The sequence below is a fragment of the Trachypithecus francoisi genome, unplaced genomic scaffold (genome assembly GCF_009764315.1).
Source record: "Trachypithecus francoisi isolate TF-2019V2 unplaced genomic scaffold, Tfra_2.0 Lachesis_group4, whole genome shotgun sequence".
NCBI lineage: Eukaryota > Metazoa > Chordata > Mammalia > Primates > Cercopithecidae > Trachypithecus > Trachypithecus francoisi.
Genome location: NW_022681469.1, coordinates 97462413 through 97534501, shown reverse-complemented (window position 1 = coordinate 97534501; position 72089 = coordinate 97462413). Strand labels below are relative to the sequence as shown.

Genomic DNA, 72089 nt, shown 5'->3' with positions numbered 1-72089 from the left:
GAATTTTAGGAACCATTCAGATCACGGCACTCATTAAAGGCAATGTCAAAAGTCTCAGTTTGAGAAATTCATGAATATGAGGCCTGGGCCAAATGGCTCTCCTTCTCCCCCATCCCCACCCCTACCTAACAGCTCTGCACTGCAGCTCCCTCTTGATTTCATTTGGACGTCTCATCTGCCTAACTCCCTAACTCCTGCCCTGCCCCTCCCAAGGCTCAAAATATCTTAAACCCAGTTTTTCACCTTGCCCTGAATCACCAAATCAGTTCTTCCTCATAAAGTCTCTCCTTCTATAAGTGGCCACACTGTATTGTCATCCACTTTGCACTCCTCCTTCATCATCGTTCCTTAAAATTTGAAAAGCTGTTGGCTCTCCCTCTGCCCTATGCCCTGGACTCTTCCTGTCCTGTCCCTCCTCACTGTCATTTTCCTTATTTAGGACCCTACCATTCACCTGGGTAGTTATCATGCCTTCCACGAGGTCTCTCCTCTTCCTGCCTCGCACCGACATATTGCACCCCCTACCCACTTGGTAAATTGATCCTTTTGGTACCAAGATATCTTCTGGCTCCCCACTGCCCACAGACTTAAATAGACACTTACCAGCCTGAGAGCTAAAACTCTCTCTGGAATAGCCCAATTCTTATCCCTCCCTCCACATACTCTAGGCACAAGATACACAAGAATACTGACTATTCCACAAACACATCTTTGTCTCTCTACCTCTGAGCATTTACATATGCCACTGCTCTGCCTGCAATGCCATCCTGGAGATTCTGCTTGCTGAAACTCTATCCTTCCTTTAAAGTCCACTTCAAATGCTTCAGGAAACCTTCCCTCCTCCCCAACCCCCTGTATAGTGCTCCCTCTTTAGAACACTAGTAGCTCTTTGATTCTTTTAATATCTTATGGCTCTTACTTTTTCTAATGTACCTATTCCACAAATACCTAGCAAGCATCTATTAGGAGCTAGAGAATCTGGCATGTGCTAGGGTTAAACGAGATAGCAAGGATCCCTCTCCTCACAGAATTCATAGTCTAATGAAGGAGGCTGACAAGGAAACAGACAATTCTCATAGAGTGACGAAGCAGGAGAGTGTGTGATGGTAGCAGAGAAGAGGGCTGCTCCATAAACTGGGGCACAAGGGCAGAAGAATTCACAGACAAATATCCCCCTCATTTATCTCTATTTTCATTTATACCTTCTAGGTGGACCTGTTCTTGAGGGCAACTGGCTCATATCACTGCATGTCCTTGAAGTCTATTGTGCCTACTCATCAGCACTTACAACTTTGGAAAGATGTTTTTGCACAAAGCACCTGAGTCTGAAATTTGCATGAAGCTCCCTTTGAGAGGTGAAGCCGGCTGGGCTTCTGGGTCGGTGGGGACTTGGAGAACTTTTCTGTCTAGCTAAAGGATTGTAAATGCACCAATCAGTGCTCTGTATCTAGCTAAAGTTTTGTAAACGCACCAATCAGTGCTCTGTGTCTAGCTAATTGGGTGGGGACCTGGAGAACTTTTCTGTCTAGTTAAAGGGTTGTAAACGCACCAATCAGCACTCTGTAAAAACGGATCAATCAGCACTCTAAAATGGACCAATCAGCACTCCGTAAAATGGACCAATCAGCAGGATGTGGGTGGGGTCAAATGAGGTAATAAAAGTGGGCCACCTGAGACCGAAGCTGCAGCAAGTGTGGGTCGGCTTCCACCGAGGGGAAGGTTTGTTTGCTACTGCTCACTGTCTGGGTCCCTGTGTCCTTTATGAGCTGTAACACTCACGGCAAGGATCTGTGGTTTAGTCAGCAAACCACAAACCCACTGGAAGGAAAAAATTCTGGTCGCCTCTGAACATCTGAAGGAACAAACTCCAGACACTCCTTCTTTAAGAATTGTTAACACTCATCGCGAGGGTGTGCAACTTCATTCTTGAAGTTAGAGAGACCAAGAACCCATCGGAAGGAACCGATTCTGGACACACCTTGTAGGGAAATGAAAGTCCCAGAGGAAAAAAGTAACATAGAGTAAAATGCCAGAGGATTTTTTCTTTCTTTTTTTTTTTTGAGTAGGAGTTTCACTCTGTTGCCCAGGCTGGAGTGCAGTGGTGCGATCTCGGCTCACTGCAAGCCTCGCTTCCCCGGTTCACGCCATTCTTCTGCCCCAGACTGCCGAATAGCCGGGACTACAGGCGCCTGCCACCATACCCGGCTAATTTTTTTGTATTTTTAGTAGAGACAGCGTTTCACCGTGTTAGAATGGTCTCGATCTCCTGACCTCGTGATCCTCCCGCCTCGGCCTCACAAAGTGCTGGGACTACAGGCGTGAGCCACCGCGCCTGGCCGGCGAAAGGATTTTTGACCCCAAAGCTTGTACTCTTTCCCAGAGCTTCAATTAGTTAACTTGCTGTCTCCATAATTAGTTCCATTTTGCAACTTTCACAAAAAAGACCACAGGCTTAGGAGCTGATACCATAAAACAGTATCTGAAGTCAAGGGCTTTCCTGCACTTGTTAGTCACCTCAGAAACACCGCAGTACCCATCGCAGAGTGCTTGACAGAGAGTCCACAGTCAGGGTTGGATAAGCCAGTACTAAGCACTGTCCATGTTGGAATGTGGAGAAAGAGTTCAATCTTGTAAAGTGCTGGCTGGGATCTAAGGACTGGCAGCTGTTGGCCAAACCCTTTCTTTTCCCTCCTGGGACAACTAGTCTGCAGTTTCCACTTCCCTTCAGCTCACTTAGTCACATACATGATCGAGTTCTAGCCAATGGAATGTCCCTGTCCTAATGGGCCACTCCTAGGCCGCACACTCTTTCTCCTTGTTGCAAAGCTCCCTGTAGAAGATGGCAGAGACAGAGGTGGCACTGTCAGTGTCTCTGCACCTCTATGCTTGCCTATGTGGCACACCACGTTGAACTGTTAAGTGAGCAAGAAAAAAAGCTCCCTCTATGCTAAGCCGCTGGAACTTGGGGTTTATTTGTTGAACACCTGGCATAACACTAACTGATACAATCCACATTATATTGTGTTCAGAAAATGAGGACAAAAAGGCAAAACATCTCTAATTGGCTGTGAAGCCAGACTTGCCTTCAGGTGGGCTGGTTGCCTTGTTCCTCTGAGTGCCTTCGGTGGTCCTTTGGAAACTTACTTTTCTGGAGTAAAGTAGGGTAGATTCAATAGTATATTTGAAGTTTTCATGTGTTAAATTAAAAAAAAAATTTGTAATTTGTGGATGCAAATGCTTCATAGCTTTCACAACTGAAGAAAAATTTCCAGATGTTTCACAAAGCACTAAAATACTGTACATTGTTTTCTTTTTCAATGGGAAATTATTCACAGGGCAATAAAAGGTTGTTTTTTCAGTAAACAGATTATGTTTCAGTCTGCGGTGTGAACACTTAAATGGAACGATGCAATATGCCACTTTTTAAAAGAGGGTTTTAAACATGTCAGTACAAACTTTTCAATCCTCTGTCCCATAAATTCAACTTTTTAAAATGAAATCAACCTGAGCCCTGTGAAAGCTCATACTGCTGTATCAAAACCAGTGAAATTTGCCTGTTTATTGCCACCTATGGAATGTGGCAAAGAAACATTCTTTTCACATGGGACAATTTCTTCAACTTTACACCAAGTGAAATTTAATTGCTTTTCACTTCCTGGAATCATTAGGCATTAGTTCTCCTGGAGGCGGAGCGAAAGGAGAAGCTGAAAAATAAGTCTGTGTTTAATACATTTCACCTTGGAATTTTATCCTTCTTCCCTCTACTACTGGTTATGCGGCAAGTTACAGGCTGGGAAGCCACTTCTGAAACATTTAGGAGTTCTCGTCAACACAGGTACATTGACACTCAAAGCAATTCCTCATGTCTCAACCAATATTGTCAGTGAAACAATTGGAATGTCAGGTTCTTCCGAGTTAGCGTTTTGAGATGTTTTTGTCTTTACCAAAGAGTAGTAAGTGCAGTAGCAAGTAAGCAAACAGAAGCCCGAGCAAAGCCTTCTCCAGGCTATGGTTGCATCACAACACAGGAAACGCAGAATTGTACAGAACAAGTATAGCTTAGTAATTTAATTCACATCACAACAGATTGTTTCACTCCTCAAAGGTATTCATGGGTCTTTTTATATTTAATTGAAAATCATATATTAAAGTTTCTCATAGAGTATTTGAATGCAGTTTATGGTAATTACCTAACAAAGAGGATGAGAAGGGATAAAATTAAAGACCCTTGTTAAAGTGACTGTCAGAAATGCGGATGAACAATCTGCAAAGACACGGAAGACGAAGGGAGAGCAGGAATCAGTGGGAAGGAACACAGTGCGTCAGGTCACATCCATGTTGTAATGCGAGGTATCCTCGTGCTACATCGTGAATGTCTTTCTTCAGTTTTTGGTATCCTCACCCCATGATAATGTGCAAAATGTTCGTGGTAATTACAAGACAGGACATTGCTATTAGTTGGTTAAGACCTGAAGACTCTCACATAATATCACGCTTTGGGAGGCACCAAAGATAAATACTGGAAAATGTAGGATGGAAATTGAAAACTGTACAAAGGAGGAATATAGCATGACTTTTTCTTGGGGTAGATATGGAAGAAGAGAGATGATTAAGTGAGAGCAGCACTTTCTTTATGGACAAGAATTCCCAGGTGTACACATGTTGGTTTTGCAGTTCAGTAGAACTGGATTCTGAGCATCCTATAAATCTTAGTTTTTTCTTTTTTCTTTTTTTTTCAAAACAGTGGCAGCCATTCTTTCTTAATGGATAACTACATACTCTGTGTGTGTGCGTGCGTGTGTGCACGTGATGAAGAAAATAATTATCCCCCACTCAAGAGTTTTAAAATGTGGATAATTTTGGTGCTGAAAACCCGACTTGATTAAAGTCTCTATATTTTATTATGTTTAATTATCTAGACCTTTAATTTATTTGAAGCCATATTTTCAAGATAGGACTAAAGGACATATTTTGTTTAACTTTTGTTAGCTCAATCCAAAGATTATAAATATTTAGACCAGTGGTTTTGGGACCCCAACTGTTGTGTGGGAGTCACACAACTGTTGGGGAGCCCTGGCGCTCCTAAGTCTGCAACCAACCAAAATCCCTTGGCCTCTTCACTTTCTCTACCTTACAGCCAATAGACTGTACAGATTTTTCCCCTCTGAAACACTGTTTGGTCTGTACTAAATTTCATCTGAATGTAAAGTTTAGTCAGGAGGGGTTTTGCCCTGTTAAAAACTCTCTTGCATAGTGAAGGAATGTTTTTTGAGCGCCTATATATAGTTCCATTCTGGGCTTTGGGGAGGTTACAGTAGTCAAACAGACCTAATCTTTGCATTTTTGACTAAGTGAGAGATGGACATTGAACAGCAGGCTACTTCAATAGCTTGTTAGCTATTTACTGTTGTGGTCAGTGTGACAAAGGATGCCTGTGGAGTCTGAGTGTGTATGAGGTAGAGCTGGGCAAAACGTCCTCAAGAAAGTGAATCTTATGCTGAGACTTCAAGGTTAAGTAGCATTTGGCCAGAAAAAAACAGTCACAGGAAGCATCTTGGGCAGAGTCTTGGTTCAGGGTGGCTAGAGAAGGGCAGTGTGGCAGGAGAGTAGGCTGAAGCAGGTGATTAAGTGGGTGGGGAGGGGCTGGTCCTGCAGAAGGTGGAGTGCAGTGGCAGGCAGTTGGTGTCCATTAGTAGGGCAAGAAGTTTGAAATGGGCTTTGCTTAAATAAATGTTGCTTGCAAAGATTTTAGCCTGTCCATCCTTGCTGGGGTGGGTTTGGGGTTGGAGGGGATGGTCCATCATTTTCACCTGGGCCTGACTTTTTCTTTTTCAATTTTAATTTTAATTTTTTTTAGAGATAGGGTTTTACTCTGTCACCTAGGCTAGAGTGCAGTGACATGATCATAGCTCTGTGCAGCCTTGAACTCCTGGGCTTAAGCAATCCTCCTGCCTCAGCCTCTCAAGTAACTGGGATTACAGGTATGAATGACCATGTCCAGCTAATTTTTTTTTCTTTGCAGAGATGGGGTCTCGCTATGTTGCCTAGGCTGGTCTCAAACTCCTGGCCTGAAGCAATCCTTATCTTCCTGTCTTGGCCTCCCAAAGTATTGAGATTGTAGGCATGAACTACATTTGTCCTCTGACCTATTCTTCATGGGGTTGCAAGCAGAGTTCTGTGGGCCATGGCAGGAATTTGTATAATATCCTAAGAGCAATGAGAAGCTACTAGACAGTTTTAATGAGAAGTGTGAGGTATTTATCAAGTGCTGTCAAGTTCTAATGTTGAGGACTTGGATGAGGTTTGGCAAAGAGCATCGAAATATCTGAGTGTGTTTGTAACAAGTCATGACAATTAACTTTTTAAAAACTGCGTAAAGGAGGAAGGGCCTGGTTAAATATGATGACATTTGATCTGCCTCATTCTTGTTCAACCTAACAGCATATAACTGTGTTAAAGAGAATATAACTCAGTATTAGTATCTGTAATAGTAGTAGACTGTAGCTGTTTTGAACCAACTAATTTTTGCAGTAATCTCACTCCTAAAAATACATGTTCTTGGTCAAGTACAGAGGTTCATGCCTGAAATCCCAGCATTTTGGAGGCTGAGGCAGAAGGTTCACTTGAAGCCAGAAGTTTGAGAACAACCTGGGCAACAAATTGAGACCTTGTCTCTATAAAAAATTAAAAATTACCTGGATATGGTGGCATGCATCTGTAATCCTAGTGAGTTGGGAGGCTGAGGCAGGAGGATCCCTTGAGCCCAGGAGTTTGAGGCTACAGTGAGCTGTGATCATAGTGCTACACTCCAGCTTAGGTGACAGAGCAAGACCTTGTCTCTTAAAAAAAGAATAAAACATGTTCTCAAAAGAAGCTCACGGTGGGAGGAGCAGAAACCAATGCTGACATGTCAGTCTTTGATATGGAGGTACAGTAGGCAGACATGAATTTTCCTAGATTAAAAACAAATGTGTAATGAAAGCTGAAATATAAAGAATTTCTCCATTTATCTTCTTGACTAAAGAGGGAAAAAGATCGTACACATTGTAGATCATTTGAGTTTTAGGTTGATGATTTGAAACATTTTTATAATAATTCAGTGTCTCTTTTAGAATATCCAGATGTTAATAATGGTTCCCTGCTATGCGATTAGAAATGAATCTGCCAAGGAAAAATGAAGCCCTTTTCTCTTGGGGGAAGTTGAGTAACTTCTGTTATTTTCCCAGGCTTCCTGGGGAAGTCTATCAACATATGAATAAATGATGGGAACCGGAGTCTGGCTGGTCACCATGGAATTATCAGCCTTGTTTTCTGAGTTTGACCTTAGTTATTTACACACTCAGCTTGAAATACAGCAAATGTAGTCACTTTTCAGCTATTTCATTCCTTGAAATCTAATAGACCTTTAAGTGTTTAAGATTGAAAAGGCTGTGCTATTTTCATAAAGCTTTCTGCTGTCATTGGTTGTGAAGGCCATGACTTTTGCCCAAATAAAGAAATAAGATGAGAACTGGGGATTCCCTCTTCTCTATTAAATTTTTCTTGAGAGAGAGAGAAAAAAATCATCCTCTTGAAAAAGAAGCAACATTTAAAAGCTACAAATCCCTCTTAGAGATAGAAACCCAGTAAATAACTCGGATGGATGATTTTTGTTTTATTGTTGCATTTCGGATATTCTACCTGTTTTAATTTTTTCTTTAACACTGAAGATTCCATGCTAGTGTTGTCTTAGGTCTACGTATTTCCAAATCATTACATTCAAGCATTAAAACACTCCCCTTGGCCTTTAGAAACATCATGATAGTCTTCCTATACACTGAGGGGCTAAAGCACTTCTGGTATAATGCCTAAACATAAAGATACATGTGCAATGACCTCTTCCCATATGGAACTCTTTTTTTCAGTCCACCAACATTTATTGACAGGATTTTTAGGGATTTGTTGTCAAATGAGATCTTGTTTTGGCAAAATAAAAACTTATCATCTGAGAAATGAGGAGATCATTGCTTTTTAAGCAGCATTTATAGGACATTTAATATGTATAGCATTTTGCAAAGGAGCAGAAGGTAATAACATTAATAACAATAGGTGGCATTGGGAGCTACCATTTGTTGCATACAATGAGCCAGGCACTGAGGTAGGTGCATTACATAGTTTGCCTTATTTTTTCCTCCAGCACTCTTTTGGGGTAGGTACTACTATCTCTATTAATGGATGAGGAAACTGAGGCTCACTAAAGTTTAGTAATTTGCCTAACACCATATGGCTAATGACAAAGGCAGGACACAGTCCTAGGAAATTTGTTTCCAGAGTCAAGAACCTTCTAGATCAGAAGCTTCCAACTGTGGTTCATGGACTGTTTTCTGGGAATCCATGAGCGCAAAGTATTTTCATATTAACAGTAAGAGGTTACTTGCCTTTCGGCACTGACATTTGCGCTAAGGGTGCAGAAGCAATGGCAGGCAAACTGCTGCTGCTTAGCACGAATCGAAGTGTTAAAATCACGTTGTGCTGGTGGTCCTTGTGTTCTTCACTGCCATGTGCTTGTGGGGAGATAAAAAAGACAATTTCTCTTAACAACGTCCTTGATGAAGGAGTAAGAAATTATTAATTTTTCTAAACCCTGACCCTTATGAAAAAACTTTAAAACATATTCTGTGTGACAAAATGAGACATGAGCACAAGGCTCTTCTGCACTGAAGTACAATGCTGTCACTGTTTGACAGTTTGAACGGTGAGCTGTCTAGTCCTTTCTTTCATGGGGCCCCATTTTTGCTTGAAAGAATAAGACAAACGATGGATACTTAGACATGGCAGATCTTTTTAGTGGTGCATTTTTACGAAAATAAGCAAAATGTGCTTATTGTGTCAAGAAACTCACCGATAGTATTTATGGCTAGTAATAAAATTTGAGCTTTCAAGAGAAAATTAGAATCTTGGAGATCTTGTATTCACCACCATGAGCTTGATAGCTTCAGAATACTTAAAGACTTTTCTGAGCTCAGACGTGAAATTAACATATGCAATTTTGTGATATAAAGTAAGATATGGCAACATCTGGAAAATTGCATAACTAACATAGTCAACCAATATTTCCCCAATGGCCAACGCTTGATGTTACAAAATCATGCATGGGTAAAAGATTCATTCAATGTAGGAGGTAAATAGTGGATAGTAATGTGACAGAATATAGCAATAGTTAATTTGTATAATTTCAGATTCCACATTATAAGCAACCTTTAAGAAGCTACCACTTGTTAAGTTTTGGTGTGATACCAAAGAATATCTGCAATGATCTAATGAAGCTATCAAAATGCTCTTCCTTTTTTAAGTACATAATCGCAGTTAGAAAAAAAATCTGTGATGCTGGATAATCTTCATAAACTTCAATCAAAACAATATATTGTAACAGATTGAATGTAGGAGCAGATATAAGAATCCAGCTGTGTTCTATTAAACTAGACATTTATGAGATGCATAAAACTGTAAAACTATGCCAGTCTTTTTACTAAACTTTTAAAATTAAAAAAAATTGTGGTAAAATATGCATGAACATAAAATTTACCATCTTAACCACTTTTGAGTGTTCAGTTCATAGTGTTAAGTACATTAACATTGTTGTGCAACTAATCTCTAGAACTTTATTCATCTTGCAAAACTAAAATTTTGCACCCACTAACCCATAACTCCCGATTACGCCCTCTGCCCCTCAGCCCCTGGCAACCATCATTCTACTTGCTGTCTCTGAATTTAACAACTCTGGGTGCTTCATATAAGTGAAATCATATAGTATTTGTCTTTTTGTGACTGGTTTATTTCACTTTGTAACTTTCTTTTTTTTTTTTCAAATATAGTCATTTTCATAACAATGTTATTTATGTTAACATGCAATGGATTTCTTACTGTTATTTCAATGAACAATAAACACTTCAAAATTCTCAGTTTTAAATTCTAATAGAATAAATGTCAACAGATATAGCCACTATACATATCTCTATTGTATCACTAGCTGTATTACTGTAATTATTAATTTTAATGTCTGTGTTTTTACTATATGGTGACTGTTGAGGCAAGGACTGTGGAGTATTTATTTTATATCTATAGGGCAGATGTTAACTGAGTATTTGGTAAGTGATGAATGCTGAAACCCAAATTGCAGTCAACACACTTTGAAAGTTACGGATCAACTTGTTTTGTGAGTGTATAATGCATAATTTTAAGGGATGATGGAATACACATTTTAAATCGCTATTACATAGTTTAATGTGTTTGGGAAGAACTGTAACTTACATATTGAACTTCCCATTTCACCAATTTCATTGTTTAGTATGAACATAAAGTAAGATGCCAGGTAAATAATGTTGTATATCGGAAGGGCAGAAAGTTGTGAAATTGGGACTCCAGTGTTGGAGTTGCAAAAGCAATCATAGTCGTGAGCTGCCTTTCTTCTGATGAATGAGTTTTCCTGCCATCTTCCTTATGGGCATTTGCTGATAAGGAGAAACTCATTGGTAGAGAGTCCTTGAAATTTCCATAATATATGCCAACACGAATTAATAAAAAATACAACAATTATGCAATATGGGAATTGAAAGCCAGTATTGTACTATATCCACCAAGATGGTTAATACTGAGTGTCAATTTGATTGGACTGAAGGATGCCAAGTATTGTCCCTGGGTGTGTCTGTGAGGGTGTTGCCAAAAGAGATTAACATTTGAGTCAATGGACTGGGAGAGTCAGACTCACCCTCAATTGGGTGGGCAACGTCTAATCAGCTGCCAGCATAAAAGCAGGCATGGAAAGAGAAGACTTGCTGAGTCTTCCAGCCTCTGTCTTTCTCCTGTGCCGGATAATTCCTGCCCTTGAACTTCAGACTCTAAGCTCTTCAGCTTTTGAACTCTTGGACCTACACCAGTGATTTTCCAGGGGCTCTTGGGCCTTCGGCCACAGACTGAAGGTTGCGCTGTCAGCTTCCCTACTTTTGAGGTTTTGGGGCTGAGACTGGCTTCCTGGCTCCTCAGTTTGCAGACAGCGTATTATGCAACTTCACCTTGTGATTGTGTGAGTCAATTCACCTAATAAACTCCCCTTTATATATACATCTATCCTATTAGTTCTGTCTCTTTAGAGAACCCTGACTAATATACCCACTAAACAATATGGGACTTGAAAGCCAGTAATAGTACTGGTTTTAATTTCAAGGCTTTCAAGACCTAATAATTATGTCTTAAACCCTCATCTTTTCAAGAGAATGACTGTATTTCTCATTTGTTAAAAACCTGCCCTAATGTCTTTCTCCTGATGAATGTTCTTAGTTGCCCTAGAGCCATGGGATCATTGAGGAAATTTTTTGAATTTGATTAAAAATAGTCTGTGTTAAAAATAAAAACTGACAGAATGACATATTAAGCCCTTACCTTCTCTGTATTTTATTAGAAATACATATGGTGAATAAATACGGTTGCTGCCATATAAAGCAATTTTTCGTGCTATGACCATTGCTTTCTGATTTACTATGATTTGAGTATTTATTGATCTGGCGCTGTCACTGGCCTGAAATAACTGGTGTTTAGGGTCTAAGTTAGTCAGGATCTCACAAGATCTTAAATTCCGTAGAGAAGAGTGTCTGAGAAATGTGCCTTTTGCTGGTCACAGTGGAATAAAGCTTTTGATCTTCTGCATACTTGGATCTGGTTTCCTGCAAAGCCATGTTGCCCACATTGGTGCCAATGGCTAAAGCTGAGTTTTTTAATGACAGCACCAACTTAAATTCTTGTTGCATTCAGACCAGTTGCAGTCTTGTCTCTGCCCCCTTCCCATATGAAGAGTTTGGGGAAGAAGCGTCATGAAAAGGTATAGTCCTCCTGAGTGCCTGATCCAGAGCTCAGACATTTTTGGAAGTGACTTGGCCTGATCTTTTATCTAACTGTCTAATTTAGAAAACCACAGATTGTCTGAGCTTAAAGGGAATGAAAGACAAAAGCAGACTGAGGCGGCCGAGCTACAAATGCAGAGATGCAGATCTTTGTGAAGACCCTCACAGGTAAGATCATCACCCTCGAGGTCGAGCCCAGTGACACCACTGAGAATGTCAAGGCCAAAATTCAAGACAAGGAGGGCATCCCACTTGACCAGCAGCGTCTGATATTTGCAGGCAAACAGCTGGAGCCGCACTCTTTCAGACTGCAACATCCAGAAAGAGTCCAACCTGCACCTGGGGCTGCACCTGCAAGGTAGCATTATTGAGCCTTCCCTCTGCCAGCTTGCCCAGAAATACAACTGCGACAAGATGATCTGCCACAAGTGCTGTGCTCGCCTGCACCCCTGTGCTGTCAACTGCCACAAGACGTGCAGCCACACCAGCAACCTGCGCCCCAAGAAGAAGGTCAAATAAGCCTCTTCCTTCCCCCAAGGGCAGCCTCCTGCCCAGGCCCCATGGCCCTGGGGCCTCAATAAAGTGTCCCTTTCATTGACTGGAAAAAAAAAAAAAAGAAGAAGAAGATAAAACAATTCAACACACCTTTTTTTCGCAGTTGACGAAGCAGAACTAGAGAGGCTAAGTGGCTCGCCCCAGTCAATACTGAATTGGTGACAGAACAAGGGCTAAGCCCAGGGCTCTCATCAGTGGTTTATTTTCTTTCAGCTGCCTGCTGATGGGGAACATTTGTGGGACTTCTTTGAATGCAATCTTGGGAAAATATAGTGAAGTGGGATCAACCCCACCCCAACTCTCTTTCTTTCTGTTTATGTCTATCCCTCTCTCGCTTGCACAAACACATGGAATATTCCAGTCGCAGTTCCAACAGCTCTGTGACTTTGCTTGGGTCACTTAAGCGAGCTAAGGCTCAGGAGTATACTCTACTGCAGGGAGATGGTGATACCTGTGCTGGCTGTTACATGTATTCCATGAGATGGTATGTGTGGAAGCCCTTCATGAGATGGAAAACCCTATAACTAGTGTAACAGGGTGGTAGTAACAGAAGATTTTAAAGCAAAGCTCCGAAATGCTTGTTCACGCAGTTTTTGGTATAGGTACAAGAAATCTCATGAGGTTGTGAATCCTGCGGTTTCATTTGCATAATTCATAACTCCGTAATATGATATTGTCTTAACCAAATAGTTAGCCTCCTCCCCTTCTTTTCTTCATCCCTTGCAGCCTTTTAAGCCAAATTCTCAATTTCAGACCTTGCTGGAAGTCCCCTTGGACCTTTGGTTTGTTATTTCAAAGCTAGGATAAAAAGAGTTTGAGGTACGGACATGTCTAAGAAAAATATACTTCTTGCTTTGGGCCTTTTCTTTCATTCTGTGTTATTTGGCAAGCTTGTTCTATTTGCTTGAGCTGTGGGCTGGGGGTTAGGAGACTGACTGGGCTTTGATCCCTGCTCTGCTCTGTGTTGCTTTGGACCTGGTACTTAACCACTGTAGAAAATAAAAAGGCTGGTTCAGAGGACAGCCTGTTTTGGTCAGTTCAGGCTGCCATAATACAGTGCCATACGTGGACTGGGAGTTTAAACAACAGAAGTGTACTTTTTCACAGTTCTGGTGACTGGAAAGTATGAGATGGGGATGCCACCATGGTTAGGTTGTGCTGAGGGCTCCCTTTCTTGCTTGCAGATGGCCATCTCCTCACTGCGTATTCACATGGCAGAGACAGACAGATAGACGGTTAGCAAAATCTCTAGCGTCTCCTTCTCTGTCTCTTTCTTGTTTTTGTTTTTTTTTGTTTTTAGATAAGATCTCACTCTGCTACTCAGGCTGGAGTGCAGTGGTACAACCTCAGCTCACTGCAGCCTCGAACTCCCGGGCTCAAGAGATCCTCCCACCTCAGTCTTTCCGGTAGTTGGGAACACAGGAGCACACCATCATTCCTGGCTAATTTTTTTGTACTTTTTGTAGAGACAGGGATTCGTCATGTTGCCCAGGCTGGTCTTGAACTCCTTGACTCAAGTGATCCGCCTGCCTTGGCCTCCCAAAGTGCTAAGATTTGAGACATGAGCCACCACACCCAGCTGGTGTCTCTTCTTAAAAGGACAGCAGTCCCATCATGAGGATCTCACCCTCATGATCTCATCTAAACCTAATTATTTCTCCAACGTCTAATATCCAAATACCATCACATTGGGGGTTGGGGCTCCAAAATATTAATTTTTTGAGGGGGAACACAATTTAGTCCATAGCAGGCCCCTTGCAGTCTAAACGCTGCAAGTCTATATTACATGTGAGGTATAATGCTAAGTACTGTGAGATATCAGAAAATGTGTAGTACAGAAAATCCAAAATACATCTCACTCCTCAGGAGCACAGCCTGTTTGGAAAGCAACCATAACACAAAGCAGTGTAAGAAGAATCACATGAAAGGAGCAGAGGCAACAAGGGCCTGTAGCAGTTCGGGAGAGAGAGAGAGCGATTGATTCCCACTGGAAGAATCAGGAAGGTCTTCCTGAAAGAGGTGGCATTGAGTTGGATTTTGAAAGATGGCAAGATATCCACAAATGATTATGGGTATGGGGTGAGTGACAGGCAACAAGAGCGAAGATGGAAAAATGCTTTTTGGAGAACAGATGAGCCTGAAGTTTTAGCAGGGGATAGTCCTGGAAATACTGGTTCAGTCCACCCAGTTCTAAAAGCAAATCTAAGAACATTGGAACATGTGTGATGACTGGAGAACCTCTTCAGCAAATTAATAAACAAAGTGGGCTTTGGGGAAAATTAACTCAACTACAGGAAGGAGAGTTGCTTAGGGCAGAGAGGAGATGAACAGAGAGGCCAGTTTGGAATCTAGAGATGTGGCTTGTGGATTTCTCTTAAACATCTGGAATGTATATCCAAAAAAAAAAAACTCAAGTCGTGGATTTATTCACTGCTGGAAAACCACCATCACCCTTCTGGTTTTGGCTTCTGCTTTGGGTGATCAGATTTATTTCCTCTTGTTAGGAGTTATATTCCCTTTGCGTAATAGAGGCTCTGGGTGCGTCCGGAGAGGTGTCTGTAGTCAAGATAAGCTGCCATTTCTAAGGGCAAGGGCTGGCATTTCACTGGTCCCTGCATACCTCATTTCTGGGATGGGCAGGAGTGAACTTGGTGGGGCAGTAGAGCCTGAGGCAGACTGTGTTCTACATTTTGGGAGCTGTCATCCTCAGGGATGAAAGACTGTCGATTCAGTTTTCAGTACCCTTGATGTCTGCAAGTTGCTTTTGTAGCCTGAAATTCCTCAGGCCTCTTCTGCCTGACGTAGGAAGGTTGCCACCTTGACATGAGCCATCAGACTTGGCTGCCTCAGTGCATCTGTCTGTGTGACAGTAGTGGCTCTGCCCTGATTTTACTTATGGTTGTGTTTCACATGGGCTCAGGACAGTTCTCATAGGTTCTTTTCTTAGGGTTCATTGTTAGTGTCTGTTTCCTGCAAAGCCACTTAAGAATGCTGTTACCTGGGGACTTTCATGCCCTCTCCCCTGTGGCTGCCCTGAACACCGATTGTCAGAGTTTCCAGTGGTGCCAGAAGATCCCAGGTCCCATTCCAGGCTCACTGTGCTGGAGCCACTCTGTTGTCTCTCCTGGGGCATTGGTGCCTCTGCTCAGGGCCCTGAAGCACGAACCTTCCTCCCTCCAGGTCACACTCCTCATGCCAGTGAACATCCAACCCCTTTGATTCCGAAGTTCTCCAGACATGGCCAGACTCTGAATCCCAGTTTAAGCCAAGCCTGAGGACTCCCACTCCCACACCAGTCCCTACAAGGCATGTGGCTATTGCGCTGTGTTTCTTGTCCAGGTGGCAGGACGGGGAAGCAGGTGCTAGAGGCACCAGCAGCACCACTCCCAAGGTGTCGGGGTGAAAGTGTGGCAGAAAGTTGCATAGTTGCGTGTCGATGTAAAGTATCCTCCAGGGAAATTTCATTTTCAAAAATGCCAGGACTGACTGTATTTTCGTAGAACCAAGACAGAGCTTCCATTCTCAGAGGGTGGGCTTTGTAAACAAGACGGCCCACTGCTGAGTCCGGGAGCTGTCTCTTTGGGGCATTCAGGGTGCTCAGGGGGATGCTGTTGCTGGTCGGTTGCCCTGAGCTGGAACTTCTCAGGCAGGATCAGGGGACTGGGAGCCCTGGGATTTAGGAAAGCGGGCTGCCGGAAATGCCCTCAGCTGCAGGTCAACCTGCGTCCTGGTGTTGGGTGTAACATGGTATGTAAAAAGTATGACTTGGTGGAGCAGCTACCCTGTTTTTCCATCATGGCATGGGGCATCTTTTCAGTTCCAAGCCTGAGAGTGAATTCTGGAAGGGTGGAGCAGGATGGACCTTTGGCAGAAGACAACTTCATTGCCATTAGGCCGGCATAGTTCCCAAAGGGCTGACATCCCTGGGTCCCACTGGGCAGTGGGGGCTGATGGTTTGGGTACAGAGGGCACAGGGGGCACCAACTTTGAAGTGGCTCTTCAGCTGATGGTCAGTTATTAGACATCTCAACTGAATGACTGTTGTGGGGAAACAAAGATGAACAGATCCCTCTCCAGGGAATTCACATTCCGTTTGGGGAGACAAACAAGTAAATGCAATGGAAAAAAAAAGCTATGACTGAGATGTCCTGTCGCAGAGAGTGTGCCTCAGCAGCAGCAGCAGCGGGAGACAGAAGGTGGTAAATATCCTGGGGGATGGGGATTAGGATTGCCTGTGACCTCCAGGTGGATGGGTGGGGCTTGAGGACATGGAGACAGGAGCAGGCATGGGTGAGGAAAGCCATGGGGCACCCCAATGCTGGGGTGCACAGTGCAACTGAGGGTGCTCACGGATGCAGAAATCTTAGGAATCGATTTTTTCCTCAAGGTGGCAACAGTCAAGGCAGAAAGAGGGCACTGGCGTCCCAAAATGCGGACCTGGGAAGTGAGTCCCAGAGACCCCTGGACAGAGTCACCCCAGTTCTCTCTGTGGGGATCTAGTTTTAGGACTTGTGTTCCAGAACAAGCTCATTCTATTTGATGGGCTTCAAAAGTGGTAGGGCCTTGTAGAAATGACTCGTTTAATAGTGTGCATTGTGCACTCCCTCAGATCTCTGGTTTGGAAACATGCCCTTCTAGAAACCTTCCCTTTAAATTTAATTATTTGAATTAGTAATAGAAGCAACTGGCGCAAAAGGTAGATAATGAAGAGTAAATCTCCCTTCTAGCCCAGCCATCCTCTCGCCCTCCCTAGAGGAGGCACTGTGTTCAGTTTCTTGTGTCCTCTTCCAGATATATGTTATGCACAACATGGCTCTTTCTCTACACACACACCCACAGCACCTGTTTAAACATAAACAGCAACACACCATAAGGTCTTTCTGCACCTTGTTTGTCTCTCCTAGAAATATATCCGGCTCTGGTTCCATATGAACTCATATAGAGCTTCCTCAGTTATTACAGCTTCTGCTTATTCAGAATATATGTGTCAATAAACATGTGCCTATTGACACATATGCCCCATGCTTGGACAGTTAGGTGCTTTTGATCTCTTGCTATTACAGCAGTAGCACTGCAAATATACCTAACATCCATCCTTTCACAAGAGTAAAGTACTTGCAAAGGGCAATATGTTTCCAGAAGAAGAGTTGTTCGATCAACTTGTATATGCATTTAAACTTCAGGTAAGCATCACCAGGTTGCTTTCTGTAATGGTCATATCTCTTTCCACGCCCACCAGAAATGTCTGAGCGTGCCTGTTGCTCCACACTCTTACCAACAGATTCTGTTGTTAATTAAGCCTCTTGGTCTTTGCCACGTTGATTGGTGAAAAAATGTTTTTTCATGGTAGTTACCATTTGTGTTTCCTAGTATTTTGACAGAAATTGAGCATCTTAAGAGAGTACTTTTAAAACTCCCGTACAAGTTCAGTCCTTTTTGAAGTAGGCAGAGGACAGAAGGGAACAATATTCAGAAAACAGAGGTCCCAATCAGCTGAGAGATAATTGTAATAAGTTCCTTGAGGACAAGCACGTATCCTTTTCCTTTTTATCTTTGTTGGCACACAAAATTCACTATAAATGTGTGTCAGATTGAATTTGTGTCACTTTGGTATAAGAGGGGAAACTTTTTTCGTATCTGCCCTTCAGACTTTGATGTTTCCCTTTCAAGAGTTTGAAAGTGCTTTCCTGGAAAAATTCTGTTCAAAGAGTGGGAGTTTCATTTCTCGTTACAATGTTACTGCCTGAAGGCTCCATTCATCTGTTATCTCCATGACTTTCTTGTTGACTTTCCTAAATCATCATATATCTGTGAGGAAGGTGTCAGAACTACATTAATCTCAGAATATGAGGAGAAAACATTTTGTGAATGACCTGGACTCCAAATCTTGAAGGAGTGTTTCTCTATAGCCTGTATTTGCTGCCGATTTTTTCATATTGCATTAGCCAGTATTAAATGTCAGTGAGTTACAGCTCTTTGGTGCATTCACCTTAACTCTAGGACATTTACCAAAGGAGTTCTGATCACGGGATCCCATGGGAAACATTAGCATTATAATCTACATTACAACCAGTATTGAAAATTTTATTAGAAAGCAGTATGATATATCGAGATCTCTACAAAAATGAATCATTTTTGCAATTTGACTTTGCAACCATTAAAACTTTCCATAAACATAGATCTATGCATCCAATAAAGAGCATACAACATGAAACTTTTTGTACGCTCAAATATTTCAAATTTTAGGATAAAAAGCTTAGTGGCAATAAATTGGATATCTATGTGCCTTGCCCTGACCCCTTAGGAATGAAAAAATATCTGTTTTTAGTCACCAAGTTTTATGCTGGAAGCCATGTTAAAAAAAGATTATGGACAACCTTATTTCCTTTCTTCTTTCCTCCCTTTCTTTTTTCTTCTTCCTTCTTTGGTCACATATTAGGCAGCGACCATATACTGGCCACAGGGAGAGTCAGAAGTGTAGGTAATTGTGCTTATAAATATGACTGTTTTCACAGTCTTTGTAAGGGAAACTTATTTTCTTTTTCTGTAAACCTTTTTGTTGGCAACAAACACAAAGGAAGGAGCTGATTCCACAGCCTAAGACTGGTGGTTAAAACACCACTTTCTTGTACAAAAATCTCACATTCACAGAGGTGCCAGAGTGCTTGAAATTCTACCACTACAGTTTTTATCCATTTGGTTTAAAGTATAAGCCCAGAAAGTCCCTGTTCAAGTGCAAGTCTATAACTTGGGATAAATAACGTACACTGATGTGTACTGAGGTATTTGAGATTTTAAAAATTATACAATTAACTATCATCTAGGAGAGGACTGACTCCTAAGGAAAGGGGAACACCAGGTGGGTGGCGCCTGATGGTGGAAGGGATGGACCAGAACATGGGATATTGCTGGGGATTTGTGAGAGTGCACAAGACAAGGACCCTATAACCTAGATGTACAGACATTGCTCCATTGTCTCTGGATAGTAGAAAACCAGGTCATTGTGGTGTCACCTTGTTCCTTCTCTGGGTATCTGTCTGTCTCCCTTGGATGGTGATTGGAATTTGCTGGGTAAACTCCCTGCCACTAATCAAGACTAACCTCCCTAGGTGGTCTACACCCCATTTCCAACTCAAACTCTCACCCAAGTGTCCTCTCCTCTGTTGACCCTAAGCCATGGGGAATTATTTGCTGTTTCCCCCCAAAACCAGCCCAATGCACTTCTTTCCATTGCTTCTGCTCACACTCATTTGTGCTGAGGATGGTCTGCCTGTCTCATACGAATCTATTCTTCAAGTCTCAGTTTGAGAATCACCACTTCTTGAAGACTTTCATGACTTTGCCTTCTTTACACCTGCTCCAAGTAGAGCAGACCACTCCCTTCTTTGGGCACTCAGTGAATTCTAGAATACTTCTAGCACAGCATTTACAACTTTTTATAGCACTTACTGGTTTACCTTTCTGTTTCTTTACTAGATTCTAATCACCTTGAGGGCAAGAACTAAGTCAAATATATCTCAGTATCCCTGGCTTCTTTTAACACTTAGTAGGTAATGTATGCTTAATGCTTTTTGGCTGAACAAATAACAAATGACTGAATATCTTAGAGAGGGGACTTAGTGATATATAGGATAATTCATAGATTATGGGCATGGGGGTCTTGCTTCTTGAAAACTCCATAATATTAGGTATTTCTTGAGCACTTAATACTTGTGTCTCTGTGACTTAGTCACAGCTCCCACTTGCTATCAGCCTTATACACTATCTAATGTAATCTTCAGCACAAACTAAGAGATATGTATTATTATCCCTGTTTTTTTTTTTTTTTTTGGATGAGGAAATTGAGACTTGGCAAGATTAAGTAATTTGCTCAGATTTACACAGCTATTCAAAACTGGACTCCATCCGAGTCCAATGCACTTGCTTCTTAACTGCTACATGAAGCTAGGTACTACAGAGGATGTAAAGGTGCTGCAAGCACTTCACAGTCTAATGGCAGAGGACAAGCACTTCACAGTCTAATGGCAGAGGACAAGCATATGCCATGAACTCTTCTAATTCCAGGCATTGGATAACTGCTACAATAAGGGTATAGACAAAAAGGCTGATAACTACGTTTGTATATTTACGGAGTTGCCTAGTTTTACCGTCGTGATATATAATTAACCTTTATTCATGTATCTCATAAACAGAGATGAAGAAAAATTCATCACAACTGGAAGCACACACATTGGGTTGCTACATTAGCATGCTTTGATATTGTGCAGATAACCAAATCCTAGCCAGCGATCATTGGTCCAGGTCTCGCCCAGTTCAGGTGGTGTCTGTGGGTGACATAGCCTGAGTTGTGCCTTTGCTTGAATTACTAGCCTTGGCACCAAGGATTTAAACATAGAATAGAGTGGCAGGACCATGGTAGTAGATTAGAATATCTTTGTTAACTTAGAAGTTGGGTGTGAGGTTGAATTGGAACCAAATCACGCTGAGGCCCTTCAGAATAGATGGTGTGTGTATACTAATGAACAAATTGGATGGTTCTTGTGGGAAAGGCACCAACAGTGAATGGGAACACAGCCAAGTGAACACATGAAGACCAAAATTTGGAAAACTCAGGGAATGGCTATTTGGGGCAGAGTGGGAAAACATATGGCCACTTAGACTAGACCACCCAGTTGGATCTGCTGATCTGCAAATCACTGTGGTGTGGAGACTTGCCCAACCCAGCCCCATCTCACCATCTCCTCAAGAAAGGTCTTGAATGACAGAGGGTCTGGATACAGAGGGCTGATGGTCATCAGGAGAGGAATTCCAGTGGGGTCATCCTGAGGCTAACTTGTTCCCAGTCAAGATGACTTTCTGAGAGGTTGTTCCAGGAAATAATCTGTGCTTTCAATTTGGTTTTGAGAGGTCTGACGGGTTAACTGAAGAGAGGAACCAAAGCAGTTAGGATTAGACTCTGTTGAGGTAGCAGAAACCCCACCATAATAGTGGTTTAATCCTGTGTTAGTTTGCTAATGATAAAAAATAAAAATAAAAACATAAAAAGCTAGTGGCTTAAATAATAAAGTCTATTTCTCTTTCTCATAAAAGAATCCCAGATGTGTCAGCCTAGAACACGATTTTACTCTGCAGTGTCAGAGACCCAGTTCCCTTCTATCCTGCTCAGCATGTGGCTTCCCCTCCGTGACCCAAAATGGCTGCAGAAGTTCTTGTAACCACATCCTTATTCCAGCAGTAAAAAGGAGAAAAAGACAAAGAAGCACATACTCCCTCCCTTTAAACATAGTTCCTAGATGTTGTACCCAGCACCTCCTGTAGTTGCACACCTAGGTGCAAGGGAGGCTGAGAACTATAGTTTTACTCAGAGTGAGCACATGTCCAGCCAGAAATCAGAGGTTCTTTTGTTAAAGAAAAAGAAAGAAAAGATTTTGTAGGACAACCATCAGTCTTTGCTACATTGAAGCAGACAGGAGGAACCTCCTGGAGTTCTTTGGGTGGTAGTACATTGAGTCGGGGCTGGGGTCCCGGGGCTGGTAATTCTAGATCTGTATCTTGGGCCTCAACAGGAATGGCTGTGTGCTTGAGTCAAAGAGAAAGCAAGGAGGACGGAAAGGGAGCCTGTTTCCTGAAGCATGGCACATAACAAGCCCTTGGCTCCTGGGTAGACCCTCTGTGTGGATCAGCAACATATCCTGAGACACGATCCTCAGAGCAGCAGTTCTGCAAAATGGTAGAAGGTATGAATCAAAAGGCAAGGGCCGTGGTAAAACAAGTTGGTGCAACACCAATTTATAGGCAGTTAAGCAGGCCACTTAACAGTGAGAAGAAGGCTTAGGACCTTCGATGTGGACTAATGAGCACTACAGAATTCCAACCAAGAGTGGAATGCGGCACACAGCTTCTCCCCCTCCTCAAGGCACATCTCTAGTGTCCTGTGGAATGTGCCCCATGGATTCTCAGAAATTGGCAGGAAAAGGAACTCTGCAGTTGTGTCACCTGATGCCACCTCTGACAATGTGTGTGACGGCAGGTTGGTGCTGCAGAGGGAGGTTTCATGGGGCAGCAAAGAGCAGAAGACGCTGAAGCTCACGTTGAAAAAGGAGGGAAAACCAGGCCTTATGAAGTTCTCTACAGGCAAAACAAGAGGGCAAAGACGTGAGGATTGAAGTAGAAACTCTTGAATAAAATCGGTGTGGAAAGAACCATGACAGATACTTCTCCCAGAATGGCAGAGAGAGGGGGCCTGATTGACCCCACCGAGGCAGTGACCAGCCACGTGCTAAGCCCTGAAGGAGCGGCGGGCTCCTTCCATCTGCAAACTCTGGGGCAACCAAAAGAGGAGAGCTGATAAGGAGTGAGCATCCTCCCCCAAGCTGCAGCTGCTCAGGGAAAACTGCAAGCTAAGACATTTAACTGCAAGCTGCTAAGACATTTGGTCCTCTTAAAATCCACAGTGATTGTCTTTCCCTCAGATTTAAAACTTTTCCCTCAGACAAAACTTGCCCTATCCCCTAAAAGCTGTAGAGAAAGAAACTTTGGTAGTAGTGATTGACAGTGGTGGTGGTGATGCTCAAATATGGTGGAAAGGTGGGTCCAGCCTCCTGGTCTTCCCCTTTTCTCTCCATGGGCTTCTCCTCATTACCTGTGTGATGGGAGCAGGTCTATTTCTTTGCTAATTCCCCTTTGGCAGGGTGCAGAACAGTGCGGGAGGGACAAAAGAAAAGGTTAAGAGAGAATATCATTTTTCTCTTGCAACACACACGCCTACCCCTTCATCATACATTCTCCGACTTCTGACTCTGTCTTTCCACTATTACAGAAATCTGCTTATTTGACACAATCTTCTGAATGCCGCCTTTCCCTCCCAATTTTTGGGGTTCCTATTGTGTACTTTGTCCTTACTGGTTGTTCAGAGCTTGCCTCTTGGCTTCTCTAAATGTTGAGAGGACACAGTTACGGCTTTGTGAAACTGGGCCCCCCAGTGGAGCCACAGTGGTGGCCCAAGCTGGAGGTGGGGCTGGTTCTGGGCTGTGACTGAGGAACTGGTACTAGAAGAGGCCTGAAATTCCTATGCGTACAAACTTGCCCCAGTTACCTTAAGCCTCCTGAAAGCTGCCCGTGTGATTATTTTAACCTGATTTCACTGGAGCTTGCTAGATTTTCCTTGCTGATTTTACTGGATGTGGTCAAGGTGAGAGTTAGGAGTAAAGACAAAGAGACGCAAATCCCCTTTCCTGGTGCCCCTCACACCAACCTGGGAGCTACACAGCTCTGCAGCATGGAGCAGAAAATTCCTTAGCCTTGATTGTTTCTATGTTCATTGGAATTATAAAATGGAGAGCGATTGTAAGTTCTGAGACAGGATCTAGATTCTGCATCTGAAGATTGGTACTACTGCTTGCATTTCTAGATTGACTTGTTATGACCTCATAACTTCACCAGAGTTTCCCTAGGGACACTATTCCCTGCCAAGTATGTCTCACTAGGTATGATAATTTGCCCCAAAGCTGTGGAAAACTAGAAAAGGACAGATAAAGAATTCACCAATGTAAGTCAAGCCTAGGCTGATATTTATTGGATTCATAAGGCTGAATTACTGACAAAAAGAGGGGAAATAAGCAGAATTGTCAGTGCCGTTAATACTGTGTGCCAAAGGGCAGAGGCACTTCTACAGCTGGAGAGGACAATAAAAAACATAAGCACATGAAGGACTGAAGAGACTCAGTCACCTCTGGCCAGTGTGGCTCAAATAAATCTATACGAGACCCCAAACTTGAGACCTGATAAATGTGCCACTTCATTTCTCTGAGCTGTGGAGTCCGTATGGGGCCAAACATGTCAACATTTCAGACCACATCATTTCTGATTTTAGAATTTTTCCAAACAGAGTGGGTATTAAAACCCCAAATCTTGCATGCAAGAAGAACACTTCTGTGGATTACCAAGCAAAATGTTCAGCTGCCCATGACTGCAGAGCAGGAAGACAATACAGGCATTTACAGGCTGGGCCTCCTGGAATCCTCGTTGAGAAGTGTTGGATGGAGGAGCCTCCATGGACGGCTGCCCACCTCCCGTCCCCAGTCCCAGACCCCACTCTTCTTTCAAATATCACACGTCAACAGAAGCAGAAGGCTGCTTGCTTTCTCTGAATGAGAAAAATAGCCTCAGATTTTGTGATTTGTATGGAGCAGGGAATTTAAAAATTTTAAGTTTAATTTCTTATTATTTACCCTCATGAAGTATTTTGGAATCAATCCACATTCAGCTCCCCTCCTATTTCTTACCCCTTCCTGAGTGGTGCATAATGTTTAGGTCTGGAACAGTTTCAAAACACATGAAGAACTTACTTCTACCGAGCCACTTGGTTTTCAATCATAAATGTCAACATACATAATATACGTAGCACTGTCTCGCATAACACAATTAGAATGTGTAAATACAAGGTCTCTCAGTTAAATCAACTGCGTGAACAAATATACTATTGAATGTTTTACATACGTGCATCTTTAAAAATCATAAACATGCACATCTGTTTAAGTTTTGTGTCTACAAAGTTCACACACAAGTAAAAGTTGGTGGTATTATTTTCTCTACCCAAAATGTTTAAAAAGTATGTGTGTTTGTATATGTAGAAAATTCAGTCTAAAAACCATATATGTTTCCATCCATATATATGTAAAGTTAAATTACCCATCTTACTTGGCATTTACATCACATCCTTTGTGAACAATATCCTTAAAGGTTGGTTGTTATCGTTTATACTGTGCCTGCTGAGATCTGCTAAATATAATTGCGATTTTGAGGGATTAAGGTAAAACCAGATCTCTGGTGCAAGCTTAGACCACACCCTCCTCTGAGCCAACTCTGTGAAGCAGGCTGGGAAGCAGCAGTCACATGAGGTGAGTGGGGACTCAGTGACACCAAAGGCTGCCTCTTCCGGTAAATATTAGTACATCCTGGACACACTGCTGAGAGCTGCCAGTCACACTGCCATTTCCATGGCAGCTGTGGGGCCTGCAGAGGCCAACTTTCTGTCAGGCAGCTCAGCACACAAGCTCAGAAGCTGGGTGTGGAAGGGAAGATGTTTTAATTCTCACATCTATTTCATTAAAGTCAACACATTTTGTGGGTGCCAGTTTCTAGCATGCTGCAAAGTAATCAGCACTTTAAAAAATGTTTGAAGAAGTTGGGATTTGGTAACCATTCTAAACAAACCAGGACCACACCACAAACACATTGGTATTGGGGCCCCTATATGCAAAGTGACCTCATGTGCAAGAGGGAAGCGATCTCATGGATCCTAATCCACCGCTGCAAATACCCAGAAACCCTCGGGGCTTACATTCATGAGCCTGAGGCCCAAGCACCCTCCATCTCTCATTCACTCTTCAATGAAAAGAGTAAATTAAACAAATATATATTATTGCAGCAATAGGATGTCCTATGGTAGTGGGTCATGCACTAATCTCTTGGTCCATAAGACCCAGGGAGGCTGTGATTTGCTCAAAGTCAGAGAAGGGTATAGAATCAGGGTCCAGTAACCTTTTAAAATTTTAATTAACATTTGTTTTGAGCAATTTTCAGTTTACAGAAAAAATTGAACCAAAAGTACATAGAGTTCTCATACATCCCCTCTTCCACCCACCCCAAATTCCCCTGTTTTTACTATCTGGCATTAGTGTGGTACATTCGTTACAATTGATGAGCCAATATTGACATATTATTAACTAAAGTTCATAGTTTACATCAGGGTTCATTCTCTGTGTTGTACATCCTATGGGTTTGACAAATATATAATGACACATATCTGCCATTATAGTATGGGGCGGAATAGTTCCACTGCCCTAAAAATCCTCTGCCTCTTCATCCTACTCTTCCTGTAACTGCTGACAACCATGGGTCTTTTTACAGTCTCCACAGTTTTGCTTTTTCCCAAATGTCATATAGTTGAAGTCACACAGTATGTAGCTTCTTTCTTTCTTAGTTCTTCTAAGATGAACTTCTTTCACTTAGCAGTATGCATTTAAGTTTCCTCCAGGTCTCTTGGTGGCTTGATAGCTCGTTTCATCACTGAATAATATTCCATCATATGGTTGTACTGGTTTGATTTATTTACATATAGAAGGACATCTTGGTTGCTTGCAAGTGTTGGCAGTCATGAATAAAGCTGCTATTACTGTAGCGCATTCTTTCCACGTGGACTCAACGTCAAATGTCAAGACTTTGTAAAATTGATTCCTAACAATGGTTGCATTTGGCAATGTTTGGGCCTCATCAAACCTTTCCAGTATTATCTGCCCTGTGTAAACTCTGCTTCTAAAAGACTCCTCTATTCCATCTCTGAACCATCCCTAATGTAAGACACCCATTCCAGAGTTGTTCTTCTATTCATATCCTTTTATCTTACTTAGAATGTTTTTTTTTTCTTTAGTTTTCCAATCTGTATCCTACTCATCCAGGCATGTTCACATCCTGCCTCTGCTGTGGCAGTCTTCCCTAGATTCCCACAATTTTAAGGCAAAAACTCTAGAAAGAAAATGGGAGGAAAGGGAAGTGAGTAATTTACGTTCTCAATGACAAAATCCCCTCAACATGGAGAAGAGCAGTCAGACAGATGTGCTTCGAATCCTTGCTCCACTACCTTACTGGCTCTGTGCCCTTAGGCAAGTTACTTAACGTCTTGAAGTTCGGTTTTTCCATCTATAAAACGGGTTGAACACTATCAACATTTTGAGTTACTGTGAAGATCTATGTAAAGTGCTCAGAGTCCTTTCTGACACCAATAAATGATGATGCTCTCCTCTTGTTCCACTTACTCCTTCTTATCACTATCATCTCCAAATCCAGAAATGATCTATCCCTCTTCTGCATCCTCCCAGCCTTCTGTGTGTGTCCTTTTCATGTCTCCAAACTGGAATATATGCATGTGGGGCTGCTTAACCCCTTTGGCATGGACAGTGCCAGGGGCAGGCTTTTTGTGTGTATTCCTTTTCATTTTAAATAGGTGAGGTTACACAGCACTAACCCCTGTGTTTGTAGAACCCTGTTCCAGCTACCCTCTTTCTGTCTGTGTGGGTAACATCCCTAAATACACTTTTTTTTCTGGGACAGGAGAATGCTCCTGTTGGATGTTCAAACTGTTTCTGAAATAGGGAGAGGACTGTCAATTTCGGTGGGGAGTTGGGGATGTCTGAGAATTTGTGGCTAGGGTGCCCTGTGTTTTTCTTTCAATTACTCATGGCTGAGGATCCAGTTGGAAGATAAATCAGACCCTTCTGCCTTCTCTCTCTAGTTTTGTATCCTCATTTCAGGCTAATGCTGGGAAAGGAAATTGAGAGGAAAGCCTAGCTTTGAAACCACATGATGAGTTTTATTGAGGCAAGAAAGTTATAACTGTGTTAAGATTACAAAACAAATAACTTCTGTGTAAGTGACCTCCCACCAATCTGGTGATATCTGAGAGTAGCAAATGTAGAAACAGCGCAGTGTTATTTACGCACCTTTCCTAATCACTGTGGGACCTGGGATCTCCGGGAATCATTGAGTCTGTCTTTTGTGCAGGGCACATAATTGGTTTTGGGTTTTATAGTACAGGCCAGCAAACCTTTTTTGTCATGGGCCAGATAGTAAATATTTAGGCTTTGGGGGCCATATAGTCTCTGTCAAGATTAATCTGCTGCTGGCCGGGCGCGGTGGCTCAAGCCTGTAATCCCAGCACTTTGGGAGGCCGAGACGGGCGGATCACGAGGTCAGGAGATCGAGACCATCCTGGCTAACATGATGAAACCCCGTCTCTACTAAAAAATACAAAAAACTAGCCGGGCGACGTGGCGGGCGCCTGTAGTCCCAGCTGCTTGGGAGGCTGAGGCAGGAGAATGGCGTAAACCCAGGAGGCGGAGCTTGCAGTGAGCCGAGATCCGGCCACTGCACTCCAGCCTGAGCGGCAGAGCGAGACTCCGTCTCAAAAAAAAAAAAAAAAAGATTAATCTGCTGCTATATTGCAAAAGTAACAATGGCCAATATGTAAACAAGCGGGTGTGGATGGATCCCAGTAAAATTTTATTTATCAACATTAAATTTACATTTCACATAATTTTCTTGGGTCACAAATAATGTTCATTTTGTTTTCCTCTCAACTATTTAAAAATGTAACAAGCAGTCATAGCTTGTTGGCTGTACAAAAGTAGGTGGCAGATGCATTAAGCTGTAGGTTGCTGGTCCCCACCTTCCAATATCATAGGGAAAACTGGCTTAGGCAGAATTGGGGTGAATCAGGTATAATTTTTTGGTGGGGTGAAGGGAAAATGATGTAAGAGGAATTTGATACCCCTTTGTCTCATTGCTTTCATTCTGAACATTAACCCATAGATTGATCATGTCACCTCAAACTAAATTGATCGTTAGTGCAGTATTTCTCAGCATTGGCATTATTGACATTTTGAGCAAGATAATTCTTTGCCGAGGTGGGGGGTGGCGGTAGGGATGGGGTTCTTTGCATTGTAGGTTTAGTACCATCCCTGACCTCCACTTACTAGATGCCAGTAGCCCCTCTCCTCTCTGCAGTTTGATGACCAAACACAGCTCCAGACATTGCCATGCACCCAGCTGAGAACCACTAAGCTAGTGAAACAGTCTCAGAATGACAGGAAATTCAGCAAACCCTTAGCAACCAACTAACTGGGATGGAGGAGAAGCACGCATGTATGTGTGTGCACTTGTGCATGTGCACGGGTATCTCCAGACAGGGCAGTCTTCTCTGGATTCCCACAATTTTCAGGCAAATCTGGAAAGAATATGGGAGGAAAGAGAAGGGAGTAATTTACCTTCTCAATGACAAAAGTGTAATCACAAATAATGCATTCCCTGAAGGGGGCACTCCCTCAGGGAAGACTCCAGTCCAGTCATTAGCAGGGTGTTTCTAATTATCAAATAATCAAGTCAGGCTCCACAGTGAGTAAACAGGGCTCCAGGCTTTTAATAAGGCCTTTATTGTGTGATTACCCTTTGAATACCAATTAAAAGTTCTTCTGTTTTTAGTAGGGGACAAATATTTCATTCTTTCTATGAAAAAGAAACCTCAGTAGGAATTGAATCATTTCACTTCCTTAGCAATACAGACAAAAAAGATAAAGAAAGGAGAAAAAACATGTCTTTTTTTAAGGAGGCAATGGAATGCTTGAATTCAAAGAAAAAGCTGCATGTACTGCTTTAACCTGAGTTTTCAGTTTGTTTGTTTGTTTTTTTGAGATGGAGTCTTGCTCTGTCACCCAGACTGGAGTGCACAATCTCAGGTCACTGCAACCTCCACCTCCTGGGCTCAAGTGATTCTTCTGCCTCAGCCTCCTGAGTAGCTGGGATTATAAGCACATGCCACCGCGCCCAGCTAATTTTTGTATTTTTAGTAGAGATGGAGTTTCACCATGTCACCCAGGCTGGTCTTGAACTCCTGACCTCAGGTGATCCACCCGCCTTGGCCTCCCTGGGTTTTCAGTTATTAATAGAAAATGTTGAACTGAGAACTGCGGTAGTGAAGAGACTGGAGATTATTCACAGCGTGGCCTTCAGGGTATTATGAAATGCTGTCTATGATAGATATTGTATTGAGAACTTATTTGAACACACAGGAAAGCATGGACTGACTGAGACAGTTGGCATGGCTTTTTACCATTCTGTACTGGTTCTTAGTAATTGCAGATGAAACTGACATAGAGATGAGTAAGTAGCAGTTTAGCCACAGAGACAAGTAAATGCCATTTGATTTTCATACTGCGGCAGATATCTAGGAACAAAAGTCAAGGTTCCTCTATTTGCCAAGAGTCTCCCCACTCAGAGCCACCCCTTGGAAAACCAAAATTTAAAACTGAACTAAAATAATCAAAACACCCTGTGATCCTGTGAAGGAAATTAATCAGAATCACCCAAGTGGGTAACTGTTCCTTCTTCACTCATTTGCCACAAATCAGCTTGTTTTTATTTGCCTCAGAACTCCCATTAAATAAAATTTGTCTTGTAGCCCACAGATCATTTCCCATGACCAAAACACAGATCTGTCTTCTTTTCCTACCAAAGAATCTGAGCTATGTTTCTTTTCAACAAATCCCTATTCCCTGACCCATATTCTACATTTCCCCATGTTTTGTCTACTTGTCTTCTGATTCCAGCTGTGTCATTTTAGTTATCACGCCTTTGTGTCTCAGGACAAACATCGTAGAGTGGGAGCGAGTCAAGGATGCTGACGACACGACATTTACCCAAACTGGGCAGCTACATGCCGGCATCCTAACCAATGACCTCCACCCACGCACTGTTGACAGGAGCATTTTTTCTCCTAATGCATATTTTAGTCTTGATTGACCATCAACCATATGACAGGGTTGTCCTGTGGGCAAGTTTATTATTAACAGCTCACAGCTGGAGTTACAATAACTACACACGGCTTTGACATTGCACTAATTGACCAAGACACGTCTGAGAACAAGACACAGAAAGTGGCCATTTCAAATTACTTCAAGCACAAATGGAGGGTTTACTGGGAAACACCAGTTTCAGATTAGAGGTTTCTATATGTTGAGACCAAATCGGTGTGGGTAGAGGGGCTGGCTAGAGAAGGGGAAAGCAAAGTTGATAAGTCATGCAAAGGCTTATTTTGAGCCTCCATTAGATTCCTATTTCTATAAATTATTTTAAACAGATCCCTGTTGATGAGAAAGAAACCACTGCACTTAAGTGGAATTAATCCTGAATTTTTAAGTGCTCAGACAATTAAATCACTAAATTCATCGGGTGCCTTCCGTTGATATTTCCCTGTCTAATCCTGCTGTCACAGGCGAGGCTGGGCGAGGTCTAAGAACAGTGTGTGCTCTGATGGCTACATCACTTAGTATGAGGGTCAAAGAAGACGAGTTTGGAGGGGACCTGGGTTTGTCTGTACCTGTGAGTGGAGTGATGGGGGCAGGGACACTAGCTAGGGATTATGCATGAGTTAACTGGCTACCGCTGGCTCCTCTAGGGGAAGGCTCCTGAAAAGTTATGAAATGTGAATAGGCTGTCTGTGCATCTCTCAGTAAATTTCTTTCTCAGATGTTTCCAGCTAGGGCGACTCGATTGAGAAATGACTGGGAGAGAACAGAGGATAAAGCCAATGAGCTCAGTGTCTTATAAATCAGCCGCACCGAACTGAACTGGAACTGCCAAACTGTGGCAAAACCTGCTGCTGTGCAAGCTTGTGAGGCTTTTCAAAAACAAACCTAACCCTCGCCTGGCTCTCTAGATGGGAGAGGGCTTAATTAAAGTTCTCAGAGGAGTGAGGAATGGAAAAAGAAATATGGTTTGCTCAGAAAATAAAAAAGAACAAACTCAAGGGAGCCCATATGTGACATGTCCCAATTCTGACTTGGCTCAGGCACAGGATTACAAGTGGGGCCATGCAAAATAGCTAAGTGCTGTCATTAGTAAATCCTGCCTAGAGGTCCAGTATTACTCTGTGCTCCAAAGCAAAACTAACCAAATAACCCTGAATTCTCCCAATAATGTTACCCCTATTTTATGGATGAGGAGACTGAGGCACAGCAAAGGTGAGTCCTTTGCCCAAGGTCATATAGCTCCATAGATGGAAGAGCTAAATAGGATTTGAAACTATGAAGTCTGGCACCGGAATCCATGCTCCCAACCACCATGCCATCAGTCTCTCTTTGGGGACATCACAGACCCTAAGTTAATAACCCCTGCTCTAGGCAATAGAGCAGTAGGCAGGTCTGATCCTGACACTTGGTTTTCTGAGAGTCCTGCTCAGACGTTCTGTGTCTCAAGTGTATCCAGCGTCTAGATTTGTGCCTATGATTCTTAACTACCTATACTCGTCTGGGGTTATGTTAGTGCCTTCCACCGCCCGAGTCTTTATACCAAATGCTGAAAATCAGCTTTGAATTTGGAAGCATAGGATTTGGGAGGAAGACTCACTGAGGTTTCCCATGGCAATTGTAAGTCTGCCAGATTGCATTGTCTCCATCCATGTGAAGGTGTGAAGGTCACCCCCTTGTGCACCAGAAAACAAGGCCTGTGTATCAGGCCTGAAGTTGCATTACTGTTGCTAGGGAGACCATAATTGAATTTCCTGAATTACACACAGTGCGATATAATGTTGAATAGCCATATTTATTTGCCTTCTAGGCCCTATGGCATCTGTTGTTTAGTTCACAAAGCTCCTATTGACTGAAGGAGGGGTTTGTTGATCCAGAAAGCCGTGATGGGCCCATGAGGCAGTGGGAGCTGGAGGACTCCTGGGTAGGGCTGAGAATTCTCATCTAGTTCAGCAATCACCAGCCAAATGGCCTGGCACAGGAATATCCGTGGAGACAGCCTGAGACTCTGGCGTGAAGTTGATCCCTCTCTTTCCTGATGTTCTCACTTCTTGATTCAGGGGAAGAAAGAGATGGTGTGGGAAATTGGTGGTATGGAAAAAGAGGGATAGCAGGAAGGAGGCGAAGGGGGTTGGTTAGAGACAAGTGGTGGAAGAGGGTTGGAGGGCTATGGACAGAGCTCATGTGTCCAGTTCAAAGGCACAGGGGTGAACATGAGGCAGTGTCCAGGGATGGGCATGACTTGGAGCATGGATACACAGGTGAATGAGACACAGTCCAGCCCTTGAGGAGTTCACCACTGGTTGGTTCCCTAGATACTTAAATGTTATAAGAACTTCACATGCAGAGAACTGTTGGAAGGAGAGGAAGGGTCCCTTAGCTTTGATGGGCAGGTTGGAAAAGATCTGTGGATTTGGTGATGGTGAAGGTGAGCTCTTAAAAGATGAATAGGAATTCAGTGGGTGATTGGCTTATTGAGCTCAGGAAATAGTGTAGTTAAAAACACAAGCATAGAGGGGGCAAAAACCTCAGATGCTGGGTATTCTCTGAACCTGCCGTCTCCAGTGACCCTGGTGTACCCTGAAACCCCAGAAGTTTTCAGGCATAGGCAACCCAGATGACTGTGAACCAAAAAGTCAGTCAGTCACAGGCCCTCGCCTGCAGTTCCCTGCCTGACCAACCTGTCCCCGCTTCACCCACAGAGCTGCAGAGGGCAGCATGGTGGCCTTCCCCTTGTCGAAGCAGGTAGGCCAGGGAGCCCAAGGGGGCAATGACAGTCCTGGATGGTAACCACATGACCAGGTATGAAGGAAAGAGAGTTGATGGCTTGGAAGTCAAGAGTCCATTCCGTAGTAGTTTGAATTTCATTAAAAAAATTTTTTTTCCCTAAAACTTCTCAAAATATTTGCTGGCATTGCCACTCCTAAGTTAGCAAACGAATGGGTGACTTCTCTGGAGCAGAGGAACAAAGGAAGAGAGCAAAGGAAGGAGAAGGGTAGGGAATTGGGCTTCATACAGGAACTCACTGAGGCACAGAACCCTATCTTTTGGAACAGAGCCGCAGAGCCGCGACAGAAGCGGGTTTTGCCGCCTGAAGTTCATGAGTGTTTCAATTAGAAATCAGTTCTAATTGAGGCATTGGAGCTCTCTAACCCATCATAGTGTGGAGTGATTTCTTGTCTGGCTTCAATTTGGTTGTTTCAATTACTGAGGTAATAATATAGTCACACCTCCATTACTCCAAGGTATGCTTCTTCTTAATTTATCTTTGTATTCACCATTGGACTTTCCAGATAATCTGTTTTTAGTGTTGTTCAGTCGACCCTGCTGAAGAAGGTGTTTAGAAATATTTTCTTCCAAAATAATAAGAGGAAAAAGAAATGACTTCTTCCCTTTATTTATTTTATTTACTTATTTATTTATTTGTTTTGAGATGGTGTCTCACTCTTGTCCCCCAGGCTGGAGTGCAGTGGCGCGATCTCGGCTCACTGCAATCTCCACCTCCCGGCTTCAAGCCATTCTCCTGCCTCAGCCTCCCAAGTAGCTGGGACTACAGGTGCCCACCACCATGCCCGGCTAATTTTTGTATTACTAGTAGAGACAGGGTTTCACCATATTGGCTAGACTGGTCTCAAACTCCTGACCTCAGGTGATCCGCCCGCCTGGGCCTCCCGAAGTGCTGGGATTATAGGTGTGAGCCACCATGCCTGGCCTCTTCTCCCTATTTTTAAGCTTTTTGTTAGATAAATGTCAAGAATTCATCCACAGTGGAGAGCATGGCACCGAGAACCCACATGTGCCCGTCATCCAGCCTTCATGGCAGCTCAAGGCTGATCTGATTTCCTCTCTCCCCAAGCCCTCTCCCTCGTTCTTCCATGGCCTACCACCCCCATCCGCTGGATTGTTTTGAAGCAAATACCAGAAATCATGTCGTTTTATTTATAAATCCTTCAGTATGTATCTCGATAAGGACTTTAAAAAATGTGTCATTACCATGCTGTCATCACACCTAAAACATAGGATTGCGTTTCCAGTCAGTTTTAAAATTTCCGCAGTTAATTAGTCAATGTCCATTTACTAATAAGCAGGACAAACCTATACACTGGATTTGGTTGTTGTGTCTCTTAAATATATTTTAATCTATAGCTTCCCTTTCCTGCTGGCTTTTTTCCTTGCAATTTATTTGTTTAAAAAACTAAGTTATTTGCACTGTAGAGTTTGCCACATTCTGAATTTATTAATTTCTAGTAAAATGATACATCTAGGGGACCATATTTAATAGCTGTGAAACCATTAGGTGAAAGGCCAACAGGAAATATATTGGATAAGGCCGATAATACCGGAGCCCTCGGGTCAATCCTAACATTCCCGAACAATCTGATGTGTACATTACCTCCTAGAGTGAATTCTTACCCAAAAATTTAACTTGAAACTGATTGAGCCTATAGTTCTCAAAACCACTTTATAGAAAATACAAGGACAGAAAAGAAAATCACATGATAGGCTTCCCCCACTTATTTTAACGTGGCAAGCATTTATTTCAAATTTCCTTGGTTACTCTGTTATTAACAGGCAGTATATTGTAATGTTTTCCCCAAAGGTTACTGAGGACTAAGGTGTATCTCTTCCTCACGAAATTGACTCAGACTGCTGTAATTCTGTGGTCCTTTTGCCTGGTTTTTGTAGATTTTCATCTACTTCTAATGAGGACTGACTGTACTGTAACAATTTTCACATGCCTCAGTGACCTTCCTCCTTGGTCTTCCTCCTCCACCTTAGGCCCTGTGCAAAGGTTTTTTCCACTTTGCTGTGGATGGAGAAACTGAACATCTATCTTTGTAAAACTTGTAAAGGTTAAATAGCTCTCAGTGAAAGCTAAATAATGGCTTCTGTTAGTAAACACACGAATATTAGTGACAAGACTTTAGCGAGAATCCATTGTGATTTTTTGCTTTTTTCCTAATTCTTGATTGCAGTCTGAACAGCAGAAGTATCTGGATAGATGAGATATAACCCTGGTGTTGCTAAACTGATCACGTTGGATAGAAAGTTCGGTCATAACATGCAACAGTAAGCCGTAGCTGTGCATAGGAAAGGTGGAAAAATTCTGAGTTAACAAAACCCAGGAGTGCACACAATCCTGAAAATCCTACAGGAATGTAACCTAGATGAGATCATTAAGGATAAACAGATGCCACACTTCACTTCCTGACACGTCACATTCTATGGGTCCTGCTCGGCCATTCTGTCCATCACTATTGGCATCACCTTCTTCTTAAAACATCCTCTTCCTATGGATTCCATGACCTGACATTCTAATTTTCTCCCACCTCTTGGGACTCTCCCCAGTCTCCTTCCTGGCTCATTCTCCTCTTGCTTACCATTGAATACTGGAGAATTTCAAGGCTTGATACACTGCCCTCTTCTCCTTCACATTCTACACCCTCCCTCCATGACCTCATCCATACTCATGGTTTTAATTATTATCTATATGCTGGTGACACTTAAATTTATATCTCTAGCTTAGGCTCTCCTCCGAGCTCCCAATCATAAATCCCATGGCCTATTCCACATCTCGACTTGGCCATCTCACAGCACTTCAAACTCTGCATGTCCAAACACTGAACTCATGCCTTCTTCCTCAAACCTGTTCCTCCCCCAGCATTCCACCTCAGTAAACAGCAGCACCATCCAAGATGAGCAAATCAGACACTTGGCAGCACCCTGGACACCTCCCTCCCGCTCACTGCCATATTCAGTGAATCAGTAAAGTGCTGTTAATTCTCATTTCCAAATCTAGCCACGTCTCTTCATCTTCACAAATGCCACCGTAGTCCGAGCTCTCACAGTCCCATTCCTAGGTTACCTGGAGAGCTTCCTACTCTCCCCACATCCTCTCTGTGTCCAACCTATTCTGCAGCCAGGAGCCTTTAAAAAATATATAAATCTGCTTATAACTTCATTATCTTCCCGGTGCCTTGAAAAAAAAAGACCAAAATCCTGGCTTACATGGCCCTATGTTATCTGGATTCTACCTCCTTCACCAGCCTCATTTCACAACCTTCTTCTTGTTCTCTGGGATCTACTCATCCTGGTCCTCAGGTCAGGCCTCAGGACCTTTGCACATGCAGTTGCCTCTGGTAGGATTGCTTTCTTCTCTTGACCTGGTTAATTTCTATGTGTCTTTCTGAACTTACTTCTTTTAGGAAGTAAAAGAAGTACTTTTACCTTTTACAGACTACCAGCTGCTGGTAGGTCTTCCTAATGTCATGTTCACAGACCTCATTCTTTATGATTGAACCAGCTTTACAGGTGCAGAAACAGAAATGTTAAGTAACTTGCTTGGGGGTCCAGGTAGTGGCTTTGTGAAAACACACTGGATCATTTTTACTTTAATAGCAGCTACATCTCTTCTCAACGATTAGAGTTCTGTGTCAAGTTTTGGTTTCTAAAGGATGTGTAGATGCTGGAATGAGCTGAGAGAAAAGAAACATGCTAATTAAAAGGTAGATGAGTAGGACCTTTGAAGAAAGAGCAAAGGAGGTGGGGATTGTTTAATATGGTGTGGGGACATGGGAAGAAACCCAGATTTAGAGTTTTCAAGTTTGGGGAGGTTATTACAGCAGAGATGGCAATAAAAATACTTTTTGACTGGCCACGGGGTACAAAAGATGATATTTCTAATCTCTATAAAGATGAGAAATTGTAGCTGGAGGGGGTTTGGTTTCACAAAAGAAAGGGTGATTAGAGATTTGAACAAGACACAGAGTTAGTTTCTAGAATGTCTTTTTGCAGATGTGATTAAAAGCAGGATCAATAACCTTCTAATTCACCTGGTGGCTCAGACATTGACCTATTTCAGGCAGGGAGCTGGGCCTGCTGACCTCCTGAGGTTGTTTGAATGAATGACTGACTGACTGACTGAATGAATGAATGAATGAGAAAGTGAAACTTGCCATCTGTCACAGGCTACATTGTGCTTCTGCCCTGCCTGGCATGATAAAAGAAATACTGAGTGGCACGCATCCCTAAGGTTTCCTCAGCTGATCACACTCAGGTGGCCTTATCTGCTGCCCAGGTGTTTCCATTTATCGCTGATAAACTGTCTGCCGAGAGTCAGCGTTGGGGTAAGAGGTGAGGGAATGAGTGGAGGGGAGGGTAATACCCCAGATGTTTTCCAAGAAGGCAGGAGAAAGTTATTCCTCAGTACTAATACATTTCGTCATCCTATCTGCCTGCAGATGTTAAATTTGGGAACACTTCCAGGTTCTCTTTTTGCTCTTAAAATAAAATAAGTTGTGTATTTAAAAACATCCAGGACCCAGTCTTCCCTGGGGATGTATCTCTTTTGCATATGGATGAAGCTTTGGGGACTTAAGGGGATCTTAAATTTTACTGGCTGTGTTTCTTCCAGTCTCACCAGTCCTGTTGGGTTTCTCTGTCGGAAGCCAGGAAAAATGAAGATAATCATTTCTGAATACCTACTGTGTGTCATACAAAATTAAATCACCATGGCAATACTGCAAGGGCCATATTAACACTCATTTTACACTTGGGGAGTTCACCCAAAAATTGTCATTTCTCCAAGTTCACAAAAGCGCTAAGTAGCCAAACCTGGTTCAAACCCAGGTCTGTGTAACTTCAAATAATAACAGCAACATTTTGAGAGCTTTCTAGTGTCCCAGTCACTCATTAAATCCTACGGAGGAGGCATTATTAGGTCCCTTTGAAGGTAAGGAAACTGAGGCATAGGTCATCTAGCTAGTAAATGCAGAGTAGAGAGTCAAAGCCCCAGCAACCTGGCTTCAGAGCTTATGACCCTGTACTGATTTCCATCCCCTTTCAACACTGCATAGAGAGCTTGGGTTGCCTGGATGCAAGCTTTAGTTAAATGATCTCAGCTTCAGTATCTCAAGGAAGAAACCTTTCTTCCCTGTGTTGTCTTATCTTTCCATTGATCTTCTGTTGTGGGAGTAGCTGCAGGCTCCCCACCCTGTGAGAGCTTTCACATGCCAAGTCATTGGCTACAGGTGGCGAGGTTGTGGCTCCAGTTCAAGTCTCTCCCCTGGAGTTGGATGTTCCAGAAAGGACACTCAGTTCTTCAGGGCTGTCTCTGTGGTCCAGGCTTTGATCTGGGAAAGGTTGCGCCTCATTGCAGAGTTGAAGCTATCTCCCTGCTTTGTTTACATGAACGCCCTTCCAGGACTCTGTCTGCTTTTGGGGTGGACGTGCCCTGCCAAAAACTCCAGCTCTCCATGCTGGCTGTGTGGCCAGCATACCTCCTGCCTTTTCAACGATTCCTCTGCCCTGGAGAGCGAGCGGTGTCTCATAACAGTTTGGAAACTACAAAAGTTTCCCTGGCAGGATGAATGATGGACTCGGTAACATGTTTTTGCCTTTTGGAGTTGCCCTCCAATTTTTCCAGGCTTGATTCTGTAAATCATTTCATCTTGTAAAAATACTGGGCTGTGAGCACAGATGATCTCAAAGGTGAGGATTATTTGAAACTCCATTTGAAAATCTATCCTCCTTTCAACAGATTATTCTTGTGAATAAAAATTTTCTTGTGAGCATGCCAGTACACAGGTAGCTAGGGCCTTTGAGAGGAAGTAGAATATGCTTCTGCTCCAAGAGGCTTTGGAAAAAGCAACTTGTCTATATATTGACAACTAATTTATCATCGAAAACGTTAGGCCTGCTCTCTGCAAGTGCTCCTAGGGAAGTGTTGGGGGATGAAGTGGGGAAAACTCTGAAATGTCTTGAAAGATATGTCAAACCCATAAACCTGAAAATGTCATTTAGAATATTCTGTTGCTTTCTGCCATCCCAAGGAGATGGAAATCTACTGTGGTTTTCAAGATAGGTTAAGGTTATGTAACTCACAGAGTTGGAAGAACATTTTGGGCAATGATTTGAAGTATTGCATGTTGTAGTTTTTGCTCATTTTTCCCTTTTTCCAACAATGAGAGAGAATCAGTTGAAGGCAGGCTGTGACAGAGAAGGTCCAGCAATCTAAGTTGATGGATGATATCAGAGAGGAAGCTTCTTTGACATCTGTGCTCTTTAACTCGCTGACCGAAGAGTAGCCCACATGCAATTACCATATGCTTTTGAAATGAACATTCGTGAATGTTAGAAATTATCTTGCTGGTTTTTGGAGTGAAGGCAAATGTGCCTACTTTTTAGCCATACTTAGGAGACCTAACTCATTTTTTAGAGTATCTGCAATTTAGTGGGATCCAATGAATTAAAGAAAAGTACCCAAATATTCTATTTAAAATTTTGTTTAGATATGAAATTCTTTCATCACGCTATACCCTAGAAAGGTAATTTCATAAAGTGTATTAGTAATGTTGTAATGATTAAAACTGATCACAAAGTGATATAAACAGATTAGCTTGGGGAGAGAAAAGAAGACCTGAAAATCTTCTATATGTTTGGGAAGCATTAAAAAAAATGACATTTCATTTAACTCTCACAAAATTTTTTCTTTTTTGCAGATGAGGAAACAGAAGCTTGGAGATGTGAGTAAACATTTCCAAGGTCCTGCAGCTAATCAGTGGCCGAGCTTGTGAAGAAACCCATAGCTTTCCAACTCTGAAACTGACGCTCCTTAGATTCACCAGGCTACCTCACTTACTGCCTAAGTGAAATCATCATGGAGGGCTCCTTGTCCACCTCTTTGCAATGACCCTAAGGATCTGAGACATAGCTACCTCTCAACAAAGGCAATAACATCACATCTAGGAGGGGCAGTAGATTGATTCTTGAATTAGGCTGCTTGAGCTAGTACTCTCGCTCTGCTCTTCACATGCTATGTGGCTTGGGGGCAAATTACTGAAATCCTTTGTACTTCAGTTCCCTAATCTGGGGGAAAAAAAACTGTGGATAATACGTATACCTAACTCACAGGTTTTGTGAGAATTAAATGAAATGGCAAGTGGTTTGCCTAAGGCCTGGAAAAAATAATTATTCAATATGTCTATACATTTTCTCATTTTATTTGGAGCTTGCATCATGTTTAGTTATTCGTTTCTTTAGCAGAAAGTCTCCCAGAAAAAAGCATGCAGGTTTCTTAGGAGAGGAAAAAATAAATGCTTGTGAGCACAATTAGATATACCAAGGAAGATGTAGGTAACCCAATGGGAGAGCATTGTTAAGGTGGCTGATCATGCTTTCTTGTTTTTGTTTTTTCCCAAACAAATTAGAGATTCCAAATTAAAGAGCAAGACTAGAACAAAGGTGAAAATTATGAAAAATTTCTGTGAAGCCCAATGCTCTATAGTAACCAGTTAGCAAAAAGCTATTGAGGAGAAAGGAACCAGACTAACGCAATGTCTTTTTGTTATAGTTAATTCCATCACTGTGATTACCACCAGCATATTTTCAAAAAAGAGAATATTTAAGAGACTCACTTCTGTTAAAAGTTGGGTGCTATATAGTCTCAAAAGTGAGCTATGAAACCCTGTCTCAAGCTAGAAAAAACAAGTTCACTGTCTTGTGAGAATATTCTAAAAAAAAATTTTTTTAAAAACCTGTTTCTTGCTAATTATTTGATTTACATTGAACATTTTGAATTTTCCATTATGTGAAGGGTCTAAAGTCTTTTGCCAAGAACAATGAAAATGGTGGAAAGGAAAAAAAAAACACACACACACACACACAAAACACCCTTTGTATAAGTTTCACCAATTTCTGCACAATTAGAATACATATTAGTTTTTCTTGCATCAATAGAAAACATGTTTTCTTGCATCAATAGAAAACATGCTGATGGAGGGAATCTATTCTGGATATGTCAAAATAGGACCTTTCCCAAACAACTCAGACCATTTAAAATTGCTCCTTAAAATAGAAGCCTATTTTTCCCTTTTAGATTTTGCTGTTCAGGGGTGGAGCTCATGACCATGCTCCCTCTATGACACTGCATTTTTAGGGACATTTTATTAAGCATTTCACCTTCAGTGGTGATAGCATCCCTTGCTGTTTGGGAGGTGGGGTGGGATTGATGAAAATAAAGGTTAGCCCTTCCTGATCTCCCTGGGGGCCATGTTGTCTCAGTTTTGATCATTTCCCCCAAATTAAGATTTCTGCATAAACCCCCCGTGTCTGTGTTTGGCTGGCAGTTTTATGGCTGACCAAATTGTGCACTGGCCGCTGTTCTGGTTGGCTGAATGTTTATACAGGCTGTTAATCAGATCGTGGAGGGGGCTGTGGATATGGGGACTGTCTGTGAGCCGGAGCGGTCCTGTTTGCTGTCGTGTGCAAGGGCCTGCACTTTGTTACTACAAATTACATAATGACATGTTACATTTCAAAGTGTATTTTTACTTCAGGGAAAATTAAACCAATAAACAAACAACCCTGGTGGAAAAAAAAAGAAAAAAAGAAAACAAAGAAAAAATAAGATCCCTGGTTTCCAGATCTTCCTCTTCGAAAAGGTTCTTAATTAAATTGTAGCTATAAACAAATCTTTGTTTTATTGCAAAGAGAGCAATTGTGTATAGAAGCTATTTTTAAAAATTAGGATGTGAACATTTGCCGGACAAGGGTCTGGTCCGTGTTACGTATTTTATGATCTGTACAAAATGAAAAGGCAAGCTTGTGTGGTGATGGTAGATTTTCAATTTTTGATTGCTAATCCCTCTCAAATGTTGCTCCTGCCTTGCTTGAATAGAGCCTGTAAACACAGGAATTACCTTAATTTTTCCAGGTACTGATTCAAGCAAAACTGCTTAGCATAAGCATGAAATTGCCAACTCTGAATTTTTAGTCATGTAGAAAATCAGTTCTTGTCTTCATACTATCTGCATTTTAGGAACTTTGAAATTGTTAAAAAACAAAACCAAACCAACCCTCTAACTCAACTTCCAAACTTCTCACTGCACACTTATGCAACATTAATTCTTCTCTGTAAGCTGTTGAAATTAAGTATATGTTCAGGATCCAAGTTTATAATGGTACCCCTCTGTGTAGTAGTTACACTCATATGTTATTGAAATATGCGTGTATGTACTTGTACAAAAGTTTTTTGGAATAAACTATATTATCAAAAGAGAATGTGTTTTCACTCTCTTCTGTCTAGTTGAGTGGAGTCCTGAGAATAAGGACACCTATTAAGCTGCATTTTGTATGAGTTATTTGATCAAATCAGCTCTACCCAAGATCTGCTGTTATCAGAACCATTTGGCCTGGAATTCCTGGGTTTGTTCAGGTGTTTGGCTGCTACTAGGAAAAGCAGCAGCCCAGGAAATGGTTGGGTGAAAGAGGGCCCCTATTATATTTTAAAAACACCCGCTGATGCTCACGTTTCTTAGGCAAAATTACGATGTGACTTACAATAATTTATTAGTACAATCCACAAAATGAGAAATCACAAGATCAAATGAAATAGACAGTCTAAGTCTTCCCGTTCAGTTTATTTATTTTTAAATTCAGGATGTTTAAAAAGAAACCTTTTCCCCTTAAATCTTAGAAATAAATAAAGGGGTTTTGAATCTTCAGTTAAAATGTCAGATTTCAGCAATGAATGGAAAAAAGAAAGGGTAGCAAAGTAAAGGACAGATACATAGTGGAGATTTTTGTGACTAAAAAGGGATCATTTGAGGCAATGCTATTCGCTGGCAAAGAATGCTTTCCCTATCTCATCTTGGATTCTTGACGGTTCTGTTTGAATAATTATCTTAGATTACTTTATTGCTTATGATGGTATTCAACCCTGTCCCAAATTGACCATCCACTTTTCAAGTGGTTGTGTTTTTGACTTCTGTCTGAGACATTCTGATGGGGCTTGACCTTGACTTTAGAGTGAGCAGAAAAGACCACCAGATTTTTTTCACTGCTGCTTCAACTTTCCTTTTCATTCTCTTGGATTGAATGCTCTCAATTTCCCCAGGCTGACAACTTCTTTCCTCTGCCTATTTTGCCATCCATGTCATGGTTTGTGTCAAGGCTCTAGGAGAAGTCTACCATCAGCACCACAGCTCCTGTGCACAAATCCAGAATGCCAGACTGAAGGCAGAAGGAAGGGTAAAAGTTCAATTCTCAGATGGCAATTCAGATTTAGAAAACAGAATGAGAAAGAGCAGTGGGGTCCATCTCTCCTCGACGATGAATTCATGTCTTAAATCGTATCTGCATCTATTTCTTTCTATCTACCATCCATCCATCCATCTTTGCTTCTTTCTTCTTTCTCTTTCTCTTTCTTTCTCTCCCACCTTCCTTCTCTTCCTTCTTCCTTCCTTATCATAAACAAAACTAGTACTAATGCAGAAGTCTGATATTAGACTTTAAAAATGAGTACTACTACTCTTCTTCTTTTTTTTTTTTGAGAGAGCTGGTGATTTTCTTCCTTGCTCAGCATTAACTGTCTTGCTGTCTTATGATACTTATCTTTAATGTGGCATATCAGAGAACCTCTTTGAAAATGTTACGGCTTAATATGGCTCAGGGAAATAAAAGCCCACTTTAAAAAAAAGGCAAAATAAAGCTTTCTGATATGGACCTCACAGATAATTTTTGAGAAGGTCCACTTTCATATGCATGTAAATCTGTTTAGAAATGTTTTAAATTTTAAAGCATGCATACACATATAAAACTCATTTATGTGTTTTTAAAGGCTGTTTAAAATTTTAAAGCATATATAGAGAGCAAGAGAGGGGCTCAATATGCATCATAATAGCATGAGAACTGAAAAATGAAAGTTTACTTGCAAATTTAACTGGCTTTGCAATGCAACAGACTAAACAAGTGACATTTTATACAATGTATATGTTTATAATAGAAGTGCAGCATGCCGGTGTGCTATTTGGATCATTTTCCTGGTTGAACGAACAAGCTCACAGGTTCACCATTTAATACTTGTTCTCTTAAAAACATGAAACTTATTTTGAAAATATTGGCTTAAATGGGCATTATTAAGTCTTTATCAGTTCTAAGCATTTCAGCCTTTTGCATCCAGAAATTTCTCAATCTGACAGAATAAGAAATGCATTTACATGGCCTAAGCTCTTAAATTGTCCTTTTCAATTAATGCCCCATCATGGAGCAATCTGGAAACCATTACTCAGTAACTCTTCATTATAATTGCTTGCAGCTGAGTATCCAGCCCTTGGTAATATAAGAATAAAAGAAAACTCAGTTAGTAACAAGTGCAATTGATTCCATTCAGAATTCCCTTGGTGCTTTGCCATGTTTGGCCTGCATAAGAGGAAACACGAGGGTTTTTTTTTTTTTTTTTTCTTCTGGGGCCAGGAAATGAATTGGCAGACATAAGATGGTTTGTGTGGTGTGTGCCTTCATTTTTCAGCTGGTCCTTGTTAAAAATGAGACGGTGGGACTCCTGCTTTCTTCACCACTGGCTACATTTTTTTGGAGGGCTTTTCTGGTAATAGATAAAACCACAAAACTTCAATTTGCTGCAAACTAACAGCATCCAGAAACTGTCACCTTCTGTAGTCATGGCCGATCCTGGGACTTACTACTGCTAAGGAGTGGGCTTTAGAATTTTATCCACTTCTACCTTGGTCCTGACTTTATGAGAGCAGAGTCCCTGGTGCATTCTGTACAGGTGGAGAGTGTTTATGTGTTTGGAGGCTATCAATCACCAACTCCAGAAATGTAAAGATCTAAATTATGATAGATGAAAATGTGAAAATGTGATGTGGTAAACTAACCACTCCGCCAACCGTGTTCCCCTTCCTGCCCATGAAAATCAAGGATCTGGCTTTTTAAAATGGTGAAGGGAAATGTTCTTATCACCCATTCCTGTCAGAGATGATGCGGCTCATTGCTGATGCTGAGTTCCAATGTCCAGTGCTAGAGTTCCCCTGGATTCTGAGCACTAGGGGCTGGACTGTGGGACCATCAGTTCATAACATCCTGTCCCTGCTCCCTGCTATAGATGACTGAGGCCAGGTGACAAGGACACTTAACTTCATAAATTAAAAATGTGTAAATTATAAAATGAATTTTTAATTATAGAATGAATTGATGTTCAGCAAAGAAAGTTGAATGTAATAAAACTCTCATTTAATTATTTCCATTATTTGCTTTCATCATCAAAGGGAAAAAACATCTCTCTGAAGTTAAAACATCTCTCTGAAGTTCATTTTGATTTATTGTAGAAAGAAGATTGGAAAATCTCCCACGACCAAGGAAAATTATGAAAAATATTTCTGATATTTTGTCTACGCATTTTATTTTTGAGGGTGTTTTTTAGATTAGTGTGACTATTTTGTATTTCCTACCCTGTTATAAACTTTTAAAAAATTGCTCCTACAGTTATCATTAAGCACATAATTTTAAATTCCTAATCAGCGTTCTTAAACAAGAGAGAAGCACTCTCATACCCCTAGAACAAGAAGAACAAAAGAAGGAGGAAAAATCTTGACCTCTGGAAGATCCAGGATGGCACGTGCGAGGCACTGACACAGCATCCGCCGGCATCACCGACTCTCCTGGAACCCAGAAGCCCCACTTCCCAGGCTTGGAAACCCTGCAACAATGAAAAGGAACCACAAACAAGCCATAAGGAAGAGAATTTTTCTATTAAAAAATAAATACAAATGCATCCTTAGAAGCAGGTTTCATGAGGACAGGGAGAATCGGGTTTTGTGTGTGCCTGATTTCGTTTTTCTGTCTAAAAGATACAAAACAATCAACTGAGTTAACTTGAACTTACAAAGATTAAAAATAATCAATTCCTGTTACTATTTTCAGTTTTTCCCCAGTTTTACTTCTTTAGGTATGAAGAAATACAGCCGATTAAAACCTGGATTAATAAAAAACCTTTCATTAACTTTTAGAAGGTATGTGATAATGAAATCAGTGTATGTCCAATAACCTTGTCCAGTGACTATGAATTCAGGTCAATTAATCAGTGATTCTCAACCTCAGGATGAGCTTGGGGGTGGGAGTGGGATGGAGGTGAAGCCTGCACTTAGTGAAGAAGATGTATCTAGTATCGTAGATGTCTATGTTTGAAGTAATCAAACCCCAAACTCTGGGGGACTCTGGTCCAGGCCTTTGGCCAAAGGTGCGTACAGCCACAGGCATGTCCTCCAGTCTTCCTTATGAAGGCTTCCTTGATCCTTTAAGGGAACCCTTCATGGATGGGTCATATTCCTTCATAAATCAGGCAGGCCTGTCTGCCCAGTTATCTGGGCTGTTTACAGGACCTTTTCTTTGTTTCAGATTTTCAGCACTTTTATTCAAATGCTTTCTTCTTGTCCTCCTGAGGACAAGCAATTCTCCCTTTTCCAATCAATCAACAGATATTTCTTGAGGTCTGATTAAGAGGAATTTCCACAATTGTTCAATGCTGCTGTTTAGTAATGTCTGTGGCCAGTCTGCCTAAGACCAAATTCTTGGATCTGAATGACTTCAAAAATCTTCTTTCAATGAACATTACATCTAATAATGTTGAGTAATTTAAACTGCTGGGAAAAGACCATAGTTTTATAAGAAGATGAGGTAGATTATTACTTTTCGCCATAGATTGAATTTATTTTATCTGTATTCCTAGTTATATGTTCTTATTTTTACTTTTATCTACTTATATTCTTAGAGATAGAGTCTCACTCTGTTGTCCAGTAGGTAAAGTGGTACTCACAGGAGGCCATAGCTCACTAGCTTCAAGTGATCCTCCTGCCTCAGCCTCCCAAAATGTTGGGATTATAGGCATGAGCCACTGCTCCTGGCCTCTAGTGATATGTTCTTAATAAGGATTATTTCATTTTACTACCACACACGGAAGTCCTATGACCAGGAAATGTACAAGTGGACAAGAAGAGCATATCAATAATAGCTGGCCCTCAATTATTTGTAGAGGGGTAGACTTACAGAGGTTCCAAAGTGAAGTCCCCATGGACATCCACCATTCAATGCGTCTGGGTCAGCCAGCATAGTATTTTTGAAAGCATGAATTAATTTTCATCATTAGAGAGTGGAATAATTCATATAGGAACATTTCCCCCTGCTTCTCTAGAAAATCAATGGGTCTAGTAACAGTGGTCCCCCGTTTGGCCTGGCAGCCATGAATAGATGTTGGGGAGTGGTGGCCCCTTCCAGTGGGCCAAGCGCTCTTCAATTTGCCCCCAATCTCCTCCCAGCCAGTTTTGCTCTTCATTACCTGTTGACCCTTGTCTGCTTTTGAGTGTGAGAACTCTACTGTGTTTTAGAGCTACTTGAAATTCCCCAATTGTCCTCCTTTTCATCACTGATGACAAAACTCTTCTTTTTAATGCTGCTGTATAGACGCTTGGGTGTTGACTGTAAACTATGACCTCCGTGATCAACTTGGAATCAAATGTCTCTCAGGAGAGGATATAAAGGAATATCTGGAGGGGGCCCCTCCTCATTCACTGAAGGAAGGAGACATTCATTTATTTCCTCTTCCTGCTCACTGACTGTGAAGATAATGATCGCTTAAAGAAATATGATATAGGGAGGCCAGAGAGAAAAAGAAAGAAGCAAAGCAAGAAGTGTGACAAATCCACAAATGCATTTTGAGCAGTTGAATTGCATAGGGCACTGTGATAGTGTTGCAGGACACTTTTACAAAGATTTGAACACCAGGCATTTTAATCCTAAGCACTACACAAAATGACCTTGCTGATTTGCCCACATGGGGGGCTACAGGCCTCTAGTGAATTCTCTCACCCAAGTAGTGAAACATTTCTGTGGTAGGCTGAAGACTGTGGGCCCCCAGATCCATGAAAGAGCAAGCTCAGCAGGTACCCAGTCTCTTCTGGGATCCAGTTTGTTCTATATCAGGGATCAAGAGGACACTCACATAGGGTGACTCTTCTCAGGATGGTAGAGCCTAAAGGGGAATATCCAGCCCTTTCTTTGACCTCTTTCTATTCCTTCAGCCTTAGCAGTGAGGGCTGGGAAGAAGAGGTGACTATGCATTTGTGCATCTCCTTGCTTCCAGATCCCTTCTCTCCACGGAGGCCGAAAATCCCGTTTGGATTGGCAAATCTGGCTGAATGATGTCCAGATTAAATCTGAGAACTTTCTCAGTGTTAAAGGTTTCCAGCCTTTAGCATCCATAAAAGCAAACAAGATAAAGTTACACTCAAAATAGGAACGGTAGGGAAAAAGGTCTCCCAGGGTTTACCATAAAAATCAAATTACTCCCAGGACCTTGGTGACAGTTAACTCTCTGGCTTTCTTATACCACACAGAATTATTGCTCTGAAAGAGTCTTTCTCACAGTTCTCCAGACAATTGTTGTATGCTCTCTGCATATCTGGGCATGCACATACCACCTGGGTCCACATCATGCATGGTGCTGACATCTCACGGTTGCTAACAAATGAGATGACACCAGAAAATTGTTTTGTCCAGCTCAGCAAAATCGAACTCCCTAGTTGAACTTCCTTCTGATGCTGGAGACCAGGGAAACAATGAGTAAAGGGCAGGTGACTTGGCAGATCTGTAGCAGAAGGCCAGCCCCAGCTGTGTACTAAGGAAGGGCTGAAATTGTGTGGGCCACCTACCAGTTACTTCTTGGAGCTTCTTACTGTGCACACTTAGCTTCCTATCATGTCTGCTTAATTGTTTGAAATGTATTCACACATGTCCCTGACAACCAAGGAGCTATAATTTCTTGGTAATTCATTTTGCCATTTTTTCTTTCCTCTCTTCTCTTAGAAGATGCTCCCCAAGGGCAGGCCCAGAAGTCCCCTTACCCAGAAATCAGAAGACCAGTAAGGAGAAGTCTGCGCACAGCAAGTCAGCTGTGTTTCAGTCCTATGGCCCTCTTCCATCAGTGACAATGTCCAAAAGGATGCAAAAGACAGAGGCTACTGGGGAATTAACAAACCTGCTTCCTCTTCCTGCTGGGCTCACACAGCCCTTTGCATTTTCCAACCTCCATTGCAATTAAGTGGCTGTGTGACTGGCTTTGAGCTTGGGAAACATGGGCAGCAGTGATTACACCACTTCCAGGCCTATCCTATTCAAGCTTGAAGAGATCAATATTACTTCAGACAATCAGGCACTAACAGTACTTGTGGATATTCACTGTATCTGGAGTCAGAGCTCCAGATGGTAAAATTCTTGGAAAAGCTTGCAACTGGCACAGAATGGAACATGGGACTTTGTAATTAGGTCTATCCCAGAATTACAAGCTTTGCTCATACTAAGTTGGAAACAATAGAAAGTATTTAAATGTTGGACATTTTAATTACAGAGTAGGAGAGAAAAAACATGGTGAATAAAGATGTTGTGGTATATTGGCTATAATATTCTTAGCAAAGTAGGAAGTTATGATTTCACAAAAACTATCAACAGGTTTGTCACTTTGATGGGGGGAGACTGCAGGTATGGAAGCAGTAGAGACGTGAATTACTCTGACATTATGGCAGAACATTCCTCAAGTCTTTTCTGAATAATTGGACCCCCTTCCAGGTCTATCACTTTCCCACCATGAGATAATATTGGGTTTGCAAAAATGCTTTTGCAGAGGCCGCTGTGCTCCTGGAAGACAGTATTTATAAAAATAGTCACTTCTTGGGGTGGTATCTGTTTGGGATAGCGTGAGCCCCTCACTATTCTCAGCTTTAGATATGGAAAACTCAAAGACAGACACAAAGGAAAATACTTCTATTTTCAATTATTGAGAAAATAATCCTTCGTTTAAAAACCACTATCTATTGATTAAATTTAATAATATTAGAGATACATAACGCACTAGTATACATATTATTTTTCAAAAATTCAAACAGCTTAACACAAAGCTCTATTCTCAACCAACATTTCTTAGATGTTTGCAGACAAAAGATGAAAATCGACTGTTTCTTAGGTTTGGGAGTTCTAGACTCCAGGAAAGAGGTTCTCTGGTCCTGATGAGGCCATAGGTTAAATACGTTTGTTTAGTTATTTTCTCTTTCTGCCGTGTAAATTGCCTTTCATTAGCTCACTTAATTGCCTGGGAGATAACCTTTTCTGAGTTACCTTCTGAAACCAGGAAATTAGATGTGAGATGGATATCTAGCTTTCTCTTTTTTGTTACTATAAACTATATATCTCTGTTTTTCTCACTAGCCATAAAACACATTCAATTGAGTACATTACAGTTTAAGCGATGCCAACAATGTACTCTTAGCATGAATATGATACTGAAGTCCTACCTGTGAAGGATTGAAGTATTTTAGCATTATTTGACTCTGAAATAAACACACACACACACTCACACACACGACTGCGTATCTCTCTGCAGATTGCTCTGAATCCTATAATAATCTGGTGAATAGTTACTGTGACTTATTGAAAACATGCTGACTCTCATCTTGAGTTGAATGCACTGTACCATGTGTGTTATTTACTTCTCTGTGGCCTTTGTGGGGGTAGGTTTGACCTATAATGGCCAATAAAATGTGTGAATGTGAGAATGCCTGAATTAGCTCAAAGGAACAAAAAAAGAGTATTGCCCCTACATATTAAAGTGTTGGTGTTCTGGCAAATCTAGGCGCTGCTGGTGGGGTAGTAGAGAACACGGAAGACCAATATTGGCAAGGAACTGAAGACTGATGAAATTTTTTAGACGTTAGGAAGGGCATTGTACATTCGTCTGCAACCGGGAAAAAAAGCCAGTAATAGAATGAAGCAAAACTGGTAGAAACTATAGCTAGAGACAGATGATTACTTCAAGATTGGAGAAAATGGAAATGTGGGTACAGATGTATGAGTAAGACAGCATGGAAGTGCAGGAAAGTGGTTAGTATAGAAAGTTCTTCCCATCAGTCCACACAACCCCCCAAATCAGTGGTTTGCAGAGTTGGCCCCAGCCTCACTGGGAATGTAAATTCTTAAGCCCACCCCAGACCTACTGAATCAGAAACCGTGGGGGTAGGACTCTTGATCTGTCCTTTAACCAACCTCCAGTGGTTCTGATGAGGGCTGAAGGTTGAGGACCACTGGGCAAAGGTGTACATGAAGTGGGAAGCATAACTTTGCTGTTCTTGCAGATGACTTCAGTCTTCCTGGCCCTTCACAGCATAAGCCTCTTTTAATGCTGTGTGCGTTCTACTGTTTATAGGCACACAGTTTTCATGCCAACTAGTCCCTAGATAGAAGCTCAAGGGTAGACATAGTCCTATTTCAATGCTAGAGAAAATCTAGCAGGGCTGACTTTAGCGAGAGGCAGTGTGTCCATCATCAATTAGCACCATCCTAGGTGATTTTCAAGGATAATTTTGACCATAGTCAACATTCACCATATTGTGATCACTTTGAACCCCAGACAGATTCTACTCCACTAGCCCACTGCACCCACACCCATCTCGCTGTTCTGGTTTACAATAAAGAAACCTCTGCCTTGGCAGCCCAATGCACACTTAGCCTCCTCCCATTTTGCTTGTTAGAGGCTTTGCTATACAATGAAGATTTACTACCATATTCAGCTAAAATGCCAGCTAGAGAACCTATAACACAGAATACTTTTGAAGGGTTCAAATGAATGGGTTTGCTATTTTTCAGAGTGCTTTAAAACACAATTGAGTCTCTCCCTGCTGTTCTCTTACACTTGGGATGATCATCTTGCATCATAGTTTGGTATTACTAAAAGGCTTTTTGTCTGATTATGAGCCCAGAAGTCCCAGAAGAGAGGGAGATCTAAGAATCCTTTTCAAGTCCAAAGAGAATGTAGAGGAAGCATTTTTCTGTGCCCTGCAGAAATAAATGCTCAAGTTGCTGCTCAGGGAAGATGCAAGAGAATCCTGCTATTTTGCTGATATGGAAGATAAGGAGGATTTGTACTAAGCATTGCTTTTCATGTGCGCCCCTGACACGTGGCAGTGCAGTCTGCTTTGTTGGGTTTCACCATATTCCACTGATAGGAACGAGAGGACTGAAAACCGATGAAGGGGGCAGTGAGAGAGCTTCAGCTGATAGCGTGTTGAGTGTTACATCTTGTCTGGTACCTGATGTCACACACACATATTACACTTTGTAACTGCCATTGGATGTCAGAGGTTTCCTAGATGATAGTTCCATGGGGATTCAGAGAAGGCTACCTGCACAAAGGTCTCTGGCTGGCTCCTTCTTTATGTCTGCTACCCAACAAGCAACCAATAGCAGGAAAAGATTTATAAGTTGGTGAACAAAAGATAAATGATTTCAGTCTCTGGATGCTGTAAGAGCAAATTTTTGTACATCAAATGGTTAAAATTGATCTCTCCATTGACTTTTGTACAGGGCAGGCCCAAGTGAATGATGTTAGGCAATCAATGAGAAAAGGCTGTGCATGAAGAATTAAAAACCACAATAATAGATTGCTATGGAAAGGCTCCTTAAAGCAAGAAATAAGTGAGGCCTACTCACAGTCAAAGAAGGCTGGACCAAGAGCCATTTCCCCTGGCTCTGACATGCTGATTAGACTCTATCACAGACTGGTCTGAGGTGCATGATCATGAAGTGAACTCTCTGACAGTATTTCTTTTCATGGAGATTCTGATTTCGCTACCTGTGCTGGCATTTCCTGCCTTTGTAACCTTCCTTTTATTTCTAAGAAATAGCTCCCAGGGTGCTGTTGTTTGTTATAAAGCTGCGACTATAAGCTTTTCTGGTTTAAGCCAGTGTGAGAGGATCAGGCCTTGTTGTAACCCACTGGGAGGGACTGAGCATTGCTGAGCACAGTCTTTCCCAAGCTCCTAACATGTGTACTAGCCTCCCTAGGCAACTCCTGAACATCCCAGGGCTTCTGGATCCACCAGGCCAACCCCGCCATCCCACCCCTAACTTCCCAGCAAACATGTGGAGAATAATGTTAGGGCATTAAATTAGACCTCATTACCCAGCCAGTAGGGCTGCCCAGCTCTCCTGCACATAATAATGAGGTCTGATTTACTGTGATCATTATTCAGGCATTACAGGTCACTAAATAACATGCTTTGCTCACACATGTATTCTGAGCTAATAAATATCCTGAGAGGAAACATTCCTGAGGGCGTGAATCTCAGGTTTGCATTGGTAACTTCAGGCTCACTAATTGCATGAAGGCACTTTGCCTACTGCTCACAAAATCTTGGGATCGGAAAAGTCTAATTAATAACCTCAGGGGATGTGAGTGAAAGACAGGGAAGAGATTGCCGGATTCTTTGGCCTATGGGACACAGGCCAAGGTGAGCCACTGGTGGAGGTTGACCCCAGGTGAGTCAACCATAGCGCCAATTCCGTAACACTTCATGCAGGGCCTTTTGGGGGCAGGACTGGGGGCTCCTCCCTCAACTCCTTGCACTGTGGATTCCTGACATATCACTTAGGAGTTCCCTGTCACGTCTCTGTCTCTCACCACTGGGCCTTTGCTCGTGCTGTCCAAAATGCTGCACTCCATTCCCACCTTCCTTTTGCATGTATTGTCATCATGTTTGGAAACTCAGCTTAGATGTCTCCTCCCCCAGAAAGAATTTCATGATCCTTTCATACCAAGTGCCTACTCTTATACAGTATATGATGCCATATGGTTTTCATTGACCTGCTTGTATTCTCCATTAGACTGTAAGGCTCTAAATGGCCCAATCTGGATCTTACTGATTGCTGTATTCCTAATGCCTGGCATAGCACCTGGGACATGGCAGGTGCCATGTTATTTGCCTGGAGAATGAAAAAAAAATTGTCTGTGTGGAAAGAAAGAAGGATATTGAGAACAATGTCATGAATGTGGTGGTGGTAGCAGAGGGTGGTGACTTTTTTAGCCCTGGTAATATCTAGTCATGAAGAAGACGTCCCTAGCCACCCTGGACATTACTTTCCAAAGCCTTTCATTATCCAGACATACATCCAACTGGAAACTTCTAGAAGGAAGAAAATCTTGTATCCTTGAATGCCTGGCCTGGGTCTTGGCATAGAGTAGGTATTCATTCAATGTTGGATTAAGCTGTTGGCTCTAGTAGCCAGTCTTGCCCACTCACCAGAGGCTGGGGTCACTTTCCTTGAACATGAGGGAAGAATGTGGTTTGTGGCTGAGGAGACTGAGGCTTCTTTCTGGCTCTACCCTCAAGTGGAGCTCTGCTGGTAGGCGGGGGAGAAAGGGGCTCTGGTAGGGTTAACTGCTGTCTATAATTCCAGCTGCAGCAGGTTGACGTTGTAACAATGCCTGGCTATAGGCTTTTCCTTGCATAATTTGAAATCATAGCATATTGAGGTTTCAGCTTTGGACATAATGCAACTATAAGAAAATGGCAGCATCAATGAATTGTCACAAGTTCTAGTTTGATAACATCCATATATATATTTTTTAATGGCAATATATTTTTAAAGGTCTATTTGTCTCAAGGAAGACACTGGGGATTGGTAAAATAGGATTAAAAATAGTTCTTTTTTTTTTCTAACTCATAATGCAAAATATGTAACTGGTAAATACTAAGTAAATCTGACCATATATCTACATTATATATGGGAATAATTCAGTATTATTTACTTTATAGAAAATTTGTTAGAGTGCTTTAAAAATTACTGGAATTAAATAAAATCAGGCTTCTTGAATTACCCATGAGAGCAGCATCACATAATCAATACTTTAGTCATTCTGAGATGACATTGCATCTCAAGACTATTTTCTAACTTAATAAGATTAGAAATAATAAACCGATATTATTTCTTTGTGAATTGCGGCCTCTGACCTGGTAATTTAATGCCTTCATTACTGCACTGGAAGAGCTCTTAGAGACCCACTGAGCCTCTCGTCCTACTCACAACCACATTCTGTCCAAGTGATAGCCTGAGTCCTTGTTTTCTTTGGATATGGGGGGTTACGTGCAATTGAGGAATGTTCTTAACTTATTTTTAAAATGCTCTGAGCATTATTTTCAGGACAGTAGTGTATATATTTAAAATGGAAAACTTTTATTGATTCAGTAACAGAAACCAGTAGGAAATAAGATGGCTTATTCCTGAATTATATTGTTCTGGATATTTTCATGCTGGCCAAGAGGTGAATTCTGCATTGGGAACATGAGAGGGTTTGTTTTTGCCCAGTCTGGGCTTAATTCAACTGTGATGGTTCATACTGCTTTTTCCTGCTATCTGGGAGAAAGTGAAGGCAAGGGTGTTAATATCTGAACGTGCTGTGGGTCTGAGGGCTGAATTCTTATCCCATTTTCTCATGAATTCTGTTCCTGCCTCTTCACAGTCGAGGAGTCTCTTGAGCCTGCCTGTGTGAAAGCACTTTCTCACGAACCTTTGCCTGTGCGGCTTGAAGAGAATTTCCTCCTCTGCTTAAAATATGTTAGGCCCACGCCTCTGCCCAGGAGGTTTTTCAGAGGCCCTTCCGGGAGGCCTGTTCCCAGAGTCACCTGTGGTGAGAAGCCAGTGGAGGACTTGATTCCCAAGGTTATAAGCTGGATTCCAAAAGGGAAAATGAATGTGGAGGAGAACAACCCACATAAAGAGTCTCCTGACTGGGAAAGGCTGGGCTAAAGAGGACGAAACATGTTCTATTTAGGGAGCACCATTTAAAACGCTGAACATGAAGGGCAGGAGGCAGTTACGAATTCTTTCATTGACCAATAGGAAATTGAAGTCTCTCTGCGAGAATTAAAATTATTTGTCCACCGGGTCTGTTGGCTGTTGGTGACTTGCAGAAACAGCTGTGGTCGTCGGGAAGCACTGCTGAAAGTCATGTAGCAGAGCTGACTTGGGCCAGGCCAGTTTTGGGCAATGCGACAGTAATAACAGTGGCACCCACTGTGCTCCTGGTGCTATTGAGAGTGCTCTGCCTCCATCATCTCATTTGCTCCTTACATAAACTACAGTTGTATGAAGTGGGCCACATTTAAACACTTGGTGAGACCGTGACTTGCCCAAGGTCACCCAGTTGGAAAGGGTGGAGCTAGGACTCAAATCCAGCTTGCCTGTGTTGAAGGTCTTGTGCTCATAACACCTAACTGTATCATTTGGCCGTGCCAGAAAGGTGCAAGAAAGAACTGTGCATCTACAACACTGCCTCAGAATCGATGGCTTTCCAGGACAAATAGTTTATTTTGTTTTATCACTTTCTCACATAATTGACTCCAGTTTTATAGACTATGGCACACTGTTTTCAAAATATTGCAAATAGGAAGCTAGTTATTACTCAAGAGCAGTGCATGCTTCTGGGCACTTCTATTGAGCCTCTAAACATCCTTTGAAATGCTGGTGCTGGGTAAAGCTGCCTGGTGAGCACAAAGCAGCCTATAAGATCTGAGATGGGATGCATTTTCCTAGGCCCTGGCACACCTTTACATATGGGAATTGGAATATAACAGGAGAAGTGCTTGATTAGTGACTTGTTCCATTGCAATGTCTTCTCCAAGATAATACACTGGAAGGACAATGAAGAAAGGACAATGGAGGACAATGAAGGAAAATGAAGAAACAGCCTCTGAATCAATAACCAGAGACTTGGGATACCACATGGCTATGAGAACAGTGGAAGATTCATAAATTATTCTTTTATAATGAGGGCAAAATTGAAGATTAAAATATTAATGATGACTGTGACTGACATTTCTTGGGTGCTTACTATGAGTCATCTCCTAAGCCCTTTACATGTGATGTTAGCTCATACTTCACAAGGTTCTTATAGCAACTTTGTGAAGCAAATGTTTTTGTGTAATTTATTTCTGCTCATGTTACATTGACTGAAATGAGTCATGTGGTACAACTGGCTGCAGAGGAGGCTAGAGCTGAGTGATCAGTGCCCAGATAAAACTCTTGGCATCATGTTATTAAATAAATAGGAAGAAGAAAGCCAGGGGGACAGTGAACACCTCTGTCCACCCACTAACCTATTGAGCAGTGAACTTATCCTTGGAGTGGTCTGAGAAAAGCGGTGTTTCTTGTTTTCTCCTTCATCTATGTTTTTGGCAGATGACTGTAGAAAAACCTGATTTTACAGAAGTTGCTAATGTCACTCAGGTGCTGGGTACTCCAATAGACAAAAGACAAGAAAGGATGAGTGAAGGAGATGAAATTTGAGCATTGCCTCTCCTGTAAACCTCCTGTCTTTGGGCAGAACCAATACTTTTGTCCATGAGGCTTTTGCAGCTTTTTGCCTGATTTTAGAAATTATGGAAGTTGTTCATTTATTTATTCGACTAGCATTGATTGGAAGCCCAGGATGCATCAGACCCTGGGTCTACAAAGACACAGAAGATAGACAAGGTCCTTGCTGTTAAGGAGTTTACAGTCTATTTGGAGAAGGCAATCATCAACAAGTAAGTGGACAGGGAACTTCGGAAGTTGATAGATACTACAAAGAAAGAACATAAATAAAACCACCCAAAATTTAGTAGCTTGTAATAACAAACATTTATTCTTGCTTACCAGCTACACAATTTGGGGGCCCAGAGCAAAGTGAAAATGTAGGGTCCCTTGTTAAAAATATTAAAACAAACAAAACAGTAACAGAAGAACATTAAACCAAGCATGGAGCTCCTCCAAGCAAGGAGTCCTGTACAACTACACAGGTTAAGCACCTATTTGCAGGTGTATGGGTTGTTGGGGCTTTGCTCCAGGATTTGGGTTCAGCTCAAATTTGCTCCACATGTCTCCACATTTTCTTTGGCACAGGAAGTACCAGGGCTTAACATCTCATGGCAGGTCAGAGAAGCACAAGGGGCATGCCAGTCTCCACAAGCACATGTTGAGCCTCTGCTTTGGTGATGTCTGCTAACACCCTATTGGTCAAAGGAGTCATATGGCCAATTTCTAGGTCAAGAGGTGGAGAAGTACATGATTCCTACCAAGAAGCCATAGCAAGGGTATGGATGCAAAATTCTGTTAAGGGATGAAGTGAAGAATTGAGCTCAGTCATCCTCATTGGCCTGGTAAGAGTGTGATGAGGAGCAATTATTTTAAGAACGGAAGTAACATGCTCTTTTTATGTTGTCAAAAGATCGTTCAGGCTTTTATGGGGAGAATCAATTGTAAAGGGCAAGAGTGAAAGCTGAAAGACTAATGAGTCAAAGAGGAAGATGCTGGTTTGGATTATAGTGGTAGAAATGGCAATGAAAGTGAAGGATATTATGATTTAGAGGTAGACTCAGTGAGACCTGTTGCTGGGTTGGATGAGGGGGATGAGTAAAAGAGATCAATGAAGAAAGAATCCTGTTTTTTTTTATTTGAGCAGCAGAATGGAGAGGGAGGCAGGAGAGGATTAATTAGTGGGTCTGTGTCCTCAGCCAGACTACAAACTTCACAAGGAAGAGACTACATCATCTTATTCATCTTGAAATTTCTAGAGACCTGTATAGTGATTGGCTTACAAATCTACCAAAGGGGGAAAAGAAAAGCAGATGCTTAGTATTAGTGAGTGACATCCTTGGATCTCCTGGAGTAACTTGGGTGAAAGATCATTAAATAATTCATTCAATTAATTCAACAACCATATATTGATCATAACCCCAATAGTTATTCATTCCATTAACATTTATTGACCATCTTATCATGTGCAAGGCCATGTACTAGAATGCTGGTAAATAGAAAAGATTACAGTGCCTTACCTAAAGGAGCTGATGGTCTAGTGAAAGAATCAGGTAAGGAAATCCATGATTATAATACAAGATGAGAAGACTGTGCATGAGGAGCTATGGAAGCAGAAAGGAAAGTCCTAAACACAGCCTCCTGGGGAGAGTTTTAGGAAATTTTTCCTGAGGGAGTGATGCTTAAACCAAGTCTTCAAGGAAAGTAGGAGTCAACCCACAGAAGAGGCTGGATATAGTGTTGTAGGCACAGTAACAGCACATGAGAAGGCTCAGAGGCTTGACTGTATATGACATATGTCTAGCAACATGCAAGCAGCTGAAGCCTGAGGAATGCAAGGGGAGTATGGAGAAGGATGCCAAGGCAAGATCACAAAGCACTTTGCATCTTATGCCCTGTGCTTGGGGCAATACTTTGCTAATAGGATTTTAAGTAAATGAGTGACATGATTTATGTTTTGGGAAGATGCTTCTTGGAGCAAGGTGGTGGATGGGTAGGGGTTGGAAGGGACTGGAAACGGAGACTATTAGGAGCTCTTGGAGTAACTTGAATGAAAGAAAACGTAGACCAAGGCAATGGCGGTGGGAATGGGGAGAGGTGAGTAATGTTAGTGACATCTAGAACAGTGAATCAACAGCATGACTGGCTACAGGGGACAAGGGAGAATGAGGCATTGACAATGATTTCCAGGTTTCTGACTTGAGTGACTGCATGGAGGGGGATGCAGCCATTCACAGCAGTGGAGACTATACTGGGGAGAGAGTCTGGCCTGCAGAAGCCCATTAAGCCAGCTCCCGCATTTGGTAGGATTACAAACATTATCAGGGAGAATTCAGCAAAGCAGCTATTCTAGGTACATAGTATGGGATTGGTGTTGCTTTCATGGGATTCCCTGATTCTGGTACTTGAAAACCTGAAGTTAGCCCTAGAGAGACATTTCCCTTTAAACCCAGTGAATCTGGAGTTATTACCTTCTTTTTTCTGTGCAACAGTGGAAAGCCTGCTCAAGGGTATTTCTGTTCTAAGGGTGATCACACAGCAGTCAGGGATGTGGTGCACTGCGGCAGTAGTTACACTCAAAACACACAACCTTGACACTATAAACATTTTGGGCTGTATAATTATTTGCTCTTGGAACTTTCCCATGCATTATAGGATGTTTAGCAGCATTCCTAGCCTCTACTCAGTAGATATGGGTAGCAAACCCCAGCTATGACATCCCAAAATGACCCCAGACATTGCTGGTGTCCTTTGGGGAGCAGGTGTCCAAGAACAACCCTTACCCTTCCTTGGCCTGTCTCAGCTACCGTAATAATAATATTAACGAGTACAGCTAAACACATATTGAATATTTTCCAGGTATTCTGCTAAGAGCATTACTGGAATTATTTCATTCCAGAATAGAATTCTATTTGGAGAATTCTATTTGTTTATCATTGTACAACAGAGGAAACCGAGGGACACAGCTACATTGTTCCAGTGCTGAGGATGTCAAGTGGTTTTCTTGCCACTATATTCTAAGTTAACTTCAACCCCACCATCAAGAGAGCTCGAAGTTCAGTAATGACCCCTATATCCCATGGAAAAATTAACACTGGGTCTTTGAATATTTGTTATATGTTGCAAACACTGCATACCAGGTGCTGATACAAGCACTCTCCATATGTTAACTCATTTGATTCTTATCATGACCCAGTGGAGTAGGTCCTATTATCACCTCCATTCTATGGATGAGAAAATGGAAGCATAGAGAGGTTGAGTAACTTGCCTAAGGTCACACGACCAATAAGCAGCAGAGCCAGGGTTCAAACCCACCATCTGCCTCCAGAGTCCAGTTCTCACCCAGTACGCTATCCCTCGTACCTGGTAGCAGATGAGGCCCACTGGGCTGTTGGGTTTGGGAGAACACCAGCAGCCATGAGCAAGCAAGGAAGAGAGGTGGTGGATGGGTCTTTGGAACACAATCGTGATGCAGAATGTGTACAGGTGCATTAGAATTCATCACAAGGGCATTTGAATCCTTCCCCAGCTGCCCACCCCCTCCCCAGTCCCCTATGGCTCAGAAAGGCCCCAGAGAGTTGAATCGTGGTTTTGAGAGCTTGTATAGTCAGAGCAGGCCATAGTTCTCATTCCATCCCTCAGATCTTTAGTCCAAAGGTAAGGCTTCTCCTCACTGCCGCTTCCCCAGGCAACTCTTTGTGACTCAGGAGGCAATATTTTATCCATTGTCACCTCTATATGGGGAGAAAAGGAAAGCTCAGAAAGTCCTGCTGGGCACCATTCTCAGAATGTGCAGAGCAGCTAAACCTGCTGTGAGCACAGAGATAAGCCAGGAAGTGGAAAAGTGGCCAGGCAGGTACTGGCTCTGCAGACTGGGCAGAAAGACTGATGTAGTGGGCAGTAGACCAGGGTGGGCCAGTGACCACAGGGCTCAACTAGCATCAGGAGAAGCAAAACATTCACAGCACAGCCTCCAAAGAAACAGGACAGAGTGATGACAAGGAGACTGGCAATGACTAAATCAAAGCAGACCCAAAGGGTCCCCTTACCAGCTCGGGGTGACCTGGGAAGAGCACTTCAACATCGACCTGATCTATGACCCAAACCTAAGCCAAATTTCCAGCCAGCTGGAAAGAAGACATTTTCAGATCTTCATGGCAGTTCCTTCCAGATTTTTATGCCCTGCCCAGGCCTGTGAGTATTCAACTGTCTTTGATAAAACTCAGAGGAAGCATCTGTGATCCTGCTGGAGCTAGTGCTACAGAAAGCAGGAAGGAGTCAACAATCCATGAGGCCGCTTCTCTCTGGAGATTCTCGCTGTGGTTTGCAGACTGGAAGGGTCTGAGTGGTCTAAGGAAGTAGCAAACACTCACTGTGTTCCCTGCAGCCTCCCAGGAACAGTTACACATAACACTGAACTGGCTTTCCATGATGCCCAAGCAATTTGTTAAAATGTTTGCAAAAATCATTTCCCCAACAAATGTGTACCGAGAAAGGCTCTGTTTAAGACAGTCAGCTGAAGGTGGAGGGGAAGCTGGTAGATAAGGAATATAGGAATGTAAAACTACGATCCTACTTGAAGGGGTGCAATGATCTGAACCCCAACTCTTATGTGAGTACATGGTTTCTTGCTGTTAGTTATGTGCTGAGAGCCAATAACCAATGACATGTAACTTCTTTGAAAATAGAATTATTTACTCCATATCCCCATGAGACTGTTGGTTACCCTCAACAAGGGAATATTCCTTTGGGCATCTTCTTGAACCCAGGAGAGAAGATAAGGGAGCAGAGCAGCATGTCCCTACTGAGAAGTCTGGCCATTGTCTCCACAGTGCCTTGCTGCCTCATCATGCTTTCACTTGTGTAGACAGTCTCATTGGATCATTACAACAACCTTGTGCTGAGAAAGAGCAGAGCCTGTGGCATTATCCATAAGGATGGTGATGATACTAAGAAATTAGACCATCTATTGAATACTTACAATGCATGGGGCCCTGGCCCTGTATTCTATGCACAATTGCTTGTTTAATCCTCACTGCAGCCCTATAAAGAAGGTACCTCTTTTTGGCCATTTTGTTGATAAGGAAAATGAGTCTCAGAGTGACTTACTCAAGGTCACACAGCTAGTTAGTGCCAGTGCTAGATTTGAACCCAAATCTGGCTGACTGTAAGTCTTTGCTCACAGGCACGGAACTCAGTCCACAAGGCATTCATAACTTGCCAATAGGTACACAGCGGGCGATACAGGACTCTGAGTTCCTGCCTCCTGCTTCGGGATCCTTTCCCCTGCCCATACTTAGCTCAGCTGAGTCCCTTGGAGTGGGTGATTTCCAACTGTTCTCGTCCCACCCACCTGCTCTTCCACCCTCTCTGCCCAGACGTGGACAGCTTCCTTTCTGTGTGCACTAATGAGCTCTCTAAGCCCAGGCAGTGCCCTGGGGTGCCAGAGGTTAGGGTCACAGTGGGAGTTAGCCAGGAACATAGGCGTCTCCTGTTTGTTTTGGGAAGGCACCAATTCTGGACCACCCAAACTGCTCCTTAGCCAGAGCTCGCTTGGGAACTCTGACATGGAGTTGGCAGCTTTCCTGGTCCTCCTGATAACTCCCCTGGGCCAAAGGCTCAAGTACCATAAGCCTCTCAAAGCCCCAAACCAGCGTACTGCTGGTGCTCGATGCATAGCCCTTGGCTGAGGATGTCCAGTTTCCTCCATTCAGACAAGAGACAGCTGCCAACCCCTGCTCCGGAAGCCCTGACTCGAAACAGTGGTACCTGTTTCTTCCTTCCTGATCCACTTGGCTTCAGCCTCAGCCTGTACTGATTTTCACCTGAACTGCCCACCTCCACAGCAAGGCCAGGAAGAGCTCCCAGCCTGAAGCGTCTCCACTCATTGTTACTGTGGGTGTTATTGATGTGCACAGATTGGATGAAGAATGGGAGGCTCATTGTGTGGCTTTAGAATCAGAGAGTTCTGGCTCTGAATCCCAAACATGCCACTTAGGAGCTGCAGGACCTTGGGAAAAGTCACATTTTCTCAGCATGTTGCAGTGTCTTTATCTGTGCAGTGGGGTTCATGCCACCTACCTCTCAGGGCTGGTGTGTGGATTAAAGGTGATGTTTCATGAGAGGTGTCTAGGACGAGGCTTGGCACATCAGGCCCTCCATGGATGTGACTCTCTCCTCTCCACTTATCCACATGAACAATCACTCCTCTTCCTATGGGCACGTGTCCTGTGGCTGAGTGGCTTCTAAAAATAAGCGGAGACCTCTGCACACTTTCCCTGGAAGAGATAAGGGAGTGCTGGTGGCTTGGTTTCAGTGGGTTTAGTGTTGGATGGCTGGTGGAAATGATCCAGTTACTTCTGATCCCTTCCCTGCACGGAGGCCTCCGTGGTGTGCAGGCCCATTCCTCAGTCCCGAGCATGCAATGTCCACATTCGGAGAGGTGAAAGGAAATGTTTATAACTATGCCTCCTGGTAGCTTGGGGGAGAGAGGACACCAGAACAACTTCTCTGCACAGAAAGGATAACGACCAATGCCTCTGCCTCTGTGCCTTGGAGACGCTTCCTTTTCAGGCTCACCAGAGATTTCTCCCAATTGTAGTTTCCACTACCTCCACACCCTTGCATTCTGTACTCTCTATTCTCTTTGTTTAGAACATCTTCCCTTCCAATCTTAATTTTTTGTTTAATTTTAGAGTTCAAGTGGTTTTTGGTTACATAGATTAATTGTATAGTGGTAAAGTCTGAGATTTTAGTGCACCCATCACCCGAGTGATGTACGTTGTACCCAATGTGTAGTTTTTAAAAATCCCTCATGGCATTTCCTGCCTTCCCTTTTCAGAGTCTCCAGAGTCCATTATACCATTCTGTCTGCCTTTGGATACCCACAGCTTAGCTCCCACTTATAAGTGAGAACATGTGGTATTTGGTTTTCCATTCCTGAGTTACTTCACTTAGAATAATTGCCTCTAGCTTTATCCAAGTTGCTGCAAAAGACATTATTTCATTCCTCTTTTTTATGGCTTAGTAGTTTTCCACAGTGTATATACCAATCTTTATCTAAAATGTAGCCCATTAAATTACCTTCCTATCAAAGACCTTTTAAAAAGCTTATTTCCAGAGGCTAGGGTTATAAATAAGTAATGAAAAGCACTGCCTTTGAACGCCTGACTATAAGGAGTTCATCTTCCTTCCATCTCTCCTGGAGGTCACTGACAAAGAGACATGATAGAAGACAGGTGCAGGGTGCCTTGTAGGATAGTTATTCGTTTTCTTCTTTCTGTAAGATAGTAAACTCCATGAAGGCAGTGACTATATTTTACCTATGTATCAACTCCATCCTAACAAGACATTGTCCAGGCCAGGTTTTCTCAACCTCTGCACCATTGACATTTGGGGCTAATTCCTTGTTGTGGGTCTGTCCTGTGCATAGCAGGATGTTTAGCAGCATCCCTGGCCTCTACTCACTAGATGCTGGTACCACCCTGCCCCCTTAATTGTAGTAGCCAGAAATCACCCCTGGTTGAGAACCACTGCTTTAGGTTCTCAATACACTAAAAAGTATTTTTTAATATAAAAATGTTAAGTATAGATGAAAGTAGAAAAAAAAGATGATGAATTGTAGGTATCTACCACTCCTCTTTAATACATATTAATATTTTGCCAGTCTTGTTTAATCTACCTACTATTATTTATTTCATCTACTTACATTACATCCATCACCTATTATTTTAAAGCAAATATCATTTCACTCATGAATACTTAAGTATGTATCTCTAAATGATAAGGACTTTTAAAATTGCTATGATGCCATCACATCTGACAAGAGTAGTAATAATTCCTTAATATTATCTAATACCCAGCCCATGATCAGTGTCTCGTATATCATGGACGTTTTAATAATTGGTTTGCTCAAAGGCTCAAATAAGAATGTGAAATACAATTAAATTTCTTTTAATCTATCTTTTTCATGGTACTAATTTTAATGAATAATTAATAAATATTTTTAATTACTGAACGTGAGGGGTGCCAAACCAAATTTTGAAGCAAAAAACAGGGTTTCTGAAAGTTGGCGTGGAAGTTCCTTCCCTGAAGGCTGAAAAGAGACTCTCTTGTGTTGATTAGCATTTGTTTAGTTCTCTCCGAGTCACTATTGACATACCTGCCTAAAATATCATTTAGTATGAGTGAATATCTTCATTTAAATTTTACGTGTATTTTCAATGCTCAAAAATTAAATTCAACTCACTCCATAGAGAGAACAGTGCTAGGTATAACTTGGAGAAGAAGCATAATTTTTCACAGTTGTTTTCTCTACTTGGTTTTCCAATCCAAAGTCAAGTAGAAATGGAAAGGCATCTCCTATTGATACTGTTTACATCGCTAATGATCAGGAAGTTCAGATAGTTAACGCAATTGTTTGGCCAATAGTCCTTTTAATCAGTACTGTACTCATATCTAAGCATATGTTTTTAGACTTTAGATAGTGGCTTTCTTTTTGTGTTTGCAAAATTATTTCTATGGCAAAATCAGAGTACAATTTATTTTCCCTGCAAGAGTAACCTTGAGATGATAGCAAAAAATTATATATCTATCATGTTGCATTGTTGTCTGCTTGTAGAAGCTGCAATTTGTTTTCCTCTATTGAAATGTTTGTTTTCCTTATGACATAAAGAATATTTGGAGATATATTATGTATGCATTTGCTCTATGCATATATTCTTGCCCTTGGGTAGAAATCTAGTGTCCATGGAAGAATGTGGCATTTGATTGAAAGCCAGTGAGTCTGGTAGTTTTCCAACAGTTACAGTTCACGGTTCTGCTTGAAGCAAATGCCTCCAACTGTGGACAATGTGCCTTCCTTGAGAACTTGAGACAAGTTGCTGGTTAATGTCTCTGAAACAGCCTGTTAAGACTGTTACTACAAATTAGAGTCTGGATCATTCCGAAACCCAAATAGACTTCTTTCATCTTCCAGATGGCCGTCTGATTGGGAGCTGGGCAGGATCACATTTCAGGTTGTGACTTAATGATTCAGGACAATATTTATGGTTATTACTTGACAGAGGGCAGTAAGGAAAATTAAAGCACAGCCCCATGCTTCATTTATGACAAAAACCAAATACATGGCAGGGTTGTAGATTAGAGATGGCATCTCCAAGCTCCAGGCAGAGTCCAGGCACAATTCTGAGATGACCCACTTGAACAGGTACAGCTACGATGGCAAGTCCAGACTTTAAAACTTCAGTCAATGCATTACTTTTGAAAACAGCCAAATAATTCTCTAATAGGAGATCTTGGGAAAGGTATAGCTTTGAGTGAGAGATTTCAGAGGAGACAAATAACGCAATTATGTTCTTTTCTGGTGTGATGACTACATGCAGCTGAAATATTATGCTTCGGGGCACATTTTTGACTTTATTACTACAGTTGGTAATATCAACAGGAGAAAAAATAATTGTGTCTGCCAGTTGTGGGCATTTTGTTTATGTAGTGTGTAATTTCTGCATTAACTTCTCCTTCTAAAACATGCTCTATATGATATAATATTCATCTCTTACATTCCCTGGAATTTTAGGAATTCTGTAATTGGGTGCTTTGGGAAAGAAAATGGCAAACTGGGGAAGATGAGACATAGAAAGGGATAAATAAAGCTTGAGTCAGTTAATGAAAGTGTAGATTGTCTAGAAGAAAAGCCAGCAGAAAGTTTATCTTGCTCCATTAATCCTCTCCTCACTCTGTGAAATGAGAATGCACATATTGTTCTGGGGCAGAAAAAAAAAGAGAAAACTAAACCATATGCCATTAATGCATTTGACCAGCTGTGACATTTTTTAAATAAGGTTTTAACTGGTTTTATTACACCAACTGTGTAATTTCAAAACGACTTCGTCATCTCTTATATCTATTACAAACAAGTACTTTGTTTAACCAAGCCAATAATAACCTTCACAGGGAAGGTTGAGACTTGAGGGAACCAAATTCTCTGATTGTTTAGATAAGGGAAAAGAGATTCTTTGGCTAGAAATAGAAAAAAGAACATTATCTTGAGAAGAAATTTTAATTTATCACATAATTCCCATTATTGGATATTTCTTTCTATTGTTTGTAGGGTTGGCTTCCAGTGCCCGAAGCCTGCCTCCAAGATAGTGCCATCTTGGTTCCAGCACTCACGCTCTGCTCCTGGGCTCCCAGCTTCCAAAGGGACTGCAGAGTGGAACTGTGTCAATACCACTTGGGGTGTCCTGCCCCCAGTGGGGAGCTTGCTGGGGAAAATATGGTCAAGCTGACTTCAAGAGGAGTCACTCCCTCTTCTTTTTATTTTTTTCTTTGACACATAATGATTGTACATGTTTATGGGGGTAGAATGTGATGTTTGACTTATGTATACATTGTGTAATGATCATGTCAGGGTAATTAGTATCTCCATCACCTCAAATATCTATCATTTCTTTGTATGACCTTTTCTTTAGGCCTTGACCTTGTCAGCCCAAACTGCAAGTGGCTGCTTTTGCCAGGTGGACTGGAGAGAAGGAATGGGGAGAAATCTCCCTGCCTTCTTACATTCTGTAGTGTACACTCAACAGCCTCCTGGGTTCAAAGACAAGACTCTAGCTCCCCAAATAGTTTTCAGTTGGCGGTCTTTCTGCCTCTCAATATAGTCTTTTAAATTGTTGCTATGCAAACCCATTTTATTTCTTTCCAGACATTTGTTTGTTCCTGCCTTCTGGAGATGCTCAGGCCCTTTCATTTTGTAGGAGGGTAGATTGGATGCTCATGCATCTATTGTTTTTTTCAGTGGGTGGTGCTCAAGGTGAGTGACACTGACAGCTAATGTTCATCACCTGTCTCCTTCAGTGTAGCAAACTGGTGTAACTTGGACTGACTCCTTGGGGAACACAGAGGGCTGGTCTGCACCAGACAAGAGCATGGGCTTTAGAATGAACAGAGTTAAGTTTACATTCTGGTTCTATTCTCTACATGATCAGAGGAAATTAAGTCTCTCAGTCTCCAGCTTTATCTGGAAAGTGGGAATAATAATTCCAGTTTCACAGGATTGTGTTAAGGATGACATGAAATTGCATGCCTGAGACAGGAAAAACAGTCCATATTTGAAAGGTTTACCCCTAATCTCTGCAAAAGAAAATCCATTTTGTCAGGAATATTGCACTGTCTGTGCCTCATACTACGTAGTTGTAGCAGGAACCATAAACCCAAGGCTACAGGACCAGTGTTCCCAGATTGCCCATGCTCTGTGCTGTTACCCTCTTCCCAGTGCCTCTGTGCTCTACGCCTGCCAGTGACCCATGGCTTCCCCTTCTCTTGAATCAACAGTGCATTTGTATCTTCATCACATTCCTTATGTTGTTCTTTGCTGATGGAGTCACAGAATATTGTCAAGCTGAATTTTATCTAATTTACCTTCTGGGCCAAGGCTTCTACTTTACTGCTGAAGTCCTTGAAGCCCAAGAGGTTGTGTGACTTACTAAGGGCATTAAAGCTAGCTCGTGGTAAAGCCAGGTCTCTTGATGCACGGGCCAATAGTGTTTTCATCACCTGAGATTGTTATTTAACTTCCGTGTGTGGACGTGTTTCCTATTCATGCCTCCACCCCTAATACACACAGACACACACACACAGACACACACACATACACTGCCCTCAGATTTAAAGGTCCTGGAAGGTATATCGACTCCCAGGCTGTCCAGCATTTTAAAGAGGTAATTGATAAATACTTGCTGAACTGACTCAGTGGTAAGGAGAAATTTCTGGACATGTCAGCAAACAAACATTTCATCAAGTAGCCTCCCTTTCAATTTTACGGATCTATTGATCTGAAAAGCAATACAGATAACATTTTCATGTAGGAAGAAGAGTTTTATCCTGAGCCAATGGCCGCTGCCTTCCATCCCAGGGGGCTCAGTTGTCCTTGTGAAGGTGGGAGTTAGGACATCTCGATCACTTCACACTGGGGCAAGGTTCCTTAGAATAGGGAGACCAGGAGACATTCAGTGCCTTCTCTGCACTTTGTGAGGAATAGGATCTATTTACGACAGACTAACTCTGTCCTCAACCTCAACCAGGCAGCGGCTCCTAGCCCGGTTAACTTTCAGATGTGCTAGTGAGGGACAAAGGCACAAAACCAAATGGAAAGTTTTGCACACATTCAGTGAGAGAGGTGGATGCAGTCAGCCAATTAGGGGAGACGTGAAACAGATGACTCCTGACACGGCTGGAGAAGGCGGAGGGTTTTCTAATACATATTGGATTCCGTTTTCACCAAAGGTCAGCTTTAATCAAGTTCCCAATGTAAATATAACCAATATAAACCAAGTAATGGAGGTTAAACGGCTGCTCTTGAGGTCAGCGACTCTTGGTCAAGCTGGAACATTTCACATGAAATGGACCAGTTGGAATTTACCTGGAGGGCCTCAGTGCCTGGCCATGAAACTCGAGCCCGCCTTAACCCTCTTAGCTGTTGGATGGAGTGCAGACCGACGCGGAGCATGGCAGGGTAGCTCTGCTTTCCAGCTCCATGGCTGAAAACCAGATGCATTGGGCCCTGGGGTTTTTTTAAACACACAGAGCTGCAGTTTCTCTGCAGCTGAGGTTATAGCGTGGGGGTGGGGGCACATGAATGTATGATGCACAGGCAGATACATCTTGCTTACTGACTTCTCCGCGGAGGAACACCTGGTGGTCCTGGGAGCATTCCCCTCTCCTCCTAGGTTCTGGAGGCTGAGGTCCCTGACGAGTCCTCAGGCAACATTTCACAAGAGGTGCTATAAGATCTTGTTATAGAGATAGGGCCACTTTATCAAATGCCACACCAGCCTGGCCTGCCACACATGATCCTGATCGTACTGGCTTTTTTTACTATGCCCTTTCCTTACTGCCCTTTTGCTCTTACTTTGCCATGTGGCATCACATGTCTACATTATCATTTGTCTCTGTCTCTTGTTGTGCCTACCACTGGGTTCTTAAAATCATTGTCCTGGTCTCTCACTTTCTGCTGGCTTTAACCATAGCCTGAACTTCTCTGCTGCCTTCTATAGTTACATATATAGTTTGTTATATATATTTTTTATATATTAATGTTATATATGTTATATATAATATATAATATAATAGATATTTTATATATAATATTATTATACATATTTTATAAATATATATTATATATAACAAACTATATATTAATATATATTATATATAACAACTATATATATATATTTCATGTATTAACTTTTCTTTCCAAAACATGCTCTATGATATACTATACATAAAACAACAACCTATATATATGTATGTATGTCAGATAACTTTCGTTATTATATAAAAAAGAAAATTATTGCAAAAATTTCTTTTGACCTTACAATGTGCCAATTACTATGCTAACTGACTTACATACCTCATAGTATTTACTTTTCATAGCAATCCCATGAGGCAGGTACTCTTTATTATTCCTAATTTACAGATGAAGAAACTGAGGCAGAGAGAGGATAAGTAACTTGCCCAAATTCACATGATGGTAGAGACCGGGCTTGAGCTCACATCTGACATTAGTTTGCACTCTTAACCACAACTTATATTGCCTGCTTAAATGGTATCACGAAGCTGGTATCTTTTCTGCGTGGGTGGTTTTGAGTTCTCATTCATTTCTGACCAGGTTCTGAGTAAATACACAGTTTCCCATCTACATATCTTAGCTCCTTCTTTCAAAAATGGGCTTTTAATCAGAGATACAGAAAGAGTTTCACATATGTGCATAACAAACATATTGTGTAGAGGTGGTGTGTTAAGATAACCTTTAAGGGTATTCATTGGCTCTTCCACCCAGCCAACGCTCAGTAGGGTCTGGGAGCTTCATGACTGCCTGGCTTCATGCCTTGTTCATCAGTGAACTACATATCCAGGAGGAAAGTATGGACCCATCCCATAGCAATTGCTTTGGTGCCTCGTCTACAACACAAAACAGCCTGGGGAGAGAAAGGCTGCTGCCTGCGAAATGCACCTCCTGTCATCTTTATGGGCATGCCAGACCATAAAACCTGGAGAGATATGACCTGAATAACCACATTATCTCTTTCAAAGCAAAAAGGAGAGGAGGATGGAACATGGAGATTGATGTATAAAAGCGAGAGTCTAAATAATCTACATAAATTTGCGTTTGTATAGGAGCATTGTTATAAAATGTGGTCTTCATTAAAGAGAGAGGCTGGTGATATACCTTAGGAAGGCCTGACATGTGTGATTTCTGACCATCTGGCTCTCTCATCTCTTTAAAGTCAAACCCTGTCTGCGGAATATTTGCCTTGTCTAAATAATG

The 72089-nt window shown here is 42.0% G+C and overlaps 1 protein-coding gene and 1 pseudogene across 1 annotated transcript; both read left to right on the top strand.

The window, feature by feature from the left end:
• The first annotated feature begins 12001 nt into the window (after positions 1–12001).
• LOC117072979 lies at positions 12002–12457 on the top strand (annotated as a pseudogene).
• A 26428-nt stretch (positions 12458–38885) lies between these two features.
• Positions 38886–46598, top strand: LOC117072978. The gene is made up of 4 exons (XM_033193477.1): positions 38886–39280; positions 40291–40352; positions 43686–43819; positions 45564–46598. Exons 1-4 carry the CDS (start codon positions 39269–39271, stop codon positions 45698–45700), a joined length of 345 nt encoding a protein of 114 aa, XP_033049368.1. The 5' UTR covers positions 38886–39268; the 3' UTR covers positions 45701–46598.
• The last annotated feature ends 25491 nt before the right edge of the window (positions 46599–72089 follow it).

What these genes read in the sequence shown, in the direction of transcription:
- LOC117072978 (XM_033193477.1), top strand. An exon ending in GGTCCTGCAGCTAATCAGTG is followed by an intron (nt 40,353 to 43,685) that starts GCCGAGCTTGTG and finishes CAATTTCCCCAG; the next exon opens with GCTGACAACTTCTTTCCTCT. An exon ending in GACTGAAGGCAGAAGGAAGG is followed by an intron (nt 43,820 to 45,563) that starts GTAAAAGTTCAA and finishes CATTCCTGTCAG; the next exon opens with AGATGATGCGGCTCATTGCT.